A 70,179-nucleotide genomic window follows, 5' to 3' on the forward strand; every position below is an offset into this window, starting at 1 on the left:
GTGTGCGCTTAGGCTGCAGGTAGTGAGGGTGCCCCTGATTGTGGCTACTGACTGCTGAGCTTCGGTGCTGTTGTTTTTCCTGCCCCCCTTTGTACACTTGACTTGCTCCATCTTCCTCTTACGCCTCCTTATTCTTCTGAGTTTGCTTGTTTTTTTGTTTTTTCTTAACCTATTTCTTGGTTGTTTTTTTATCTTGGAAGCTAAACGCAGTTTTCCTTCCTTCAACCCTTAGAATACTGTACGTACACTTTATATAACAAAACTTTAATCGGCACTGGAACTTCCTTACTGAGCAACTGAAGAACTTCAGAATATTTTAACTCCAGCTGCCCTTCCCCCTCAGCCGGCTTATATGCTATTATCCTGTGTTTCAGTCTTTTAAAAATTAACCCACAAATGGATGCTATTATTATTTTGTGTGGATGACGTTTGTTTAGATTTACTACACGTCTGCAGTGGCTCCACTATTCCTTCTTGCATCTCAGTTCTTCCTTTTAGGGTCATTTTCCTGTCTCCTAAAGTACACACTTTATATGTTCCTTTAGAGAAGAGCTGTTGGTATTAAACTCTCAATGTTTTCTTTCCTGAAAATGCCTTTTTTCTTGAAAGATAGTTTCGTAGGGTTCACAGCTCTTGACTGACATTATCTCTTGGTGCCCTGAGGATACCATTTCAGTGTCTTCTAGCTCCCTCTTGCTGGGGGGAAGTCCCCCGTTCTTCTGATTGTGGTTCCTTTGTGGTACTGTAGGTGATCTGGTTTATCTCTCTGGCTGCTTTAAAGAGTTTTTTTGCCCCCCCTAATCGTGATGTTTTGAAGTTGTGCTACAGTGTGCCTAGGTGAGGATTTGTTTTAAAGTCTCCACCTTGTTGGTATGGGTATACGCTATGGTGGCAGGTGCTGTGTCTGCACATTCATGCCTTGAGGTGGTTCTGGAATTTTCAGCTGTTATCTCTTTGGATATTGTCTCCCTTTCAGTCCTTCTGTTCTCTCCCTCTGTGGCTCTAACTGGATATGTTAGACCTCACCGTTTTAGCTTCCATTGTCTCTAGCCTTGTTTTCACATTAAAAAAATCTCATTATCGCCCGGCCAGGTGTGGCTCAGCGGTTGAGCATCGACCTGGGATCCAGGCGATCAGGGTTCGGTTCCCGGTCAGGGCACATGCCCGGGTTGCGGGCTGCAATCAATCAATGACTCTCTCATCATTGATGTTTCTCTCTCTCTTCTTCCTCTCCTTCCCTCTCTCTGAAATCAATAAAGATATATTTTTAAAAAAAATCTCATTATCTCTTTCTGCTGCAAAGTTAGTAACTTATTCAACCTACCTTCGTCAGTTCTCTCTTAATACATCTCCTAAGTGCTATTTAGCCCAAACATTCAGTTTCCCATTTGAAAAATTACAGTTTTTATTTCTAAGAGCTTTATTTGGTTCTTCAAATCTGCCTTTCATTTTTGCTTGATTATTAAAATATTTATTTTAACAGAAACTAACCAATGTTGGTGAGGATGTGGAGAAGTTGGAACCCTTGTGCACTGTTGTCTAGAATGTAAAATGGTGAGGCCATTATGAAAAACAATAAAAAATTAAAAACGGAATTACCACATGATACAGCAATTCCACTCCTGGGTGTATATAAAAATAAATTGAAAGTAAAGTCTTGAAGAGATATCTGCACACTCATGTTCATAGCAGCATTATTTACAGTAGCCAAAAGGTGGAAGCGACTCAGATGTTCAATGATGGAAGACTGGATAAACAAAGTGTATATAAATAATTCAGCCTTAAAGAGAAAGAAGTTCTGGCACATGCTACAAAATGAATGAACCTTGGAGCCACTGTGCTCGGTGAAATAAGCCAGGAATGAAAAGGCACATTCTGCATAATTCCACTTATGAGGTACCTAGAGTAGCCATATGCACAGAGACAGCAAGTAAAACTGGCAGCAGAGGCTGGAGGGAGGGGGGAGTGGGGGTATTGCTCAGTGGTTATAGACTGGCAGTTTGCAAGGTGAACACAGTTCTGGGGATGAATGGTGGTGATGGGTGCACAAAACTGTGAACGTGCTTAATACCAGTAAACCATATGCTAACAAAGGCTTAAGATGGTACATTTTATGTTGTGCGTATTTTACAACATAAATAATTGAATAATTTATAATTATTAAACAATAATTTAAAAATGTGGGAACATGTCCACTTTTATTTATAGATTTCACAAATTATTATCATGCTGGTGTCACGCAGTGGCGAGTTTATGGCGTGATCTCAGTCAGAATGCCACGTTCGGTTTAGGGCGTGCGGCCCCAGGGAGGTGTGTGACCGCACTGTCTTAGTTTTCTTAGGTGCAGAATGGGGACACGATGGTACTTACCTCATAGGTCTCTGTGGGTGTTAAATGGATCAGCACACAGCGAAGCACTTGAGCTAGTGCCTGGTTCAGAGAAATGCTCCATGGGATTAGTAATTGTTACAATCACTTGATAATTCTAACGCCGGAAGTCCTCAAGGTTCTAAATTTGCTGTTTCTGGTGATTCCTATGCATGGCAGTTTTTTCCTTTTTTAAAACACTGGGCTGATCTTTGATCGTGAACTCATATTTGGAGGGCCTTTGGGACTCCTCAGGCTCTGAATTTGGGGTGTCTTCCTTCTTCATTAGGTTTGCCGCCGGACCACATTTGCCGTCCTCAGCTGTCTCTGCTCCACGTGGGAGTCCTAGGCCAGCTCCTGCCCTGCAGGGGGCCTGGGTTCAGTTCTGCTCAGTCTTCATATAGGTCTTTGTCCCTAGGATTTTAATTAGCTGTTGCCCCCAGATCACTGTAGTCTCAGCTCATGATTCTGATGGTTTATTTATTTATTTGTCTTTGAGGATTCGATTATTTCCTAGGAACCTAGTAAGGCTCTTCCATGCAGCGTCCAGGGAAGTCCGCTGGAGCTTGCTTCTCTGAGTGCAGGAACTTGTATTCCCAGAACCAGCTTGGGGGCCACTCGTACGTGGCAGGTGATAAATTATATATATATATTAAATGAGTGATAAACACCATACCCCTGGGCTCTCTAGGTTGAAGTTAGGACTCAGAGGTGCACTATCTCTTTCTAGCCACCTGGGAGCCGTGATTTAATGTCATCCTGAGTGCCTAAACCATCGCCCTCCCAAGCCGTGGGTCATCTCTGGCGCATGGCTGATATCAGGCAAGAGGGGGGGAGGAGGGCAGCGGGAGGCGGCCTGGGTGGGAAGGAGACTTGCCCCCCTGGCTCCCCGAGTCTGCAGCCCCCCGCTGCTCCCACTCAGCAGCTCTCGTCTCTGTGTCTCCTTTTCCCCAGTCCTTTACTCTGAGAATTAATTGTCTCCCCAAGACCTGTCCCTGCCCAGGCCAAAGAATAAAGATTGTGGTTCAGTTGTCGTAGCTCAGTTCTTATTAAGCAGCCCAGTCAGACTGTGTCCAGACTTCACAGACCTGTTTAATACAAGTGGCTGAGTAGGTAACAACAACGGTAAGCACAGTAGCTGCGCCCACGGCAGGACAGTGCATTTTATGTTACAACTGGCTTCTTGCCTGGGTGGACTTGGGTGGGGTGGAGGAGAGGGCTGGCTCAGACCCGTTCCTCCCTCCGTTCCAGCCCTTGACGATCTGGGCTGTCACCAGCGAGTGGAGTGGGAACGCTCCTCTGGGCTGAGCCGTGCCTCTGAGACCTTGGCCCAGAGGCTGGCCTGCTCGGGGGGCTCCGTCTCCCTCCTTGGGGTGCCGGGAGCGCTAGGGGGTGGCTGAGCTGGGGCCGCTCACTGCCTCCTGGGCGCCTGTGGGCCATGGGGTCTCTTACAGGGATGGAGGCCCTCTGCTGCACTGAGAAACGCTGAGGCTGTGGGCAGAGAGGTGTGCCAAGGGGGCTCTTGCTCTGTATCTGGCTTCTGGGGATCCCCAGGGAGCAGGCCAGGGTGGCAGCAGCATCACGGCTCAGACTAGAGAAAGAGACCAATAAAGAGGGCGAGATGGTTTGCAAGTGGACAAAGCAGTGACGTGGGCACAGCTAATCCCCCTTTCGGAAGCTCTTTGCCCCTCTCTCCCCTGCAGGGGAGTCTCATCGCCTCTCCACCCTCCTTCTCGTCAGCATCTGTCCCCTGCAAGGATCAGGGAGTCTCACGGCTGGAAAACAGACCATGATAAGCGGGGTGTGGCCGGAACCCTGAGGTATATGCAGTCAGCCGGAGGCTGGCCTCAGGAATCCAGCCCTTAATGGTGGGGAAAGTTATTTGGGATGTAAAAGGTTGTCTCAGAGCCATTTAGATGAACCCTAAGGATGATTGGGTACCCTAAGAATAGAGGGAGGGAGGGACGGCACACAAGGTGGGGCACCCATGCTCACCTTCCGGACACTGAAGATCCAGTTGAGATAATCGGTGACTTTGGTGTATACTCCCGGGGTACTTGGGCCCCCACAGCCATGGCCCCAGCTCACGATGCCCACAACTTGCCACAGGCGAGAGTGATACATCAGGGGTCCACCGCTGTCACCCTGTGAGAGGGCAGAGCAGGGGCTGCTGGGTGGGCAGGTGGGGCGGGGCGGGGGTCCCCCCGCCCTGCACTGGCCCCTCCGCTCTCCTGTGCCCCACTCCCTCCGCTCATGCTCCCGCAGCCTGGAAAGTCCTCCCCTTTTGGGACAAAGGGTTCTTTGGAGCTCAAGTCAGTCGTGGGTGTGCCCATAGCCCCCTCTCGGACATCCACAACCCACACTAGCAGGCCGAAGGCTCTCAGGGGTCCTGAGCCTGGTTATCTTTGTTTAATATAGTATTTCTCAAATTTATGTAACCACTGCTGGCGAGCCTGTGTCATGTTGGGCACTGTCCTAGACGGTTAGAAAAGAACACAGATCCTTTGTCTTCAGGAAGCTTAGAATCAAATGGAGGAGAGAGAGGGACAGACAGGGAGAGACAGAGAGGGAGAGACAAGGAGGGAGAGAGACGGAGAGAAAGATGGAGAGAGAGGGGGAGAGACAGAGAGGGAGAGAGAGGGAGAGACGAGGGAGAGAGACAGGGAGAGAGAGGGAGAGAGAGAGGCGGAGAGAGAGAGAAGTGCACAGACAGACAAAAAATGTCAGGTAGTGAGAAATGCACTTTCTTGGTGTCTGTCTTTCCAGCTCCTATAACCCTTGAGGCTTCTTCCTCAAAACCCAATAGCTTTGCGGCCAAACTGCCGATGCTCCCCCATCCCCTGTGAGCTCCCCGAGGGCGGACACTGCCCCCGAAGCCCAGCTCTTACCTGGCATTCAGGAGGCCACTAAGAGCTGCCTCTCGAGGGAAAGGGTTCGGTGCCTGGGGTGGAGGTGGGAGCCGGGTGGGGTTTAGGGAGACTGCCTGGGAAGATGCTCTGGGGTGGGGCAGTGAGAACGGCCCAGGGGCTGGCCGTGGGGACGAGGTGAGAGGACATGGCGCTGGGATTTGTCCAGCACGAGGGGGCTCTCTCTAGTGTAGTTCAGTGGCTTGAGGGCAGTGACAGAGAAAACTGGCCTGGAACCTTGCCCTCAAGGCACTCGCACCCCTGCAGGTAACGGGAAGGAAGGCCGTGGGGGGGGGGGGGGCGACATCACTGTGGGTGACATACGGATGCTCTGAAATCTTTCGGCCTGTCTCCACCCACCTCTCCATCCCGCCCCTGGCTTTCTCTGCCTCGCCCCCTCTCGCGGTTTCCCTGCCTTCCTCCCTGTTTCGCACACCGAGTGCCCACCATATGCAAGACTTCATGTGCGGCGTTCAGCTTTGGGACCTTCTTGTCTCTCTGGACCTACACCCTTACCGGTAGAATCCCCTCCTGACGCTCGGAGCCTCACCTGGCAGGTGTCCATGCCGCCCTCCAGGCTGCCTGCGCACAGCATCTCCTCGGTGACCTCCCCCTGGTACGCGTCCTCCGCGTTGCACCGAGCCCTGTCGATGAGCTGGACCGACGCCTGCAGCAGCACGTCGGACATCTTCCCTGGGAGGCGAAGACACCCTCCTATGCTCGCCCTTGCCTCTCAGGCCCAGCCCAGGACGACTGTCCGGGTTACCGGGCACCTTGGCGCTGGGGCCTCCAGGATGGGTTTTTCTGAAGGATGGTCCCCCTTCCCATCACCTCTGAATGCTGCTCCCTCTGCCTGTGGTCTGAACCCAGGACTCACCTCCACCCGGCTCTGTAAAGCCCCATCCGATGACCCACAGTGGGGTGGCTGGAGTGAGCTCCTCGTCAGGGAAGGGCAGGCAGATGGGCCTGACCATGCCTGCCAGGAGCAGAGAGGAAGAGGGGACCCAATGTTCCGGAGACCCCGGTGGTTAAGCCTCTATCACCATCCCATAGGATGTTAATAGAAGTGGCAGGAGAACAGGGTTCTATGGTCCAATAAGTTTAGAAAACGTGAGTTAAACACAATAAAAGGAATTGTTTTTAAAAATTTAAAATGTTCTCATATTTTTAATATACTAATGTGCCCAAGAAGAGAGCCAGAGTATAAAAATGTTTCCCAAACTTATTTGGGAAGAAAAACTTTCTTTTTCCTAAGGGACCAGGGTCCTGTGGCACCAGCAGTTGGGAGTGCTGATCTAAATTCTACCTCCTACAAGCACGAGTCATCTAACAGAAGCGTTCCTAGATGCTGTGGGCAGCCTTAACGCCACAGCTCCTTGCCCTTGGCAGGGATACTGTGCAGGCTCTTGGCGTCGGCTAGGGGTGGAAGATGGACTAGATGAGCTCACAGTTCCAAGACTGGATGAATCTATGGCCCTCACTGGAGGCGCTCCACCTGGAGAAAACAGCCTCAGCAGCTCTGGCAGGGGATGGGGTGGGGTGTCAGCTGGCACCTGTGATGTTAGGCTGATAGATTTCCTGGAAACAAATGGGCAGCTGCGGTCTTGAGAGAAGTGATGAGCCCAAGGCCACTTAGTGAGCTAGTGGCAGAGTGGGACTACGACCAGCCTATGGGCTCTGCTCCCAGGTGCCAGCTCTCACCTGAGAACGTGAGTGGGTGCTGCAGCTTCACGAGAGCAATGTCCTTCTCTTTGGGGTACGTGGCGTTGTGCTCAGTGACGAAGATCTTGGCCACAGGCAGGGACGGGAAGTTGCTCAGTTTGTCTGAGCCAGCCCTCACCTTCCAGTTAGACACATCGAGATGCTTCCTGGGCAGAGACCGTGGGGTTTGGGCCTGAGCTAAGCATGAAGAGGGTTACCAAAGGCTGGGTCCCCAGGGCCCTGGGAGTGGGGGTGCTTGGCGTCCCTGCCTTCCGAGGTAATGACAGTGAAGGCAGGGGTGGTAGAGAAGGGACAGTCTGAGGAATCACCTACCATGGGCCATGTTCTAAAAGGGGGTTTGTCCTTTCCCCCAGTGAAACCTGCCCAAGAAGACTTCTAACTGGAGGGCTGTGCAGGGGCTGTCTCCAAGCCTGAGCGCTGGGGCCCTGGCACTGTCCCCTCCAATGCTTTTTATGATGTTACTAATGGGGTACTTGCATGTGGTCAGTTGCCTTATGTGCATATCTTTCTTCCTCTTGACACCAGATACAGCCTAGGGATGGTTTTCCAAGAGAGGTTTATAGCTTTTGACAGATTCTCAAAAAAGGTTAAGAATCACTGGTCTAGACTGTGGTTCCTCTAAGGCAGTAACAGGGCCTAATGCACATGAACACATAACATAAGGCTCAGTACCCAGCAAGCACTCATCAGATGCTGAATGAGCGAATGAATGAATGAAAGCAGAGGCCTGGAGTGGTCCTTCCCCAGAGGGGTGGGCAGGCCTCTCTCTGCTGGCCTGCGAGGAAATCTATCCTGTTTTGGTTTGTTTTGAAGTTTCTGGACATAGTGAGGGAGCATCAATGACTCTAGACACTAGAACCATGTCCTAGAAGACTAGCAAAGAGGGAGGGAGTTCTCGGGACTCCTGGCAGACACTGGGCTTCTGATGGCTTCTAACCTGGAAGAGGTCAAGCTTGGTGACCACCACCCTCTGCTCAGACCCCCAGTGTTTAACAGAGGACATTGTGTTCAGCATCTCATTGGGGTGGCCACCCCCTAGGGCATAGTCTTCAAGGGCAGATAAAGAGGAGGGAGGGACTCAGAACACAGTCAGGAGACAGGCGACCAGGGAACTCAGGCCCTCCGCGGCTCTGGCTCCCACAGGCCTCCTTGCAGTGTGAGCCTCACCTGAAGCAGTGGGCCGCCGTGAGGATCCAGTGGGCGTCCAGGATGCTCCCTCCACAGATGTGTTGCTGGCTGTACTGGATGCTGACCTGCCAAGGCCAAGAATCCACAGAGGCCTTCTCCCCGCCTACCACCCGAGGGGCCTTCAGGCTCTCCCCACAGGCTGGGCTCAGGGACAGGGAGGGAGAAGGCAGGAGTCAGGCTTTTGAGAGATGGGGCTGCCTTTCCTAAGAGGTCAGTCTGTCCTGAGCAGGTGGCTATGCCTGGGACCTGGGGGTTGGTGTGAACAGAACCAGGGCAATTTTGAATGATTCATGGCAAGATATTGAGTGTCCTAGACCACAGGCTTTATCCTAGTCTTCCTCTCCTTTATTGTCAGCTTTGGATGTGCTTAGGAGTGCATATTGTGAACACGGGTGTGTCCACTGTGTTGACAGCTGTGGCCTTCAAAATAAACAGCGATACAGAACCAGAGAAGTCCTGCCCAGGTGGAATTCCCCAAGCCGCTCCCACTGAGTAACAGCAAACGGGCACCCACGGGCTGCTTTGCGAGTCATAAGTGGAAGAGTTTCAAAAACTGGTTCTTGCCATCCTGAAATCACCTTTCTTCAAGTCCTTTCCCCCGCCACGCGAGGCTCCCAATTTCACATCTTAGTCTCTCTTTCACACCCCTGTCCCTGCTTTTGTATCTGACCCTTGAACTCTTATAAACCTCTCAGTTCCACCTCCCTGCCTTGTTCTCAGCCTCTTCCGCCCTGGCAGTCACTCCCACGCGGCTTCTGGTGGGAAAGGCTGCCACCCTTCCTGGGCCTATGCCAGCCGGGGGCTTTTCAAACCACTGAATTCCAAACAGAGCTTTCTCCATGTCACCTCACCCACTCACCCACCCACCCACCCACCCAGCCACCCACCAAAGCCCCTTAGCACCCGCTTTGTTTGTAAGGTAGAGTTTAAACTCTTCCAGGCAGCTTCCTGCTGTCCTTACATAAAGTGTCCATTTAGTCAAGTCAGTCTGCTTGTAGCTCCCTAAACGGTCATTCTGGTTTTGTTAAAGGAAGCCCCTGTCTGTGAGATAGAATCTCCTCTCCCATTTATCCAAGTCATTGACTCATTCGGCAAACTTGTACCGAGTGCCTGCTGTATCACTCAGGGATGCCAATGAGAGAGCGACGGACAAGGCAGGAAGGCAGACATCCTCCCGGAGCCTGCAGTTACTCATCAGTGTCCTGGGCACCCCCCTGGCCACTCACTCCCCGGGGGGGCGGTTCCCCCTCTGGGAGCGTGCACAGCCTGCCCTGGGTGCTGGCCAGCCTTCCATTGTTGTCTTGCTTCTGTCTTGTCTTCTCCGTGAGGCCTGAGGCTCCTCCAGGGAGTGCCTGTGACTTAAGCGTTTGTGACTTCAGTGCTATTCAGCTCAGCACATCAGACGATGTGACCGTTCACCTACTCCTTCATTCGCTCGCTGGTCACCCCCACGCTAGGTATTGTGGGGGGTCACATGATAGTGACTGAAAGTCTTAATGTCCAGCAGGAAGGCACATACGCTGCTAACTTCAAGGGCAGGGATGATGACCTTCCTCTCAGGCTGTTCAGCCTCCCACCATCCTGCTGGGCTCTGCTCAGTTCTGCTCCCTGAAGCTGGTAGGGCGACCTGGGCCGCAGTGCCTGTTCCTTTCTGATCTCCTCCATTAGGGCTAGGGGGGGTCTCTTGGGATCCTCTTGGGTAGTTGGACTAAAGGGTTCTAGTGAAGATGAATCTCAGAGAGGTCGGCTGGATTACTCAAGGTCACCCTGGAAGCCAGCAGGACTAGTGCTCAGGTCCCCAGACCCACCGAGCCGCTCTCTCTGCAGCAGGTCAACTGTGACCACTACTCAGTTTGTGCTTCCCATGTGTGGCCTTGCATCTCTCTCTTTGCTCAGCTATGAGCTCCTGAGGATAGGGGCCAATTCTTTTCGTACTTTTCTACTTCCAGCCAGCACCTGACAGCACTAGACACACTAACTATTCAGTGGCTCTGCTAAACTGAATGTGGACAACCCATTCTCCAATAACTGAGCTGTGACAAAAAAAGTTATGTGGGCCCTACCCAAGAGGGTAGGGGCCCAGTCCTGCTTCCAGGACCCCCTTTCTCTCCTAGGCCCCGCTCAGACTGTGGGACTGGTAGGCAGAAGTTCTCAATGCCAGCCACTTGAAGGAGCATTGACTGACAAGACGGACAAAGAAGTAAGGCTGGGACAAAAGCAGAGTGAAACTTGGAGTCTGAGACATTTAGCTCATTGCTGGCCTAGGACCCAAACCCTCAGAGATGGGGCGTACTCACCCAGGCAGTGCAGGGAGACCAGGGAGCCCGAGAGGCAGGGTCTGGAAGGGAGACACAGGGGCCCTGTGTTTCCTGCTTCTCCCTCCCTGGGAGGCAGGAACTCAGGTCTTCTGGACACACTGACTCAAGTCCCCTCCCAACTGGGAAATGTGGAATCCGCAGGGCAGTGGGGGCTGCACAGGAGCCGCATTGCCGCTCAGTTCGGTTCCGTTTAATCTGATTGGATTCGACACCCCCAGATACAAGCACCTATGATGCGCTGGGCCCTGCCTGAGTCAGAGCCCAAGCCAGGCTCCTGGCAGCCTGAGATGGAAGAAGGCAGAGCCTGGGACAGGGCCCGCTGCTCTGTGGCCTTCCAGAGAGAAGAGCAAAGGAGTTTCGGTGGCGCTCCAGCAAACGATCATCCTTCTCCTACCCCGGTTCTTCTCAAGATTTGCCCTTTGATGAATAACAACATCCCTGAATGCCGAGAGGCCTGCGTCCCCTCACAGCCGCTGTGCTGCTGGTGACGGTTTTGTTAGCTGCCAGGGGTCAGGCACAGGACCAGGCCGCCCACGGAGGCCGAGCCTGCTCTGGAGAGCTGGGGACAGGCCTTGCTCTGGCGTGGTGGGTGGTGGGAAGGACAGAGTGGTTTTTGGATTATTGCCTGTTGGGCTTAGTAGGGAGCATAGGCTGTAGGAAGAGAAATGGTTTCACTAGTCAGCTGATGGGAAGGCCACCAAGATGTGGACACACACTTTGTCCAGCTGTCCACTGGAGCTGTGGTCCTCAGAACTGGGATCCTCCCGCTCCCACTGCCTGGCCGTCTGACCTGCGGGGGTTCTCCTCTGGCCTGGTGTGCATGCCCCTTGCTGCCCCCGCTCAGGGCCCTTGGCCCCCTGTGGGCCAGAGGGTGTCCCTCTCACTTACCCACTTGAGTTTTGCACCTGAAGCTCCTGGCCATTTGCTGAGATTTCAACAACATCTAGATCTTGTTCTGGACCAATCTTCACAGCTTGGAAGGTGGGCTTGCTGCTCATGCCAGGAGGGAGAGAGGTGTGAACTAGGGCAGGAGTTTAGAACAAGGTAGTGGGGATAGCCCCACTCCAGAGAGGGTGGCAGAGAATGCTCGGTGGGACATGGCAGGGGAGAGGAGGTGGTCTTGGTCAGCGCGGGCGGTGCCTGCTTTGCCCTATGATAAGGGACCTTTCCTTGGCATCCCAGGGCTCAACTCTAGGCACGATGTTGTCGTGGTCTTGCCTTCTTGGGCAGGGAGGCTTAGTCCAGGACCCAGGGAGCTGGAGAATGTTAAGGCCACAGTTTCCTAATTCCCAGCCCTGTCCCTATTTCAAATGTCCCAGCAGTTTCTTCTCCTTCACAGGGAGGGACCAAGGAGGCACAGGAACCCGGGTTAGCTGCCCCACCTGGGAGGGCGCTGGAGCGTGGCTATTTGGTTCACTAAGGCATCTCGTCTGAACTCGGGAGCGGAGGTACAGAGATCGGACAGAACAAGATCAGTCTTCACATGAGTCCAGATGAACATTTCTCTTTCTCGGGCCACTCTCCTTTCTTTCTGCTAATCCATGTTTGTCTTCTTTCAAACTTCCCCGATTAATCCCGTATTTCCAATTGTTTCTTTACTCTTTCTCATCTCCTGCATTCTTCCCCATCTGGTCATGTTAGCGGACGCACTGCGCGCTGGCCCACGGCCCTCGCTGACCAGTGCATCCTCGCGTTTCCCGCCGGGAGTCTGCCACTACCTGGTGGACTCAGATGCCATATCTGGGGTGACTGGGGTCCAGCAGTGCTTGGTTTTGTGTTAAGAGCCCTCAGGCCAAAGTGCTTGTCCTGGCTCTGACACTAGCTTGATGTATAACCTGGGCAGGTCACACTCCGTCTCTGGTCTCCCTTTCCCCTTTGTAAAGTGATGGGTGGACAGATGATCTCTAGAGTTCCTCTCACTTCTAACTATCTAGGGTTTTGTGGTGTTGGGACAAGAAGGACCTCCTGTCTAGGTGGAAGAAGAAAAGTAGGGAAATCTGAGACCCAGAAGGAGGGACAATCATAGAAATGGACAGTCCCAGGAAATTAACCTCCGTTTATCGATTACATCCTGATGACTAATTCTGACCAGCTTTGATTTTGTAGAGCTCAGGAGCAGGTGGTTGGGACTCCAGGAGGAAGAAGTTCCAGGAGCAGTTACTGTAAGAGCCCTTTGGGACACCCTCTTTTCATAACCAAGCACAGCCTGCTGTGCTGGGCGCAGCTGACTCTGCAGTTGGCTGCACTGTGGAGGGGAGGGGACGAGAGTGGCTGCTGAAGGAGGGAGAATCCCTGGGGCCGGGCGAGCCTTCCCAGCTGTCCTGGGAAATGAAGGTGGTGGGCTACCCTTCCCAGTGGGTGCTGGGAGTTGCACCCCTGGAGCAGAGACCAGCAGAAGCCTGGCAACCAGAGAGCAGGGGGCAGACAGGCCTGATGGATTAGTCATGGCTGCCTGGAGCATGGATTGAAGAACCTGAGGCTGCTCGAGAGAGCTCCGTGGTTGACTGGTGGTGTCTGCCCAGCATGGATCATGTCTGCCTCGTCTCTGGTGCAGGTTCTTAGACGCATGAAGATTGGGGCCTGCCTGGGAGAGGCTACCCCACTCTGCAACTGAGTACAGGGAATTCCCATCCTCTGCAGGTAGGCAACCTGAGCGATCAACTCTCCCCCTTCCTTTACAGATGAAACCCGGGGGAAGAGAAAATGACCCAGCTGAGAAACAGAACAATCCAGGAACTCCTATGCCCAGGAATTAGGGGGCCTGGGCACGAATCCCAGCCTCTCCCTCCCAGCTACTACCCAAAGAAGTTACTTTCTCCAAACTGATTTCTAAAACAGATAGAACTCCTTTTTTGGTTTTTGCCGAGATCAGATGAATATAAATATATGATGCTGATCACCCTTGTTATAATTATATACTTCTGCACCACTGAAAACCCGGGACTGCTTTGGAATTTGCTGAGAGGGTTGGGATTGCTGATGGTTTGCCCAAGAAAATCAGGCTTGTTCAAACCAAATTTTAACCAACAAGACTGTTTTCTGGGGCAGGACACACGGTGTAAAGATGAGGCGTGAAGATGGGGAGTAAAGGAACCGAGAGGGCTGCCAAGGAGCTGGGGCGGTGTGGGCGGGCTCCTGCTGGCCCCTCACACTCACCCCAGAGGCTGGCACCCCTTCCCTGTCAGCCTCCAAGCCAGCCCAGGCTTCCCAGGCTGAGCTTCCGGCTACTTGTCAGCGAAAGTGCTGGGACCACGGCAGTTCTGACCCCCACCCCTGGGGTTTTAGGAAAGCAGGAGACAAGGAAGAGGCAGTGGGAAGGGGGAGGAGGAAGGGCTACAGTGAAGGAGGAAGATCCCAGGGTGAGGTGACAGCCTGGAAGGGGCTGGGTACCTGTTAAAGCCCATCTGCCCGCAGGCTGTCTGGGCCAGAGCGTCTGTGAAGCCGTCAGAACAGGCAGAGGCCCAGCTCCCTGTGGCCGGGTTCAGCACCTGGAGGGTGGACCGGTCTCTGGAGAGGCGGACTGGGAGGGAAGGAAGCTGGGTCAGCGGCAAGGGGCCGGCCGTCTGGCCTGGTTCCCTCCCATCGCGGCATGAGACCAGCCAAGCCCGCCCCCCCCCCCCCCCCCCCCCCCCGCCCAGAACGGGCGCCTCTCAGAACACAGCAGCCCTTCCACCTCAAGGAAGCTCCTCCACTTGGCTTTGCTTGATTGGGCCTTGAGAGGACAGAAGCTAGAGTGATCAAATGTCCTGGGGCCAACTCCATTTTGACCGTTGCCCTGGCATGATTATTAATAGCACCTCCTTTTGCCCTGCTGGGTGTGGCTCAGCAGCTGAGCATCGACCTAGGATCCAGGAGATCACGGTTCAATTCCCGGTCAGGGCACATGACTGGGCTGCGGGCTCAATCCCCAGCCGGGGGCATGCAGGAGGCAGCCGATCAATGACTCTCTCATCATTGATGTTTCTCTCTCTCTCTCCCTCTCCCTTCCTCTTTCTGAAATCAATAAAGATATATTTTTTAAAAAAATAGCCCCTCCTTTTGCTCTCATTGGTATCGGCTGTGATGGCATGTGGCATGGCCCCAGCCGTGGCTCCCACAGCCTGCACAGCTTGGGGAACTTCTCGGGGAGGGCCTCACTCCTCCACGTGAAGTTACAGGGGAGCTCGAGTGAGGAGTACTGTTGGCAGCAGAGTGGCAGGTGCCCATAGCATTTGACTTCTGATTAAAAAAACCAACCCAAATATATGGAAAGTCACTCAACCCTGCTCCTCAAGAGCCCCCGTCAGCATATCCTGGCTACCTTTTCTCCTCAGAGCCCAGGTATGAGGTGGGCCAGGTGGGGCTAGTCTAGTCCAAGAAAGAACATGGGCTTTAATATTCAAAATGTCTCCTATTCCTTTGAAGGACCCAGCTCAGTCTTGTTACATAGCACGTTACAATGAATAGAAGGACTAGTGGCCCACAGCCTTCTCTAGTCCTGAAATAACAGAAAGGAGGGGGCTCCCACGGTCTTCTAATCCGACGCCCTGCCTCCGTTCCACCCAAGCACAGCAGAAACGGGCAGGGAGGCTCAGGCACAGCTTCCTGTTCCCTTTGGTCTGCATATTACGGAGTGTTTGCTACATATTAAGTCCTGGGATCTAGTAGACAAGATGTGGTCCTATTGTCAAGAACCTTCCAAGAGGGGTGGACACTGACAGGTGGCGGGTGCTGCCTCTGGGCCAGTGGAACCCCGGCTGACTTCCTGGTGAGCCCCCTTACCTGGTCCTAGAACCCTGGCTGACTTCCTGGTGAGCCCCCTTACCTGGCACTGGAACCCCGGCTGACTTCCTGGTGAGCCCCCTTACCTGGTCCTGGAACCCGGCTGACTTCCTGGTGAGCCCCCTTACCTGGCACTGGAACCCCGGCTGACTTCCTGGTGAGCCCCCTTACCTGGCACTGGAACCCCGGCTGACTTCCTGGTGAGCCCCCTTACCTGGTCCTGGAACCCCAGCTGACTTCCTGGTGAGCCCCCTTACCTGGCACTGGAACCCCGGCTGACTTCCTGGTGAGCCCCCTTACCTGGTCCTGGAACCCGACTGACTTCCTGGTGAGCCCCCTTACCTGGTCCTGGAACCCGACTGACTTCCTGGTGAGCCCCATTACCTGGTCTAGCAGCCCCGGACTCACCTGGCACTGGAGGTCCACTGGGGAAGTTCTTGACGCAGAGATGCTCGTCCTCCCCCGAGGCACAGTCCTCCTGGCCGTCGCACACCTGCCTCCTGGGGATGAGGTGGAGGGGCTGCCCGCAGAGGAAGTAGTATTTGCCCAGGATCACCTTGACTGGAAGGCAAGGGCAGGGAAGGGCAGAGAGGGCTGAGGACCACGCAGCCAGCAGCCTGGGGCTGGGTTTTCCTGAAAATGTACTGGACTTGGAGACAGGCAGATGTGGTTCTGGGCCTAGTTCTTAGTCCTAAGCCTCCGTGGTCTCATCTGTAAAACTGAGATAATAAAACCAGTGCCACACCTAAAGACGGCCGGGGAATTACGAGATAGTGTGTGGGAAAATTTAGAACTGCCCCTAGCCTCTGACCCCCAGGGGCTGGCACAGTGCCTGTGACAATGGAAGAGACACACTGGGTCTGGAGTATGGAGACCCGAGTGCGGGCTCTGCCCCCGAGTATGTGGCTTTAGGTCAATTGCTTGCCCTTTCTGGGCCCAGTCTCCTCATCTGTACAGCGAGCTGGTAACCCTGACTCCCCAGGGTACCTGGGAACATTTGGTGAGCTGGTGACTCTCAAGTGAGGTTCTAGAATTGGGCCCTTTTATCTGGGGTTGAAATACCCATAGAGAGGTTGATGTTTTGTTTTGTTTTGTTTTGTCTTTTGCCTGCTGCCTCCAAATTCTGTTGCTCCTCTGCTGTCTTGGGTGATGGGAGTGAGTCCGGTGTTTTTAGCTCCTCAGGGAGCACAGATTTCAACGCTTTCCCAAACTCTCCCAGCAGGAGGCGCTCCCCCTTGGCCTGCAGCTTTCTTCTGCAGGCAGCAAGACTGCCGCTGGCTGGCCCTGAAGTGGTGGCAGTAAGTCCAATGAGGCCCCACTTGTTCCCGAGTAGAGCTTCCTGTGACCCTCCCATGAATCCTGACCATGACTTCAGGGGGCAGGTACCGTTATTAACTCGCAGGATCAGGGAACGGAGGTTAGAGAGTTAGGGTCATTTCCCAGCACCACACAGCATTTATTGGTAGAGTCAGGATTTCAGTGAGGGTCTCTCTAGCTCCGAGCTCTTTGCTGCCTCTCTCCACGCCTTCCTTCAGGGGCTCAAGATGCCCCTGCCGGCTCTGATTCTCCTGGTTTGAGTGAAGCAAGGTAGTAGGAGTAGGTCAGATGTTTCCTAGATCTTCAGAGTTTGGCTCACAGTCAGGAGTCAGGGTAAGGTAAGGCCACTCTAGCCTCCTGGGACAAAGCTAGGACATAGTGTCACCAGTTGAGACCCTAGAAGCAAAAGTTTGAGGGAGCCTAACCCAGGCTGGAAGTTCAGGCTCCCCCCTCTGGTTGCCAAACCCAGGGGTCCCAAGGCATGGAAGCCACACAGGGGGAGCCCACCTCTAAATTATGCACGAGACCTGCCCTGGCTTCCCCTAGGTGAATCTGGACCTTCTTTGCTCTCCACTGTAGTGGGGCATCCACTCAGAGAAAGAACGTTCATTTTAATATTAGTCTAAACCAAACAGGCTTAGGATGGAAACTCTGCGGCTGCTGCAAAGGCCCCACCATTTCAGCCGAACGCACCAGCTGAATCAAGAAGAAAGGATGTGGGACTGTCTGTGCCTTGCGCCTCTGCAGAGCTCTGGGGGTCTGCTGGTGTCTGTGCTGTGGGTCTGCGTTTCCACGGCCACTGGTGGAACTGGACCTGCTCAGCTGGGGCCTGGGACCTGCCTCAGCTGCCCTGCTGCCAAGCCTCCTTTCTGACCTTGGTGCTCAAGTGGAGCATGAGGGTTTGACCAGACCATCTCTGAGTGACCTCAGTGGGGTGGTGGCTGCTGCTGGTGGGACTACCACCACGGTTAGTGACAAGTGCAGGCTCCTGAAGGGCCAGTCCGGGCCAGTTAGCAGATGCACGGCCTTCGTTACTTCTCTGCACGCTGCCCGATGGCCCCCACTTTCGCACAAGCTGGTTTCATCCCAGCACTTTACACACACATCATCCCACGGGGTCTCTGATGTCCCTCTGAAGGAGGCAGGGCATTTGAGAGGTGGGAAGAAAGGCTGAGAGGTTGAGGACTCGCTCAAGGTTACACGGGAGCAGGGGGCAGTGCCAGGATCCCTGTCCCAGTGCTTCCTCGTCCGCCCCTTCTGCCGTACTCCTGAGCTGAAGCTGAGGTCAGGAGCCTGCTCTGACTATGGGGGAGAGGAAGGCAAGGGCTTAATCACAGGACACGGGCGCTGGAAGGGAGGGACTGTGGGGATCCCTGCTCGTTCACTTTTCTCTTTTCTGTCCCAGAGCGGCCTGCCCGAGATCACACTGGGTTTCAGACACTGGCCATGATGAAGATGGAGCTAAAGGAGGGTGCTATCTGCCTGGGTGGTCCTCCCTGATGCCTCCTCTCTGTGTCCCTCCTCCTGAGCAGATGCTCCCTGCTCTTCCAGCCAGCAGGCTGCTCTGATCGCTCAGCTCCATCTGCAGACACGGGGCAGAGGAGGCAGGGGGCATGCCTGCCCAGGCCGGTGGCCTGCGTGGCTTTGTAATGTGCTCTCCCAGCAGAAGAAATCACGTGGCAGAGAGGCCGTCTGGGTTAGATGGCGCTGAGCTCATCTCCTTTCTCGCTTAGAGGGCTCCCTTCAAAGCAGGGGTGGGCACATGTGCTACAAAGCATTAGCAGGACACCTGCCCATGACCCTGATGGGGTGGAAGGGTGGAAGGTGAGGGTGTTGCCAGGAGGTGAGGGCGGGGGAGGGGTGAGTGGGAGCTGCCACTTACTGAGGAGGTGAGGGTGTAGGTGGGGCAGTCATGAGGGTGAGGGCTGGGGTGGGGGCTGCCACTTACTGAGGACAGCCACGATGACAATGGTTGCCAGGCTCAGCAATGCTGCGATGATGGGGATCCCCACTTTTTTGAAGGTGTCCCTGGGAGTTCGGGGTTTGCGCGGGGGGGTGGCATCTGTGAAGTGGAAGGTAGGGCCTGCGGTCAGACATGAAGACCCCCCTGCCAAGGCCCAGGGTCTCCCACCCTGGCCGTGGTGCTGAGCTGCAGAAGTGCTTTGGGGAGAGTTTTGTTAGCATGGGGAGGGGGGTTACTCCTTCAGAATAAGCTCAGCTTCCTCAGCACCTGGTCATCCTGCCTCTTTTCGCTTCCCAGACTTATCCTTTCACAGACCGTGGCCCTCTGCTCACCTTAGGATGTTCTAGGATGTTTCGCCCTGTCCAGTGTGACCTGGCTCAACTGGGGGCACGGCGCATGCATTTCACTATCATCCACCCTGTTCCTCACTTATCTTTCAGTTTAACTAGAAGTTCGAGGAGGGAAGGGGCCTCCGTTGCGGTTTGTGCCCCACTGAGGCTTAATAAATACCCGAGAACAAATGGCTCTCCGATTAGTTAAACAAGCAGCACTTCTCTAGAATGGTCCTGGTCTTTAAGGAGATTACAATTTGGGGGAGAGGCAAACAGAAAGACCATTGCCAGTGCCGCCCTGGACACCATCAAAGCACTTAAATGGGCCTCTGTAGGTGGAGATGGGACAGGCAGGCACTGGGCCAGCTGACGGAGGCCTGGGGTGGGGACGCTGAGCTCCTGGTGGGCCGGGATGTGGGGGGTGAAAGCGTGTTGTGGAGGCAGGACTGGCAGTCGGTGGAGTGTCTTGAAGGCATTGCTAGGGGTTTGGATTTTATCCTGAAGGTGGTGAGGAGCCATGGAGAGCATTGAGCCTCAGAGATTCATGATCAGGTTAGTATTGAGCAAGATGCATCCTTCAGCAGTGAGGAGATGAACGGAAACAAAAGAGTCTGGGGCTCGGGAGACCAGGCAGGAGCCTATCGGTGCTTAAAGGAGAGGTCGTTATCCAAGGAGATGACACATGGGTAAGGTTTTGCAAAGTTAAATTCCCAGGAAGGACCAGAAACAGGCTCTCCTGTGCCCCCCCCGGTGGAGAGTGAGCTGGAGAGGCAGCGGGGACTCTTCCAGGGAGACTAGGGCAGGAGTGTGGAACCGTGAGCACCCCTAGCGCGCAGTAGGTGGGTCTCCTCCTCTTCACCTCCGCGTGGCTCGCTCCTCACTTCTTTCAGGTTGTTCTTCAAATGTCACCTTCTTTGTGAGGCCTTCCTTGGCCTCCCTCCCTATTTAAGAGGCAATCTTCCGACATTTCCTATCCCCTGTCCTGTTTCCCCCCCCAAAGCCCTTACCACCTCTAACGTACCCTGTATTTCACCTCCTTTGTGTCTTTTCTGTACCCTCCCATCCCTGCCTGACAGGAAGACTTGTGAAGACGGGATTTTTGTCTGCTTTGCTCGCTGCTGAGACCCTGGTGCCCAGAACAGCGCCTGGTCTGCAGCAGGCCCCCAGCGAATATTTGCTGGCTGGATAGGTGAGCTGCCCTTCGCTTGCTCTCCTGAGCCCGCCCGCCTTTCTTACAGGTCGCATTTCACTGCTCGAATCCTGACGGCTGGTTATGTCCGACTCCATCTCTTTCCTCAGCTCTTCAAAACCAGAGTCTGGCACCTGCCTGGCACCTGCTGCCCAGCAGTGCTGGTATCACAGGATCGCTGATAGGGAGGCACAGGGACCTGTGTTCCTCCAGAGGCAAGATTTAAACCTCGGACACAGAGCGCAGGCCCTATGACCCGGGCTGGCATGGCTGCTGTCAGGACCCGGCATAAAGTAGGTTTTCAACATGTTAGCAGATAGTGCTTTTAAGTTCCAGCCATCAGCATTCAGAACTGTCCTTTTTCCTGTCTCCGTGGACATGGTGACATGCCTGCATTCACTCATGCATGATTATTTATTGAGCACCTGCCTCTGGGGACAAGAGGCTGGCTTGTTTTCTCAGAGGTGAATGGCTTATTGGGAGCCCCTCGCTGAGCCTCCCTTGTCCAGGGCCTGCGATGTCCCCTCCCTCTGGTGCTCTCAGGGAGAACAGCACTGTGAAGGGAGGGGTTTCCTTAGTTTATTGTCTCTTATTGGTTTAAGTGAATGAACCCACTGAGCTATGAACAGCGTCCCTGCCTGCCACGGATCCTTCCTCCAGCCACGCCTGCCCACTGCTGCTGGACAGAGCTTTCATCTGGTCATTCCCCTGCTCAAGAACCTTCACGGGCTCCCCATGACTTCCAAGTCTGGACCACCTCTCCTCAGGCTTTCAGAGCCAGTGTAACTAGCTAAGTGGGCTTCCCACTGCTAGTCCTGGGCAAGCCCCAGCTCTACACAGACAGTCTCACCCCTGGTTCTTGTATGGCTCTCAGTCTGTTCCTGCTCCTCCTTCCACCGAGACATTCATCGCTTCCTTCTGTTTTCTGACAGTTTACTCCTGTAGGGCTTCTGTCAAAGTCGGCCTGACCCATGACATGTCCTCGATGGCTCAGCACATGTCCCCTCCCGAGCACCCTCCACCTCGGGCACTGGTGGCAAAGTGAACTTGTTTTCTGGTCAGCGGCTCTCAGGCTCACTCGGGTGGGGGAGCACATGGACGGCTGATGTGCTTTAGAGACACCACGGTCTATGGATATATGGAATTCCAAAGTATACAACTTGCTGAGGATTACATTATCTATGACATTATTAATTTGCAACCCTTAAATAAATAAGCTGTTGAAAGAAGCAAGATTGGTCATTTCCTTACGGATCATATGAGTTTGTTCCGCTTGCTTGTTTGCTGATCCAGCAGGCTATCAGGAGTGGCTATTATTGGTTTAAGAAAATGGAATGGGAGGGAAAAAAGCCTTAAATTTGGGACCACTTTGCCCATTAACCTATTTTTCTCCTGTAAGTCAGGCAAACACTACCATTTTCTATTCCACCAGTGAAAACACTTGTCCAGCGTGTCCCTTGGCAGCGTGGTCAGAATGTAAACTCCACAAGGACAGGGACTTGGGCTGTCTTATTTATGCCCACGGGCTCTCACGCGGTTGCTGAACGAATGAGAGGGTGAGTAACTGAATGAATGAACTGAAGGATCACTGCTCTTGGACTTTTAGGTTTGTTGGTCCTTTCCCCCCAGAGACCATGCCTCCTACTTTTAGAATGGATCCTGGTTTGTTGAATGATGGGTGGGTGGGTGGGTGGATTCTCCCACAGCATTGAGCACTTGGTGGTGGTAGTGAGGACTACGATCTACCCGGTAACCGATCGAAACTCAGACTCTGAGGTAGACAAAGGACAGCTGGACCTGAGCTTACCAAGGCGGTTCAGGGGTTGATCACTGTTGGGATCCTGTAATTGAAGGAAAAACACTCAGTGAGTTGAAGGCTCACCAGCCAGGGGAGGCTCTTGGTTCTTGTCTGTGTTCCCTTCTCCCTGCTGAACCTAAGGTGGAGGGTCTCTGTGATATCCAAATAATTGGTTCAAAATATAAAATTCAGCTGTACATGTATGTGACCTGGTACAACTAGTTTACTCATTGTATCGAATAGTTGGCTGTTGTAGAAAGGACTGGTCGCTGGCTTGTTGTGTGTGTTGCTGAGTTTCTCGAGATGATTCTGCTCTGCTGTCTGCTTTGTCAGTCATCTGTCCACTTTCACAGAGATAGTTCTACAAACACTTGAACAGTACTCCACAAAGGGCACTCCCGTGGCCAGTAAGTGCCAAAAGGTGCTCAACATCATTACTCATCAAACAAATGCAAATTCAAACCTCAATAAAATATCCCTACGTAGACGCCAGGATGGCTAAAAGTAAAAAGGCTGACAACACCAAGTGTTGGTGAGGGTGTGGAGCAGCTGGAATTCTCATGCATTGTTGGTGGGAGTGTAAATTGGTACAAATACTTTGGAAAATAGTTTGGCTGAAACTACTAAAGCTAAACATGTGACTATTCTATGATTCCATGACCCAGGACTTAGCGCCAAGAGGAACAAGTGCATATATCTAGCAAAAGATCTGTACATGAATGCTTGTGGTAGCTTCATTCAAAACAGCTAAAAGTTGGAAAAACTCAAACATCAGTCCCTGGCGGAGTAGATAAGTAATTGTGGTATATTCACATAACGAAATAACTGAGCAATGGACAAGACCAAACTAATGCTAAATGCAATGACACCTGGATGAGTCTCAGACTTAATAACGAAGGAAAGAAACTAGACACGAAAGAGCATTCCCTGTGTGATTTCACTTTTATACAGTTTAAAAGGCAAAGTTAATATAAGGTGATCGAATTCAGAATAGTGGTCACCACTGGGGAGGTAGGAAGGTTACTGGAAGGAGCGTGATGGAGCCTTCTATAAAGTTGGAAACCCTCCAGATCTTGATCTCAGTGTTGGCTGCATAGGGTTATATATGTAAATTCCACTGAGTGGTAGGCTTCAGATCTGAATCCTTTACTGGATGTATGTTACTCATAAAACAGGCAAACAGGAGCATAGAACCCCCAAAGCACAGTGCGTGTCTGTGAGGGTGGTCCTAGGTTACCCTCGGCACACGCACACACAAACACATGCAAGGCTCTGTGCTTCTACGCAGTCACACAGGGGTGCACACAGGAAGGAGCCGCGCAGAGTACATGCACCCCCTTTCTGCAAGGCAAAAGTGAGGGCAGAGGGTGTGCCAATGCTCATGCTCTCTGAAGCCCTTCCTTGCTCTTGTGCCTTCCAGAAATCCCTCTTCTCTTCCTTCCCTTCCCGATCTGGCCCAGGACCTGGACTCCCAGGCTGGGGACAGCAGGTCTGCCCAAGCTCTCAGTCTCTACCCAGGGACCTGTCTGCTGTTGTGCTGAGGCTCTGACTGCTCTAGTGGTGGGTGGAGAAACTGCAGGACCCTAGACATTTCTGGCTGGGAATTTCTCCAGTCCCATTTGGGAAGGAGAGTGTGTCTTCCAACCCTGGGTGGTTGCCCTGGATTAGATAGGAGGGTCCCTGGATGGTGCCTGCTCCCTTGGCTGAGCATGGCAGACACAGTCATTGGAAGAAGGAGCTCTTTCTTTCAAAACTCTGCAGCCTGCTGGAGGGACATGCCTGGCTTTGCCCTCTGGGGATACCAGGCCATGGGCGGCTGGGTATGCAGCAGAGACAGCCAGGCTCTCGAGTCTGCAGGGGCTGAGCTGTAACACAGGCTCTGCCTCCTATTAACTGTGAGCCTTCAGGGAAGATACTTAACCTCTCTGAGCCCTAGGTTTACCCTCCGGAAAGTGGGGAAAATACACCTACTTCCGAGTGCTGCTGTGAGGATGAAATGGGACACCGGGGACAGTGCCTGGCTCAGCACCAGGCCTCGCTCTGCTCCCATTAGCCTGTGCTCCGCGGCATCCCTGCAGGACGCCATGACATCCCTCCCCCAGGGCTCCCTGTTTCTTATTGCCTGTGCCCTCAGTGTTTTGCACTGGCTTGTCCTGAGTAAAGACCCGATGAATGACCGCTGGGTGGAACTGAACCCTGGCCATTTCCCCCCACCGTCACCAGGTCCTGGGCGGGGGTGCTTCCACAATGAAGATGAGAAGGAATCGGGCCACTCTGCCTTGCTATGGCCACAGAGCCAGGTGGTGATAATGCCGGCGGTAATCTACACACGCGTGGCTCATAACAGTCTACAAAGTCCTTCGTCTGAGTCCAAGTTAAGGGCAAAGAGGATTGACACCAATTATCTCATAACCGGTTTGTGTAGCACTAATTAATTATTAAGTTAAGCAAATATTTGTTGAGTGTCTGTGTTGTGTCGGGCACTGTGCTAGGAGCTGTGGATTCAAAGACAAATGAGAAATAATTGCAGCAGGATGGGAGAGGTGCCCAAACAAGACCGGTGAGGCCCCGCTCCCCCTCAGGCGAGGCAGGGACTGGGGGTGGCGGGGGGGGAAGCAGGGGAGGCCAGGCCACGAGCAGACAAGCAGGAAAATCAGAGGCCCCGGGCGCCCAACCCCAGGAGCCAAGCAGGCCTCGGGAGACAGGGCTGCACAGAGAGCTAGAGGGGGAGGTCTGGGGCGGGACCGGGGTGGCTGGGGGCCCCTGGCTGGGCCTGAATGACACAGCGTAGCCAGGCTGGCAGAACTGAGACCCGCGGGCTGGAGTGAGGTGAGGATAAGAGGAGGGAGAAAGGGGCGGTGGTGGAAAGATCCAGCATGTGGACAGATAAGGGCAACAGGCCTCGCCAGTGGATCGGACGCTCGTGGGCCTTCGTGAGCAGGAAAGAGATGCTGAAGGACAGGAGGGGCAGGCTGGAGGGGCACCATTTAGTGGCCTTTCCCCTGTCAATTGGTTCGTTCGCTCTCCCTGCGAATGTGCGCCTGCATTCGCTGAAGCAGGCAGGGCAAGTTCCTCTCGCTTATTATTAATTCAACGAACACTGACTATATGCCCTGATGGACCTGGAAAGCGCTAGGAGCTCAGATGCAGAGAGAACAAGTGATGCTTACACTCCGCATGTTCCTGATCTTTGAACTGAAGGACCTCACTCTCCCGTGACTTACATTTCAGTTGCTCTCCACTGAATAGTGGTTATGTAGAAAAATGTCACACCTTTTTGAGAACAAGAGAGAGAGAGAGGAAATAATAAGCTAAATAAAACCTGCAGGCTAGAATTAAAGGGACCGTGGCTATCGTGGTAGTGACTGCGTCTGGGGGTCTGCCACGGTGCCCGGCACATAGTGGGTACTTAACAAATGTTTGTTGAATGAAAGAATTAAGGAAAACATCTCAGTTTCAGGACTCAGTCCCAGGCCAGCCTTGAAGACACTGACTGTGGTATATTCAACCAACGGAATATTTCGCTGTAGTCAAAACAAATAGAGTATGAAGCCACCAAGTAATACAGACTGCGCTAGTAATGCAACATCAGAGGAGAAGGTGAGTTCCAAAAGATCCCATAAAACACAGTCTCTTTTTCGTAAAGAAGCAGGAAATGATGCCGAGTTTGGCAGGACTTTCTAGCACAGCCCCTGGCCTACCAAAGACAAGCAATCAAAGCCTGTCGAATTATTAGACAAAAGGGACTTGCCCACCTACCTCAGCAGAAGGATCTGATGATTAGATGTAGTTATTAAGTCAAAGCTTTTGTTTTGGGTGGTGGGTTTATGGAGGCTTATTACATGGTTAAAACCATCTAACTAGCTGGTGAGCTCAGGAGGGCCCTGCATGAACCAATAGTGGAACAACCAGGGATTGTGACTTACTCAGGGCTGCGCACCTGAGGGTCAAAGAGAAGACAGAGCAGCCCGGCCAGCATGCTGAGGGTCGGAGGAGCCACCCTCCTGCCTCCCTCTGCCCGCCCAGGGCCTCTGTTTTGTGGCCGCTCTTTGGCTTTTCCTGAAGCGTCTGGCAAATATTTCTGACCCGAGGTCAGAGAGGATGGGTTGGTCTGTTTCTGGGAAGAGGAGCTGCCGAAGGGTTATGGGTGTCGGGGATGTGGGCAGGGAAATGTGGGTACACTTTAGGCCTCTGAGCACAGCCGGGGAACATCAGTGTTTGTGACTTTCCTGAGCAGGACACAGATGGAGACGCAGAGCGCCTGCATGGCCTCTCGGCCCAGAATCAACCCTGAGCTGGGGGGAGGAGAAAAGGGGGCAAGACCTAGGGACCTGGCTGGACCCCAGCTCTGTGGTGAGTCCCTGCCCAAGTCACAGGATGCAAAGCTGAAAGGGTCTCGGCACCATCCCAGGAAATGCCTTGCCCTGGAGGTGATAGAGAGACGGGGGCTGAGAGACCACCAGAGACCAACTGTGTTGCCTTCTGCTTTGCTGCAGGCATCTGTTTATCCCCAACTTGACTCAGCCCCTGGCCACACCTGCCATGGCCAGGCCCAGCCCGGACCACAGGAAGGCACCAGCCTTTTGTTTTGTGCTGGGCTGCTGGCTGGGTCAGGCCTGTCTGCTCTGTCGACTCAGCCTGCCGTGAAGCCCTGACTCACGGATCCAGTGCAAACAGTGTTTGACGTAGGGCTCATCTGGGAAGGAAGCTCTTTCGGTCTGGAATGCCCCGGCCCCCAGAGCCCAGGAGGGCCCACAGGGGTTAGGATGCCTGGAGAACACCTGCCGATTGCCTGATCAGCTCAGAGGATCAGCTTTCCCTGCTTCTCAGCTGGTTTACTGGTGGCAGAAGGACATAAATCCAAGACCCGAATGTGGAGGCGGAACAGTCAGTTACTGCAGCTGGGTATTATTAGATAGTTTGCAGTATCATTCGCAAATGCTATCACAGGTAATTCTCAGGACAACCTGAGAAATTATCCCCAATTCACAGACCAGAAAACCAAGGCTCATGTAGATTAAGTGGCTCCTATGGCCTCAGAGCAGGTAATGGAGCCAGCTCCTGGCCAGGCTTTGGACCCAGTGGACTGTTGTTTTTACCTCCCCACAGTCTCAGGACCCTCTTGGGTAAGTGTCACTAGCCAGTGCTGGGTCTTTTGATCTTTTACTCCCCTGCAATGAAGTCTAGTTGCATATAATTGGCATGCCACCAACACGCAGTGATTACACCAGGTTCTCCCCGGCCCTTCCTCAGCCTGAGGGCAAGCCCACCTCTGCCTGGTTTCTGCTCTGCTGAGTCATTCGAGGACCGGGCCAGAGGACAGCTCTCCCCGAGCAGAGCATATTGGGAAAGGGCCTACTGCAGTGCTTGGCACCAGGGAGGGTCTTCACTGATGCCAGCCCCTCCTTTCCCTCTTCCGTTAGGTTCGCAGCTTTCTCACCCGCTTCTTCTGCCTTTTCTTACCAATTACCCTCAGCCTCTGGTGTTTTAGTTTCCAAAGAAACTCCTGCTGGGCTTAGCTCGGCTCCTATCTTCCAGTTCAGAGATGATGAATCCAGACACAGAAATGGGGGTGGGGGGGTAGTTCTGATTTTAAAAAGGGGTGTGAGGATTAAGTGTGCTGCAGGGAAGCCACAAAGACCCAGCCTGGGGAGTGTGATTTCTCATCTTGCCTGTCTTCTGACTTGCTGTGTGGCCTTGGGCACGGCCCTCAACCTCTCTGAACTTCAAGTTCCCTTAGGGTAATTGGGAACTCCTTTCAGAGTTGGTGGGGCAGGTAAAAGGGTTTAAAACCACACAATGAAGTGAGTGTGCACTGCTGGGTTAATGACAAGATGGAGAAGAGGCGGCTCATGGGGCCGAAGGAACAGTAAGCCAGGCCAGCTCCTTCCTCTGCTGCTCTTGCCAGCAGCTGGTCCCTGGGGCCAGGGTTCTCTGTTCCTCTCTGTAATACTGACTCTGTGTTCCTTGTTCTGGAATGAAGGTGGTAGGGGTAGAGCTGAGAAGGCAGAGAAGCAGGGGCACATATAAGGGGCTCTCTGGCCCTGGTTCGTCTGTGGCGGATCCAGGCTCCCTTGTCTCCCAGGGAAAACCTAGAGCCAGGGATGCTGATGTTGCTAGGTGATGAAATAAACAGGTCCTCTGTGGCCCTGGCAGGTGGCATCTAGGTTGCTGAGGCCAGTGACACAGCCGGGGGGAAACCCAGGGGAGAGTGCTGGGTAAGCCAGGAGACCCAGAGGCTGCTCACAGTCGGCTCACAGAGTAGACCTCCGCTGGCCACCTCTGGCTCAGGTGTTCAGGGGGCTGTCCTGAGGGGGCCTCACACTGCTCTCTGACCCCTGTACCTGCACCCTACCCCCAGCCTGACCGCAGGTGCTGTGTCCTCTCCACCTGCAGCTTGGATAGGGCCGTTCGATACCTTTGGCAGGCTGGAGCAAGAACCTCTCTCTTGAGTGCCTCGGCCATGACAGGTAAGGTGAGGAGAGGGGACGTGGGCGCTGGGTGATCATGAGTCGGGAGAGGAGGGTTTCCGGAGAGGAGCCCGGCTCTGATGCAGCGGCACCCGGATTGCAAGGATCTTCTGAACCGTTTCCCTGTCTCTAGACAGCTCCCCTGTCCGCCTCTGCCGTGCGCAGGTGGGCATCCGAGCCCTCTCGAAGGACTCGGGCAACGTCTCGCTGCTCTGCCTGGTGCTCAGGTGTCCCAGTGCACACCTTCCTGAGGGACTAACCTCAGCCTCGGCCGCTACATTAGAAACCATTTTGCCTGGCTCTAACCACACTGGTGCTGACCTGTGGGCAATTTGAGCTGAGTACCTTGGCCCCCATCCCAGCACATAATGGCTCTGGGGCAGGGCCTGGGGCAGACGGGGTGCTAGGCATCCTGCTATTACCCTGCTGCCAGCCTGCTGCCAGCTGCCTTCGTTCTAGAACCAGCCTTTGTGTGCCAGCCCAGCGCTCGACTCCGGGGAGGGCCAGGAGAGAGGGTGAAGGGGTAACTACGCTGATACACAAACGGAGAAACTGAGGCACGGGGCCATTAAGCTGTTACCAAGTCACATGCCAAGACAGCAGGGAGGGCAGGAGTGAGGCACTGAGATGAGGGGACTCCTAGGGGCTGCGTTTAGGAAGGGTGGATGGGTCCTAAAGCCTGGAGGTTCTCTGCACTGCAGCTGACCCCAGCTGCCATCCCTGACACAGTTTGATATTTGTGGAAGAATCCCACACATTTACACAGCCCTTGAAAAACCCCACTCCCTTTTACTTGTCCATAATTGTCCTCTGAACTCTGAGGAGGAGGGGATTGGTGGGAGGGAAGAGGGACTTGGGTGTTATGAAGACTGACTACTCTTTACCTGCTGAGCCACCTTGGGCAAGTCCCTAACCCCTCCTGGGCCCGTTTCTGCCTTCGTAAGTGGGTACGGTAGAACTGCCTGACCTTGCCGGAGAGGGGGGAGGTCCCCTGGGTGCTGCACCTGCTGATTACCAGAGGCCTTTGCAAGCCCACAGGAACTTGTTTGGTCTTTTCCTGTTTTTACAGATGAGCTCCTGTTCCCTCTCTGTTGGCCTTTGGGGTTTGAGGGGTCTTGGCTGTGCCCGAGCTCTGAGTCAGGAGCACTGACCTGAATCAGCTGTGCCCCTTGCAAGCCATGTGTTTCCTCATCTGTAAAATGACCTGCTTCAGAGGGTGGTTGGCGAAGGTTAGCTGAGATGATGCATGTGGTGCGCCTGGCTCGGTGCTTGACATGTGGAGGGTTAGTACGTGAAAAGTAGCCCCCTCAGCTGCAATTTCCCTGGAGGCTTGGGGAGCAGAACTCCACACCGCGCCAGAGGGTGTGCTGGGTGGTGTGCAGGGCAGGACTGAGCCCCCTACGCCCAGAGCGCCAGCCTGGGGTGGGGGTGGCGGCTGCAGCAGAGCTGTCCTCTCCTGGCGAAGGCCTGCCGGGCCCATCTGTGCGCCGAGCCCACATCCTCTGGCAGCGCTGCCTGGCTCCGGTGGCTGCCCTGGCCTCTTGGCAGTTGCATTAAAGCTCCTTCAGCTCTCTTGCCGCTCGCATGCTCCAGGAGCGCTTTGTGAAGTTTTCCTCGCGGGGCTGCTGTTTGCCAGGGGAGGCTGTTTCACAGAGGAGGGAGCACGGGCCTCAGGCAAAGGATTTAACCACTGGGAGCTCCAATTTCATGAGAGAAACAGATTCAAGACGTCTTCCTCGTGGTGAGACCAGTGTGCTCACTGAGATCGCAGCACATTCCCGGGTGCACAGTAAGAGTCCGGTAACTGTCAGTGATCATAATGAAATGAAAAGTAGTGACACTTGCCCTGGCTGGTGGCTCAGTTGGTTGGAGCTTTGTTCTGTGCACCAAAAGGTTGTGAGTTCAATTCCCGGTCAGGCATATCGGTTGGAGGCAACCGATCTGTGTTTTTCTTTCACATCGATGTTTCTTTCTCCCTCTCTCTCTCTCTCTCTCTCTCTCTCTCAAAAAAAATCAATTAAAACAATATCCTCGGGTGAGGATTAAAATAATAATAATAATAAAATACTTTATTCCACCAGGCACTGCTCTGGGGCTGAGTATAAAGCAGTGAACAAAGGCGGCAAAAGCTTTGTGCCCTTGGAGCATATATCCTATTATTTTTGTTAATAATTAATAGCAACATTAGTACAGAGTCTAGCAAGTGCTTGACATAGTAGATACTCAAAAACTCATGAATTATGAATGGGAAAGAGCCTAATGGGCGCCTCATTGTACATAATGGGGCTGAAGGAGTGGTAGCTATTTTCATGGTTGCGCAGGGCCACGGGGCAAGATTTCAGGCAGGGGAGCGAGAGACTGGGGTGCTCTGGGGAGAGAGACTTGAAATGATGTCACGTGTGACCTCTTTGTGGACAAAGGGTGGACGATGCAGCCAGAGGAGTGAAGACCTGCATCGGCACAAGTGTGGTCCCTTAGAGTGAGAAGGGCCATCTCAAGGAGGCCAAGACGATGCTGGGGTTAGGGGGAGTATCGAGGGCTGCTTTCCCGTGGCATGGGGAGATTATTTTAAGCAACAGAAGGTGTGTGAGTAGGAGGATGGCGAAGGGGATGTCCACAGACAAAAGCAAGGCCAGATACGGGCTCCACAGCACCCCGGGGTGGGGTGGGGCCTCCCGCTGCAGTGGGAGGGAGGCGGGCAGTCATAGGTGGGGATCACAGTCCTTTGAAATGCTGTAGCTCTGTTTTGTTCCATTTTCCACATACTGGCTCTGCAATCAAGGCCTGTGGGCAAAGGGCTCTGAGGCTGAAACAGGTTTGGGGAAACCGCTTGTCCAGAAGGCCTCGAAGGTCCCTCCTTGGGGCCTGTGACTCGGAGGGCCTCGCTGGAACCTCTGCGGCACCTGCCCAGAGAGATACTAGGTTTAGGCCTGGTTTACTTACGAGTTTCTCTCTGGAAATCAGTTTTCTACCCTTAACGAGCTCTCGGTACCTTGATGATTTATTTTCCTAAGAAGCATGGGTGTGAAACTTTTTTATCTCTCTTCTTGACACTCTAAGTCAACTATGGCTTCTTTGTCCATGAGTTTCTTCCTGCTTAGTGGCCTTTGGCAGATCAGGAAGGGACGCAGTCTCCTTGCAGAGCAACATTGTCTTCCCTCCACGGCCCGTCCGCTGACGCAGTCTTGACTCAAGGCGTGCTTCAGCACCAATCCAGCAGCCTCTGGGGAGGAAGTGGGGCCCCTGCTGTTGTAGTTTCTGTCTCTATCTCAAGTTCCGGTTCTAGCCTCAAGCTCAGGCCTCAGCTGCACACCTTGGAGAAGGGTGGCTAACGAAGAAGCAGGTCCCCGAGCTCGCAGTCCAGCCCCGGCTCTTGGCTGAGTGACCCTTTCCAAGTCACGTAAGCTCTGCGAGCCCCCTTTCCTCATCTGAGCACCGAGGACCACGAGGTCTCAGAGTTGGTGTGATTCTGGGTGATTCCAGATGTGAACGTACTTCCCAAGCCCAAAACGTTGCCCTTGCTGCTCGGGGCGGGGCTGAGCTGCTGCGGCTGTCCTCATCGGCTCTTTAGGACACAGCGACTTCTACCTACCCATCTCCGGGGATGGGAGATGAGATCATTCATCTCAGTCCCCAGTGTCAGGGTGGGAATGGCGTGCAGGTGGCGTGGGGTGGCCTCAGCTACATTGCCGCTCCCTTCTGGGGTCTGGGTGAACTAGTCCCTGCTGTGCCTGGGGCGGGCACCCTGCCTCTGTCCGTCTGTGGATTATATGGAACTGATGGCTTCGATTTTGTGTGTTCTCTGAATCTCCTAGTGTCTTGTCAGCACGTAGCACATAGTATATGCTCAGGGAACACGCGCTGAATGAATGAGTGAATGAATGAATGCACATTATAAAGGAAGAAACTGAATCAGGGGAAATGCCTAAAGCATGTGGGCTCTCCACCCCAGCAGCAGAACCCAGCCCTACCTACGTGCAGGACATTTCCTGACAGAAGACTTTGCTGCCACGCAGTCAGCGCCCACCCTAGGACGTCGCTGTGTCTGGTTGCGTGTGGGTTATGCCAGGAAGTGAGAAGCTGCTCTGGAGGGACCCGCTGGGGAGAACGGTTGCGGGTTGAGTCTTGTTTACACACTTCGCTGCAATCATGGTAGTTGGAGTTGCAGGCTCTGAGGCGCATTGGGCAGGCTCAGGGGCATTGCCACTTGGGCTCTGCTCACATTCTCTCTCTTCCCTGTCACTGGGGTTTCTGGGCGGGCTCAGGCCTGTCCCTTCCTCACCCCAGTCCTCTTTGGGATGAAAACACCTAGGTAATACTTCTGGTAGAATCTGGCACTCTTTCCTGTCAGACTTGGCTAATCTTTTCAGTGTCAGATAAATCAGACACTGATTATAGTGTCTTAGTCACTTGTTTGTCATTCACTCACAAAAATTTATCAGTTGCCTATTCTGTGCTAGATTTGGGGCTAAAAGATAGAAAAGACATAGACCCTGTCCCCAAGAAAGTCATAGTCTGGCGGCAGTGGAACACATTTTAGGTTTTGGGGAATCTGCTGTTTTGGACAGTCATTGCTTGGGAATTTGAGGTGTTTTACGGAAGCAGAGGGTTTCATGTGAGAAGGGGGAAGGCTGAAGGGGCACAGCCGTCTGGCAAACCTGAGGGGCCTGTGTCTGCCTCCTGCTGTCCTGGGCTGGCTCTGGGCTTTGGGAAGTTTGTCCAGAGCTCCTGAGCCTTGTTTTTGGCCTCTTTGTCCTATTTTGCCCCTCTGCCCTGGACTAGTTTCTCTTCATTTCCCACACTCAGATGCCCAGATTCCCTTAGGCTTTGTCATGGGACAGGCTAGGGAGTGAGAGCCATCTGGCGCAGGTGACCTCTGGCTTTCTCAGCGGCACAGGGGAAGGCACAAGGGGGAGAGAGGCCTGGGCGTGGGGAGCCTGGCTGCTAAACCACTTCTCCATGGCAGTAGCCAGACACAGAGCTGACCCCAAAGGCAGGAGAGGGGAGCCGTTAGAGATGGAAGAGGCCTGGGGGTAGTGCTGCCACCTGAAATGGCCCTTCTCCCACCCTCCCAGCGCCGAGGCAGCCCTGGCCTCCTCTGCCTCCGGCAATTCTCCCAGTGCCCCGAGCTTGTCCGTTGTTAGTGAAACATGAGTTTATGTGATCGTTTGATAGCAGCTAGCTGGGAGTGGGGAACACTCCCACCCCTCTAGACTCAGGGAGCTCTGCGGGAGCAGGACCATGCCTGCTTCTCTCACCAGCAAGGTGCGCAGCACCAAGGGACAGTGCTGTTTGGTGGAATGAATGAGCAGAGCTGGACACCTGCTGCCCTGCCCGGCGGGAAGGGTGGCCTGCGCCAAGTTCTGGAGGAGACCCAAACACCAGGCCCTGGCAACTGCTGGGGCCTTTCCCTGGCCCGGCCCTGCCGAGCCCAGGGCCTGGCCAAGACCCCGAACCTGAGCTCGATGTGGGGCCTGCATGGCCCGGACCTCGGCAGGGCCCTCCCTACTCCCGGGCCAGGTGCTCTAGACAGAGCACCGCCTGCTTGTTCCCACCGCCACCCTTCCTTGCTGTCCACATGCAGTTCCCTCTCCTGGAGTGCCTGTCGCACCCTCTCTCCTGGAGAGAGCCTGTGCACTTTCCAAGGTCCAGAGAAAGTAATTTCTCTTCTGGGATGGCTCCCTGACCACCCTAGAGGGAACTTACTGACTTCTCTGTCCAGGTACCTTCCTTGTGCCACCTGTGGTTCTAGACTTGCCACACTCTCCTAGCATCCTTTGGTAAGGAGTTGTCCTGCCTCTGGATTCCGAGCACCTCCAGGGCAAAACCTATTCTTCCGCCCTCCCCCGTCCCCAGCCCTCTGGAGGTAGTCACTAGCAGGGAGTGATTAACGGGATTGGAAGGATGAAGTTACTTTGGGGGTCATAGCGGCATCAAGCCCCCACCCTGCCCCATCCCCACCCAGGGGGTGAGAGGTCCTGGGGGACAGGTGGGGCCTACCCTTCCTTTGCTTATGTTGCCCTCTTGGGCCTTTTTACTGCTCAGCCCTTGGTCTGCTGCCTAAGAGCCCAGATGGCACCACTAGGCCGGAGTGGGCTCCAGGACCCTGCCTTCTTCTGAGGTGGGCACTGCCCACGCTCCCAGGCCCCCCGCTGCAGCGGGCTAGCCTACTTACCCGCCATGTCCCTAAGTCCCAGCTCAGCCCAGCAGGCCCCTTGGCCTGTACCAGCTGGCGAGGCAGGGAGGAGAGGGGGGTCCCTGCTCCCTGCAGTGCAGCCGAAGGGTTGGACGTGGCCTCAGGCATCCAGCTCTCTACTCAGGTGGCTTGAGCCGAGGCCTCCCGGCAATGCTGAGTCCAGACCAGGATGGCTCAGCATCACACACACACACACAGACACACACACACACACACAGACACACACACACACACACACACACACACACACACACACACACACACCAGGATGGCTAGTCATAGGGTCTTGCTTTCCTGCCTGGGCTCAGCTGAAGCCTAGGTCTCATTTCCCTTGGGGACAGAGACTGTGCTCAGGCCTCTGCGCAGGGCCTTTGCAGTTCCTGCTCTCACTGGGCACACCCAGAATAGACTCAAGGGAGAGCTGTTGTTAAGAAACAGCAACCTCGCAGGACTGACTCTGTCCTGGGAGGGGCCCGTGGGTGTGGGAGGCAGGGAGGAGGGGGTATAATGTCTGGGCCTGGGCATGAGCTGTCCCATCTTTTCCCAGTGCTGGGAGCTATGCTCGTCCGGGCCTCATTAGAGGAAAATGACAGGTAATTAGGCACAGGTGGTTTCAGGCCTAGGGGCCGCCTTGCCTTTGGGCCCAGGCCTGACCCCTCTACCACAGTGTGCCGCCTGCTGCCCTCCCTCATAGAGCTGAGCCGCTGCTTCCCTGGATGGCGAAGGCCAGGCTTAGCCTTGCCACCCGCCCCTCATCCATTTCCTGAAGAGTTTCTCTTCAACCACAGTCCATGCCCTTGCACAGGCCTCCGTGGTTCACAGAGCCTAGTCACACGCACTGTTAGCCCACTCGGTCCTTCCGTTAACCCGTGTGCACATGGGGTGGGTAATATTTCTATTTTTACAGGGAGAAAATGAGTCTCAGAAAGAGTCAAGTCTCAAGACCAGTAAGCTTACAAGGGAGCCGGCCATTTGACCTTTTGATTCTATAGTTAGTGCTCTAGTTATTTGCCCCAGGAACGACCCCTCCTATATTGCCCCCCTAAGAGGCACCCCAGTTTTCCTCAGCACAGCTCACAGCCGGTGGGCTGGGCTGCTTCCTCTTCTCTCCTGGGAGCCCCAGTGGGGGCACGGCTGGGCTTCTGGGAGCTCCCTTGGATGAGGGCGTGGGCAGCTGGTGCTCCTTGGTGGACCGCAGGGTGGAGCAGGCAAGGCCTCCCCTCTCTGACCCTCTGCCACCCAGCACCGGGACTAGAGCATCGCCAGACTTTCCAGGGTAGCCCTGTGGGCAGGGCTGGGGCCAAGAGTCATTTGAGGGGCCCCAGTAAGTCACCTCTTTTCCCTTGGACAGAATGCTTCCCTTCCTGTCCCTCTGCCCCCTCCCCCCCCCCATTTTCATGTTGGTTCTTGGGCAACTGGCCCATCTTGGCCAGCGATTGGAGAAGGCAGATCCCTGGGTCCCCCTGAGACCCACCATTTAGCCTCTCCCCTTCGTGTCCTCAGCTGTCTGGGACTCTTTCTCTTTGCTTCAAGGCAGCGAAGCCGCTCAAGTATTCGGAGGAGGAGAGAGGGCAGGGCCAAAGCAGACCAAAGAGGAGATCCCCACAGACACCCTAGATTTGAGGCAGCTCTCCACTGTTTTCTTTAATCAGGAAAGGAGTCAGTTTCTCCAGGGAGGTGGCAAAGGCCCCTGTGGTGCCAAAACAGCCCCTCGCTCTTGGAAAAGTGCCAGCCTCCAGCCAACAGACCGGGAGGCACCGGGCAAGAGAGGGGACAGGGTTTAGGAGGAGACAGTCAGAAAGGCAGCCTCAGTCGAGGTGCTGGTGCAAGGGTGTGGACAGGGAGGGAGAGAGCAGGGTAGGTGGGCAGGAGACAGCTGGAGTGTGGGAACAATGCAGGTGTGACCGCTCTTTAACCCGAAGGGTGTTACAAATTCTCAGCTGATGACCTCCCGGCTGCCTGAAGACTCTTTACAGAGACACCCCCACCCCTACTGCCAGTCTTCCGAGCTGGGCCCCACACTCACCATGCTGGCTCTGAGATCTTGATTGCTTTATGGCCTGGGGCTGAGTCCCGAATCGGGCGGAGGGCCTCCCGGCTGGGCCAGGCCGGGCCGCAGGTCAGAGGCCCCCAGCGGCCTTGGCTGGAGGAGGCCTAGGTGCGGAGCGGGCCCGGGGCCCTGGGGCCCAGCATCCCTTTCTCTGCAGGGCGCTGCCGCCTCTCGCCGCTGTTCTGCGGGAGTGATTTGGGGACTGTGGGGCAGGTCGACGAAAACAGTCCTTGGGGTGAAGTTGCCAAACTGGAAAGGTTGTGTGCCTTGTAACCTGACACCTGTCTTAGGGGCTGGAACAACACCTGGAGTCATTCAGGGCCCTTTGCCTCAGAACAGGTGACACACCTAGATGGCGCAAAAGCCTTCCCGCCTGAGCGACTTCCACCCAGCCGGGTGCTGGCTGCCGCGTGCTAGAGGCGCTCTCTCTGCTGGTTGCGTGGGTTCTCACGCGGGTGGGTGCTCTTGTTTGGGGTTGTGATAAGTTGGAGGAGTTTGGGGGGTAGGATGACAAAACTTACTGCTCAGTGGAACTGGGTTGTTCCCATCTCTTAAAATGAGGAAAACCTGGCCCCAGGTGCGAAGCTGTCCTGCTCAGGGCTTCACAGGGCGTGCCCCAGGGTCCCACCGAGACGTCTCCCCGCCTCACCAGCTACTTAACATCGTCAGTATCTCCGCCGCTGCCAGGCTCGCACCCAGGTCTCCCTCCGCGCAGGGTCCCTTCTGATCCGCATCCCGCTGCCTCCTGGGCCCTGAGCGGCCCTGTCAGGGAATGCACAGGCAAGACCGTGAGCCGCAGAACTGTGCAGCTGGAGGCACCTGTTCCTTTTGTGGTGAGGACACCAAATTCTAGAGAGCAAAGCCAAGTCTCCAAGATCACAGAAATTAGTGTCAGATTCTGAACAAATCCAGATTTTCCCCATTTCTCGACCTTGACCCTCCCTGGAGGTCAGCCAGGTTAGACTTGAGTGTTGGCTCTTCCATTAAAAATGCACTTCTTGCCGGGCCGGGCGTGGCTCAGTGGTTGAGCATCGGCCTAGGATCCAGGCGATCCGGGTTCGATTCCTGGTCAGGGCACACATCTGGGTTGCGGGCTCGATCCCCAGTCGGGGGCGTGCAAGGGGCGGCCGATCAATGGCTCATCATTGGTGTTTCTATCTCTCTATCCCTCTCCTTTCCTCTCTCTGAAATCAATAAAGATATATATTTTTTAAAAATGCGCTTCTATGTGCCATCTCTTTAATTCTTACAACCCTATGAGGAATATTTTGTTCCCACTTGACAGCTGAGGAGATCATAGCTTGGGGCTCATGAAGTGACTGCCCCCACAGCACACTGATTTTTGGCAGACTTGAGGTTTGTACCTGGCTCTCTGACAACTACCAGCCATGTGAAGAGGCTGAGCATAGCACAAGTGTCTGAAAGGCCCACATGGTCTGGGAGACATTGCCCAAGGAAGACCCTGGTGACATCTGAGCAGAAGAAATATCAGGTCGATTTATGTGACTGTCAGCCAGATCCCAGCTGCTCAGTGTGGGGCGTCCTTGGACTTGCCACTTAGCACAGAGACTGAAGTTGGTCTGGAGGCTCTCTTAAGCCAACATGGCCCCAACATCCCCACTCTGGGCGGCAGCCTTTAGAATTGAGAGTCCCAGGCAGAGTCAAGTGCCTATGACCTCAGAACAGGTGACTTCAAGGGACAGGCTTCAAAGACCCAGGCAAGCACCTCCCTTTTAAGGAGAACCCAGCGGTGGGACAGTGAGGGGCTAGGGGGCCACCCTGGAACAGGCCTTCCCTAGCCTTAGTTCCTTATGTGCCAGGCTAAACGTCTGGCCCCGAGTTTGCATCCACTTGCTTGGCACTCAGGTGATGAACCAGGAAAGAGGTAGCTGCCTGGGCAAGAAGGCTGCTGGGCGTGGCTGGTTGAAGGAAGATTACTCAGCTGCCTGGCTCCAGGCCAGGCCCAGCGCCCGGGGGTCTGGGAGCCTGATAAGAGGCCTGGGTAGGACGTGGACGGGGCCACTGTGGTGGAGAAGGAGCTGCAAGGTCTATAGGCAGAGGCAAGAGGCCTGGCGAGGGCAGAAGGCTCCCTCTTCCCTGGGCCAGGTGGGGCTGGACCCCCATGCCTCAGCTCCCCCTCGGCCACCTCCTGTCCTGCCCTGAGCGCTCTTCCTCTTTTCCTCCCGTCTCTTTAGATTCCCTTCCAGTTTTATTCTCCTGACTCTTGCCATCTGCTCACATTTTATCTCTTCCTTGTGCTCGTTTCCAGCTTGGGGGTCGAGATCAGAGACAGCTTCGCCACGTAACGAACAAAACCCAAAGCAGAGCCCCTCCCTTGCATGGCCCTCCAAGGCCGGGAAGGCCCCTCAAAATGTTTACATATGTTTTTGCAAATCTTGTAGCATATTTTCGGGGTATGCTTTCTTCTTAAAAAGGGCTCCTCAAAATGTAAAGCTTCGGGCCTCAAAAACCTGGCTGTCTCTTGGCCAGGAGCGCGGGGTGTGGAAGCCTGGAGTCCAGTGTCCTAATCCCACCCCCCGATGTTTGTGTGACTGTGGGCATTTTATGTAATCCTCCTGAGCCGCACCTTCCTCAGCTGTAAAATGGGGGCCACAGCAGCACTGACCTCACACGGCTGTGAGGATTAAGTTCCGTAATCTCTGTGAAGTGCCTGGCACCTAGAAGGGCCTCTGTGAATGGAGCTGTTACCTGTTCATTTCGCGGAACGTGTGCTTGTGGAGCTCCTGCTAGAGCTGGCTGTTGCGCCAGGCACTGGGGATTAGGAAATAAAGGACACAGGCTTTGCCCTGGCTGGTTTGGCTCAGTGGTTAGAGCGTCAGCCTGCAGACTGAAGGGTCCCGGGTTCAATTCCGGCCAAGGGCACGGACCTTGGTTGCAGGCTGGATCCCTGGCCTTGGTCCAGGCCTGTGCAGGAGGCAACAAATCGATGTATCTCTCTCACGTCGATGTTTTTGTTTTTTTTGTCTCTCTCTCCCTCCCTTCCACTCTCTCTGAAAAACAATGGAAGAAATATCCCCAGGTGAGGCTTAAAAACAAAAGACACAGGCCTTGCACACACAGTCTGCTGGAGGGACGTGACATGGCCACAAATCGGGCTAAATTAGAGAGATGTCTGGGAGAGGCGAAAAGAACACTCTCGGGGAGTTCAGAGGCCCTTTTTCACCTTCCGATGCCCTCTTTCCCCCTCTTTCTCTTCTTCCTTCCGTCTCCTTTCCTTCATTTTCCCGGAGGACATTTTTACGGAAATATATAATTTATAGGGCAGTACATTAACTGTCAGTTGTTTCTGATTAAACATTTGATCTTTTTTATTTTTATTTTATTTTATTTTTAAATATGTCTTTATTGATTTCAGAGAGAGGAAGGGAGAGGGAGAGAGAGAGAGAAACATCAATCATGAGAGTCATTGATCGGCTCCCTCCTGCACGCCCCCTACTGGGGATCCAGCCCACAACCCGGGCATGTGCCCTTCTTGACCGAGAATCAAACCTTGATCTTCTGGATCATAGGTCCATGCTCAACCACTGAACCATGCCAGCCAGGCTAAACATTTGATCTTAATATCAGCAGCCATCCACATGTGCCTGCCCATCGATCCACCCACCTGTCCATCCGTCCGTCCATCCATCCATCCATCCATCCATCCATCCATCCATCCATCCATCCAACACATAGTTTCTATGGTGTCATCAGGCCTTGTGGTTAGACACTGTGGTTAGAGAAAATAACCCTTGCCTTGGAGAGCTAGTCTGCCACGGACTGCAGTTCCCCATTAAAGCAGGAGCTTCTGGGGGCAGCCAGCCCTCTACATCCTTTCTGCTCAAGGCCTGTCTGTGGAACCAGCAGCACTGGCATCACCTGGGAGCTTGTTAGAAATGCAGAATCTCAGGTGCCCCCCCATACCTACTTAATCAGAATCTGCACTGTAAGATCCCTGGGTGATGTGTATGCACCTTCAAACTTGAGAATTACTGTTCCAGATAAATGAATTCAGTAAAGTAGCAGGAAACAAAAATAAATATCCAGAAATAGATGGCATTTTTATATACCAATAATGAACTATCAGAAAGGGAAACTAAGAAAACTATCCCATTTATAATTGTATCAAAAAAGCACACACCTATGAATAAATTTAACTAAGAAGGAAAAAGTCCTGTTCTCAGAACATTATGGTGTTGAAGAAAGAAACTGAAGAAAATACAAGTAAGTGGAAGCATATGCCGTGTTCATGGACAGGAAGAATTAACATCATTAAAATGTTCATACCACCCAGAGCAATCTACAGATTCAAAGCAATTCCTATCAAAACACCAATAGCATATTTCACAGAATTAGAATTAATAATCCAAAAATTTACATGGAACTACAAAAGACCCCAAATAGCCAAAGAGACTTGAGAAAGAAGAATAAAGTTGGAGGTATCACACTACCTGATATCAAACTATACTACAAGGCCATAGTAAACAAAACAGCATGGCATTGGCATTAAAACAGACATAGATCAGTGGAAGAGAATAGAGAGCCCAGAAATAAACTCACACCTGAATGGTCAATTAATATTTGACAGAGGAGGCAGGAACATACAATGGGGTAAAGACAGTCTATTCAATAAATAGTGTTGGGAAAATTGGACAGAAACATGCAAAAATATGAAACTAGACCACCTTTTACATTATATATATGAATAAACACAAAATAAATGAAAGGTAAGACTCAAAACCATAAAACTCCTAGAAAAAAACATAAGCAGTAAAATCATGGACATTTCTCTTAGCAGCATTTTATATAATATATCTCCTTGAGCAAGGGAAACAAGAAAAATAAACAAATAGAACTGCATCAAACTAAAAAGTTTTAGCACAGCTAAGGAAACCATCAACAAAACTAAAAGTAACCCACTGAAATGGGAGAAAATATTCACCCATGATACATCTGGTAAGGGGTTAATACCCAAAATTTAAAAAGAACTCACCCCCCCCCCAAAAAAAAACAATCCAATTAAAAAGTGGGCAAAGAATCTGAATAGGCATTTCTCCAAAGAGGACATACAGATGGCCAAGAGACATATGAAAAGATGTTCAATGTCAGTAATCATAAGAGAAATGTGAATTAAAACCACAACGAGATATCACCTCACAGCTGTCAGAATGGCTGCCATCAACAAATCAACAAACAAGAGTTGTTGAGGGTGTGGAGAAAAGGGAAACCTTGAGCACCATTGGTGAGAATGCAGATTGGTGCAGCTACTATGGGAAACAGTATGGAGGTTCCTCAAAAAATTAAAAATGGAACTGCCTAATGATCCAGCAATTCCACTTCTGGGTATATATCCAAAGAAACCCAAAACACTAATTCAAAAGAATATTCCACCCCTATGCTCATTGCAGCATTATTTACAATAGCTAAGATATGGAAGCAACCCAAGTGCCCATCAATAGGTGAGTGGATTAAAAAGCTGTGGTACATTTATACAATAGAATATTACTTGGTCATAAAAAAGAATGAAATCTTACCATTTGCAACAGCATGCATGGACCTAGAGGGTATTGTACTAAATGAAAAAAGTCACTCAGAGAAAGACAAATGCTATGTGGTTCCACTTATATGTGGAATCTAAAGAATAATATAAATGAACAAACAAAACAGAAACAGACTCATAAGTACAGAGGACAGACTGAAGGTTACCAGAGGGAGGGGTGTGGAGGGAGTCTGAAAAAGGTGAAGGGATTGAGAAGTACAGATGGGCAGTTACAAAATAGTCACAGGATGTAAAGTAAGCACAGGGAATATAGTCAACTATAATAACTAGGCATGGTGCCAGGTGGGTACTGAAAATATCAGGGGAAACATTCTGCAAAGCATATGATTGTCTAATCATTTTGTTGTACATCTGAAACTAACACAAAATAATATTGAATGCAAACTGTAATTGAAAAAATTAAAAATTAAATCCTCTCTTTGTCTTTCTTAACATTTGGAATTTTAATTATGATGTGTCTTGGTGGGGTCCTCTCTGGGTTCATCTTGTTTGGGACTCTCCTGAGCCTGTATGTCTATTTTCTTTGCCAGGTTAGGAAGTTTTCAGTCATTTTTTCAAATACATTTTTAACCCCTTGCTCTCTCTCTTCTCTCCGGTTCCCTATGATCCAGATGTTGTGATGCTTGATGATCTCCCAGAGGCCCCCTACCCTGTCCTCATTTTTCCGGATTCTTTTTTCTTTTTGCTGTTCTGACCGGGTGTTCTCTGCTTCCTTCTCTTCCAAATTACTGATTTGATTCTCTGCCTCATCTAATAGGCTGTTGATTCCCTCTAATGTAGTCTTCATTTCAGCTATTGTATTCTTCATTTCTGACTGGTTCTTTATGTTTTCTTTCTTTTAAAATCTCCATTTTTATGTTTTCTATTTCTTTTTTTAAAAAAGGTCTTTTATTGACTTTTAGAGACAGAAGAAGGGAGAGGGAGAGAGACAGAAAAACATCAATGTGAGAGTGAAACATCTATCGGCTGCCTCCTGCACATCCCCTTCTGGGGATCGATCCTGCAACCGGGCATGTCCCCTGACCAGGAATCAAACTGGCAACCCTTCGGTGCACAGGATGATGCCCAATCAACTGAGTCACACTGGCCAAGGCTGTTTTCAATTTCTTTGTTGAAGTTCTCACTGAGGTAATCTATTGTTCCTCGCAGTTCATTGAACATCCTTATAACCAGTATTTTGAACCCTGCACCTGGTAGGTTGCTTGTCTCCATTATGTTTTTTCTTTTTCTGGAGTTTTGTTCTGTTCTTTCATTTGGGACATGTTTCTTTGTCTCCTCACTTTGGCTGCCTCCCTGTGTTTGTTTCTATATATTAGGTATATCTGCTTTGACTCCTAGTCTTGGCAGGGTGGCCCTGTGTAGTAGGTGTCCTGTGGGGTCCAGTGACACTGTCTCCCTGTTCACCTGAACTGGGCACTCCAGGGTGCCCCTTGTGTGGGTGGTGTGTGCCCTCCCCTGTTGTAGTTGAGCCTTGATTGCTGTTGGCATGTCAGTGGGAGGGGCTGACCTTCAGGCTGACTGGCAGTGAAGACTGGCCATGTCTATAATGGACAATCTGTTGTGCCAGCACTGACTCCAGGGAGTGGGATTTGCTTTAGCAAGACTCTGATGCACCCTGAGTCCACCCTTGGGATGTGTCACTGTGGTGCTAATTGGGTGGTGCTCCAGTGTGGGCTCAAGTCAGCCACCCGTGTGTTGGTTCTGGAGTCTCTTGGGAGGGGCCCTGGTGCAGGTCAAGGTCAGCCACTGCCTGTGCCCTGCCCAGAGCCACCTGGTAGGAGCTGCACAGTGACCTGCAGATGGTTGCCACTTGTGCTGGGCTTGGAGGCACCTGGGACAGGCTAAGTTGTGAATGGGGGCCACTGATAATAGTGCCGGGCTTTGGGCCACTTAGAAAGAGGTACAGGGCTTGCTGAGTTTGGATGCCGCTTGGTTGGGGCTTGTGACTTTTGAGAGATTTTAGGAATGTCCACAGCATGAGCTGAGACAGGCCGTCTGTGTGGAAGGGCTGCTGGAAGGGATCTGGGCCAGGCATTTTAGTTGGTTGGGTGGGGCAGGGTCTCAGGGAATCACCAGGGTGGGGTGATCACTGTGAGCCAGGTTGATGGAGACTCAGATATGGAGCTCGCCTGTGAGTGCCAGCTGGGTGTGGGGAAGGCTCAAGGAAGGGAAAACGGCTTCTGCCAACACTTCTGTCTGAGAGAAAGCTGCCCCTTAGCCTTGAAGCCAGTTTCTCCCTGTACGTCCCTGGCACTTCCAAACTGCTGCCCCAGGGCTGGAGCTCCGAGTGAGGAAGTCTGTGAGCAAGAGGCCCTTGCACGGGCCCTTTAAGAGGAATGCCTGGGACTCCAGAAGCCTCTGTCTTACTCAGCCACAGTCCTCCTGGTTGTCACAGCCAGAAGTTACTGGCGCCCTAGGCTGGGAGCCTGGTGTGGGGCCGGGACCCCTTGCTGCTTAGGAGGGACCTCTGCAGCTGAGATGTCCCCCCTGTGGGACCAGCCCATTTTGGGTCTTTGCCCCTCCTACCAGTCTCAACAGGGCTTCTTCTATATATTCTTATATATCCTATATTCTGGTCAGCTAGTCTTCAGCTGGTTCTCAATGGTGGTTGCTCTGTAACTTAGTTGTATTTTTGATGTGGTCATGGGAGGAGCTGAGCACAGCATCTACCTCCTTTGAGGTCTTGACTGGAAATCTCTTCAGTGTTTTTGTGTTTTTTTAATTCAGGTTCCAGTCCCATCTAATGCCAGCTGTGTGGGCGAAGGCAGGACCCTTACCCTCTGGCCTCGGCTCCACGCGGGTTTAAATGGTGGCACAGTCTGCCCCACGCGGCCTTGCGGATGGGAGGAGGGAGTGCTGGGTGAGGACTTTGCCGGCTGTGCAGAGCAGCGCGGGACGAGTTTCTTACAGATCTGGGCTTGTGGGAATTTAGCAGGGCCTGCTGTAGCTCTCCTGCCTGCGCCGGCGAGGGCTGGCCCACCCTGCGACCGCAGCCCCCTGGGCCCTCAGAGCTGCCCTGCGCTCCGTCTGCCCGAGCGCGGCTCATTCCGTGCCTCCTGGCCCGGGCAGGGGCTCTGCTGCCATGCTCCCCGGCACTCTGCCTTTGCACCTTTCCAGGGATGAATTGCACACTGATCCCTGAAGAGGTGAAAGCAAGGTACCAGGTACAAGCAGGGCCTGAACCAGAGGAGAGGGCAAGCCAGGCAGGGGCTTAGCAGCATACACCCGATGCCCCCTGGCCCGGCTACTTCAGGACGCCGCCTGGAAGTCCGGAGCATGAAATGACCCAGCTTTGACTTTTTGCAGAGGAACCTTGGCAAAGGCTTTCTGCTGAGATCAGGGCAGCCCCAGATTGTCCAGGAAACCAAGCGTCACTAGCATGAGACAGTTCTCACAGGTACAGAGGGCCATTCTAGCAGAAACAGCGCATCCTGAAAATGGCAGAAGTGCCAGTGTCTTACCTGCCATTGTCGTGGGAGAAAGGGCACTGGCTGGTGAAGGAACATCACAGGAGTCTCTGTACAGAGCTTTACAGTAACAATGCACATTTTCTCATTTCCTTCAGAAGAACCCTGTGCCATCAGCCAGAACACTGAGGCCAGAGCAGCTGAGCGACTTGTGCAGGCTACTGAGATGTCCACCTGGAGTTGAGCAGTCCCAGCCCGTTCACCTGCTCCTTCGATCTGCCTCCTATCGACAGCTTGGCAGTAGCCCCTTCTGCTGGATCGTAGATGCCTGTATTGGGCTGAATAGGTCCCCCAAGAATTCATGGCCACCTGAATCCTCAGCATGTGGGCTAATTTGGAAATAGGGTCCTTGAGATGTAATTCGTTAAGATTAGGTCATGCTGGGGCCCATGGGCTCTTAATCCAATGTGAGAAGAGACACAGAGACAAACTTGCACAGGGAGGGTGTGGAGACGCGGAGGGAGGACCGTGTGAAGGCAGACGCAGAGGTTGTGGTGGTGCCGCCACAAGCCAAGGAGGCGCTGTGCTAGCAGAGGCCGGGGAGGCCGGGGAGGCCGGGGAATCCTGCCCGAGCCCCTGCCAGCACCTTGAGCTCACACTTGTGTCCACCACCAGCTCATGGCACTTTGCGACTGTAGCCCGGGAAACGATGGCGTCCTGGTGGCGGAGCTGTGTCTCCCTCTTCTTTGTGTTTCCTCTAGAGCCCCCCCCCATGTCCTTCCCCCTCCTCAGCTACACACAGAGCAGCTAAAGCCTGGTCGCTGTGCCCTCGGCTGCTGAGGGTTTCGGTCCCTCACCTAGATTCTATTTATGCAGAAATCACCTGTCTAACCCTCTTTGGCTCTGGCTTTTATTCAGTGTAGCTCCTACCACTTCAGCTATACCAGGAGTTTGCTCTGTGCTGTGGTGTGAGTGTGTCTGGAGGGGAGGGGGAGGTGATGCAGCCCCCCTAAGAATAGGCTTTTGTCTTGCAGCCCCTGAGAGAATCCCTTGCATCCATCTGCCTGGGGCTGGTGGTCTCTGTTTGGGGCCGATGGGTCATGCTGGGTCTTGGCTTTGACTTTCATTTTATTATTATTTATTTATTTGTTTATTTTTGTTTAAAATTTTACAGATGTCCCTTTTTCTCCCCAATGACCCATTCCACCTCTGGTCCCATCCCCCCCAGTCCCTCTCCCCACCATTGTCCATGTCCTTGGGTTGTGCATATATGCATATAAATCCTTTGTTACTCTCTCCCCCTCCACCCACCCGCCCTCCTCCCTCCCTCTGACATTCATCAGTCTCATCTATGCATCCATGTCATTGAATCTATTCTGTTCATCAGTTTATTAAGTTCTTTAGATTCCACGTATAAGCGAGATCATGTGATGTTTGTCTTTCTCTGCCTGGCTTATTTCGCTTAGCATAATATTCTCCAGGTCCTTCCATGCTGTCCCAAAGGGTATGAGATTCTTCTTCTTTACGGCTGCATAGTATTCCATGGTGTAAATGTCCCACAGCTTTTATCCACTCATCTACTGATGGGCACTTGGGCTGTTTCCAGATCTTGGCTATTGTAAATTGTGTTGCTATGAACATCGGGGTGCATATATTCGTTCTGATTAGTGTTTCAGGATTCTTGGATTATATTCCTAGAAATGGAATCACTGAGTCAAAAGATAGCTCCATTTCTAATTTTTTGAGGAACCTCCACACTGTTTTCCATAGTGGCTGCACCAGTCTGCATTCCCACCAGCAGTGCACCAGGTTCCCCTTTCTCCACACCCTCGACACACATGTCGTTTGTTGACTTGTTGGCGCAGCCATTCTGACAGGTGTGAGGTGACACCTCATTGTGGTTTTAATTTGCATCTCTGATGATTAGCGACGCTGAGCATTTTCTCATGTGTCTCTGGGCCATCTGTATGTCCTCTTTGGAGAAGTGTCTATTCAGGTCCTTTGCCCATTTCTTAATTGGGTCGTTTGTCTTCCTCTTGCTGAGTGCTATGAGTTCTTTGTACACTTTGGAAATTAGCCCCTTATCAGATGCATCCTTGGCAAATATGTTTTCCCAGACCATGGGGTTTCTTCGTAGTTTGAAGATGATTTCTTTGGCTGTGCAGAAGCTTTTTAGCTTGATGCAGTCCCATATGTTTATTTTTTCCTTTGTTTCTCTTGCCCCAGGAGATGTATCAGTGAAAAGTCCACTACGTGGGATGTCTGTGACTTTACTGCCTCTGTTTTCTTCCAGGATTTTTATAGTTTCGCTACTTACATTTAAGTCTTCTATCCATTTTGAGTTTATTTTTTGTATGGTGAAAGTTGGTGGTCTGGTTTCATTCTTTTGCATGTATCTGCCCAATTTTCCCAGCACCACTTATTGAAAAGACTGTCCTTACTCCATTGGATGCTCTTGCCTCCTTTGTCAAATATTAACTGACCATAATGGCGTGGGGCTATTTCTGGGCTCTCTGTTCTGTTCCATTGATCTATAAGCCTGTTGTTGTACCAATACCAGGCCGTTTTGATTACAGTGGCTTTGTAGTACAGTTTGATGTCCAGCCTTGACCTTTAAGTGCAGGCAGGACCAATGCTGCCCGAGGAAGCTGGATGTAGGCCAGGGGCCCTGGGCCCGCTTCTCATGAGGCAGAGGTGTTGGGTTTCTGCTTCCGTGAGAGGAATCTTCCTGAGGGAGGATCTCCCTGCTCAGGCTGCCACGTAAAGGGTAATTTCAAAGAGGAAGGTGACCCCTTTGCATTTCTTGCACACAAGGAAGGTACTTCCTCCCCCAGAGCCACTGAGCCAGGTGCCTGTGGATGTTTGCGTCATAAGCTTTGCTTGTTTACTGTTTTTGTCACCATCCTGGGACTTCCTGTCACCTGTCCTTGCAATGCAGGTAGTCTGGGGGGTGTAGAAGAAGGCAGATGGGGGGATGGAGATGAGGTGGGAAACTGGAAAGGGCACCAGCTCAGTTTGAATCCTGCCTCAGTGACCTTCTAGCTGAAACAGTCTTTTTTTGTGTGAGTGTGTGTAAGATTTCTTTTTTTAATTGCATTTATTGGGATGACATTCGTTCGCAAAACCATCTAGAGTTCAAGTGTATAACTCAATAAAACGTCACCATAGCCTCAATAAAACAGTCTGAGGTACTTATAGATCCCAGGCTGGGCTCCCAGGACAAGACCTCATTTATCTATATCTGCAGCCCCAGTGCAATGCCTGGCTCACAGAAGGTGCTTAAATGTGGCTTCAGTAAATTTAGTGGAAAACACAGCCCCTGCCACAGAAAGACAATTCTGCCAGCAGAGTAAGGGGAGGTAGGAGGCCAGTAGGAGGCAGAGCAGTAGTTCAGGTGAAAGATGGACGAGGCCTGGGTGAAGGCCTGGTCTGTAGGGGGAAGACAATGCAGAAAAGGAAAGACATGCTGTATAGTGCCGTCCTATGTGCTATATGTAATACCTAATTTTCTCCCCAAAAGCTTGCAAATGAAGTCTTAATGTTTCCATTTTACAGATGAGGGAACTGAGGTAACTGGCCCGACCCGACACAACCTGTGCTTGGCAGGCCGACCCACGGTGCGTGCTTGGTGCAGACGCTGGGCCGCTGGTTTAGGAACACTGCTGACGCAGAATCCAAGAGCCTGGCCTGGGAGGGCCTGGGGATGACTCAGGTTTCCATGTGGGTGACGGAGTTGATGGTGGGCCATTAACAAATGAGTTCTTTGGGTCGACCCTCCTGGAAGAGGGATGCTTTTAGATCGTCTGGCCAGGCTTTGCCAAATCCCACAGACCATCATTTATTGATAGTGCTGGTGCCTCTGGCTGAACTGATTGCATTTGGCTCCTGGAGGCTGCTAAGCCTCCCTCCATGGAGTTGTGGGATGGCACCACAGTGCCGCCGCGTGGTAAAGTCTCCCACCCTCAGCCGGTGTCACTTTTCCTCCAGCCTGGAAGCTGAGGGTCAACAAGCAGATGTGGTCCTGGACGGCGCTCACGTGATATCCCTTGTCCCTTGTCCGCTCCCTGCCCACCACCCAGAACCAAAGTTCTTGAACTTGAGAGCCTCTGGGCCAGACTGTCCTTTGACCCCCCCCCCCCCACCGTGAGAGTCACTCACCAGACACTGACTGAGCACCCACAGTGTGCAGGGCGCTGGGATGCACAGATGGAGAAGGCGCCTTCCTTGCCTCTGAAGCTCTTTAATAAGCTGGAGTGTTACCCGGCCCAGATGTGGCACCGACATGCTGGCGACACTGTGGTGAAAGCCAAAGAGCCAGAGGTCTGGCAGCTTCCCTGGAAGAGCCGCGTTGGAACTGAGCTCATGAGGCGAAGTGGGGCCGGTGGGGAGGGCATTCGCAGAGGCTGTGCTGTTTGGGGACCGGCTACGGATCCCACAGATGTTTACGGAGCACCTTCTGTGCACCAGCCTGGGGCTGGGGCTGGGGCTGGGGCTGGGAAGGCAGAGACCACCTCCTACAAAACGAGGGGTTTGCATGCAGGCCTTATGTATAAGCTAGGAGCTTCCAAACGGGTTCCAGAACCCAAGGATTAGGCAAGGCAGAAAAAAATACTGCAACTTCTGTTTATGTGTATTTTTAAACTAAAGATGAGCAGTTCATTGTCTTTCCACCCCACGCTAAACACTCATGCATTGATGGACTATCATAATTGATGGAAGCTGGCCAGAAAAATTCAAAATTGTCAAGATAATTTGAAACATAGATTCAAATCTCCTCATGTTAGTAATTTCCTCTAAAGGTTTATTGTCCTTCAGATGTTGGCCGATGATAGTTGTACAAGCAAACATAATTTACACATAAATACATATACCTATGTTGGAGGTCAGGGCTGGATGTTTTGTTGTCAAGGGATCAAGGAGGTTTGGAGACCACAGCTCTAGGCCATAAGGAGCCAGGAGAGATTGTCCAAGCAGGAGGATGACTTGCCTGTTTTTTATTTTGTTAATAATTATTTTGCTGCAGCCACTGGCAGCAGGGTGGCTTGAGTCTGGGGTAGAGAGAATAGCCTGGGACTCTTGCAGAAGTCCAAGTAGGAGAAGATGAGGCCTTGGACCCAGGACAGGGGCACCAGGAGGGCACAGGGACATTGTACACGTGAATTGGACTTGGTGACTAATTCGATTTGGAAAATGAGGCAGGAGGAGGGTCCGGGGGCGTCCCAGTTTTCCGAGTGACTGGGAAAATAGCGGTACCATTCCTAAGGTGGCAAACAGAGGTGAAGGGAGGGTTTGGGAGGTTGAGCAGGCTGAGTCAGAGATGCCAGTGAGATGGTGGAGCGGAGCTGTCCCCGTCAGTCAGGCTTCTGCAGGCCTTCGGGCTGCAGCCCCCCCAGGGCTCTGCTGAGTGACGGCGATGGTGGGTACAGAAGGAAAGGAAGGAATCCACTGGGCAGTAGTGGTGTCTTCTGTCCAGGCTTCCAGATTCTAGCCAGGCCACTGGGCATCATGTTCTGGATGTAGGACCCAGACCACTTCCCATATGCACTTCTGGGAACCACCCAAAGTACAGGACCCCTTACTTTCTTCCTCCTGTGAGCCTCCTTGGGTGTGACCAGGCTACTTGCCCGTGGTCCTTCAGGCCAAAGCTATTGGAAAAGCCCAGCTAGGCTGGGTGTGTCCCTGCTGTCACCTCTCGTGCTAAGCTAAGCAAAGTGAAGTGCAGGAAAGGAGCTGGTGGAGCAGGATGGGGTTTGGGTGCCTGCAGTTGCCAAGGCAGGGACAGGTGCTGGGCCACTCGGAAGGGCTCCACTGGGGGTCATGCTTTAGAACAGAAATGTTTCCTTCTTTCCTGATCTTGTCATTTCTGAGTTGGGATATTTATTTGGGCTCCCAAGGGTGTACTTGGCTGAGTTCCCCTGGGGAAGGCCAGCAGTTTTATCAGTGTTGACCCTGAGGATGACACTTGGAACCACCAGCTTGAACATCTGGCAGCCTCCTGGGGTCTGGTGTATGGGGGTGGGGGTGGGGTGTGTGGACCTAATGGAAGGTTGGTGGCTATCTTATCTCCCATTTTAGTATTTGTCTTTGGAAGGGAAAGAGGAGAGGTATGGATAGGCAAAAGGATTGAGTAATTAAGAGAGTAAAGTAGATTTAGAAATAAAGACAGAAAAATGGCAATGAGAGGACCGAGAAGGAGGGCCAGAAGTCAGAAAGAGAGCAGACAGGCCCATAGAAGGTTGACCCGGTGACCAGGAGGAAGAGGATGAGGCCAGAGAGAAGACAGAAAGTGGGGAGATGGGCAGGAAAGCAGGTGGAGGCCAAGGAAGAGGCAGGAACTCGGAGATGTGGAGGAGACAGAGAGAAGGGCCAGGCAGGTGGAGGGAGGGCTGGAGAGAGGCCTGCTCCCTGCCCTCCATCTTCCTTCCCCACCCATTTGCCTGGTTCCCAGTCACAGACTGGAAGGAGCTGGAGCCCGGGTGAAGTCCCCGCCTCCATTTCCAGCAGCCTCTGGGCTGCCGGGAGGGGTCAGAGGCAGTTGTCACCGTTGCCTCTGCTGGTCCTGGTCCCTGTGAACTGAAGGGGCTGGACTTGATGTAGGAGCTCTGGGTGCTTGTCTTGACCTGCTGCTCTTTGGGGTGGACCAGATGGTCAGCCTGTGTGGCAGGTGGTCGAGGACCTTCTAGTTCGAGGGGAAGCTGAGTGGCAACCAGCTGGGACCGCGGTAGTGCGTGGGGTGCAGGGCCTGGAGGGCAGTGCCCTGTCCCGTTGCATGTGCACGATAGGTGGCATTGTTACTTGCACACCAACAGCCAGGCTGACAAAGTGGGAAGCCCCTGAGTCGTGAGGGTTGGTTTGTGAAGTCAACTCATGATGGGAAGAGAGATGCCTCGGAGGCCCAGGGCACAGAGCTCTGACTCTGGCTTAGTCAGCGACACTCACACATCTAGATAAACAGAGTGTCATCAAAAGGGGGATCCCAGGTGGGGAGGAAATGGGCTCCGCTGGAAGCCAGGGCTGGGCGTGGGAGGCAGCTCTGTGGAAACCGTGCTATGTGTGGGGCGCAGGTAAAACTCCCGCCCCCCACATCCCTTGCCTGACTATGTTGACTGGTACCTAGTCACTGATATAGCAGCTTCCCTGGGATGACCTAAGGCGGGGACTCGCTGTACTAGTCCCTGGAATAATTGACTGTTATAAAAAGCAGTACATTGGCATAATGGCGGCAAGAATGCCACTGAGTAAGTGGGCACGTGTCAGGCTCCGCTGAGTGCTGTGCGTGAATGTGCGTGTGGGCAGTGCTGCCCGCAGTCTCCGGCGGGGGCGTCATTCCCTGCACCCCCGGATGGACAAGCAGGCCCAGGCTGGGTTTTGCAGCCAGCTCCCTGAGGCTTAATTCTGGTCTCTTAGCCCCTCCCCTCCTGGAAGGGCAGGGATGGGGCTCAGCAAGGACCAGAGCCCAGGCCCACCTACAGCCCCCGGTCACCCCTACTAAAGGTGGGCAGGAGTCTGTCCCTGAGGTGGTGATGCAAAGACTCCCATCTCTGGACAAGCACGGCTGGGACCAGGTGCCAGAGCCAGTGACCAGCAGCAGCTGGCCGGGGTCTCCCCATTGGAATCCCCAACCCGCACCCAGGGCCACTGTGATGGGACGCAGGCTGGAGGAGCAGCACCGAGGTGCTTCCTCTGCCCCTTACTCTTGGGTTGATCAAGGAAAGTCTGGGCAATGTGGGTGCCTGCCCAGAAATCCAAAGGAGAGGGCAACTGAGCAGGAGAGGGGGTGATGTGAGGGCTCGTGCCTGTGCTCAGGGCTGGCTGAAGAGAGATGTGGACGCCAGATTGGAGCCAGCATCCCAGGGACCTGGAGCTGGCAGGGAGCTAGAAGGAGAGAGGGAAGGAGAGGGACCCCTCTAGAGACCAGCCCCGTGGAGGAAGACTCCAGCCACTAATGGCAGTGGCTTTATCCCCACTTGGGACCAAGAGGCTCACAGGATGCTAAACCTGGGAGGGAAAGGAGGCGCAGGGCAGCCTCTCTGGAAGCCAGGGAGCCACTTCTCGGTTCAGCCAGCTGCTTCCTAGAGTGGCCTGCCCCTGTGCCCCCTCCACGGCCAGTGCAGGAAAGCCAGTTGGTGATGGCATTGGCCACAGCAAAATGCAGCTGCAGCAAAACCCTGGCTCATGCCTCCCAAAGCCAGCAGATCTTATTTTAGTGCATCCCAGCTCTGTCATCAGCACAGAGTTAATTGCATGGGGGCTGGGGGACGGGGAGGGGTTCACGATTGCAGCAAGGAAGGGGCTGGTACTCCGTGGGTGGAGGAAGACCTCAGCCTCCCTCCTCCTCCTTGCTCTCCAGGGTGGCTGGGAAGGAGAACTTGTCTGGGCTCTGGGTGGGTCTCCACGCAGCCCCCACCCCCACCTGGGGGCGAGGCAGGGGAGTGGGTGTGGTTTGAGAGAGGCCCTGAGCGCGGGCGCCCCAGCCGGCCCCTCCTTGTCCCCCACAGGTGGGTGTGCAGGTTTGTCTGCCAGGCAGTGCAACCTCCACCCTTCCAGTCGGCTCCCAAGCCCGGGGCGGGAGATACGGTGCTAATGAAATTCTTCCAGGCCTTCAGGCCTGTGGGCTCCTAGCTGGCTGCAGCTCAGCAAGCCCTCTTCCCCCACTTTCCCTACCATTCCCTACCGCAGAGGACAGAGGTCGCTGGGCCCCACAGGGCCCTGCTGAGTTTATCCAGCAGGGCTTGGGGCCCTCCCCTGTGCCCCAGATCTGGGAGCTCCTAACCCTGAGTGCTCCAGGGTTTCTTGTGGGCCCAGAGTGAGGCAGGGCTACAGGAATCCGCCTGCTTTTCCAGGCAATGCAGCAAAGAGATGCGGGGAGAGCCTCGCCCAGAGGGCTGGCGAGACTGAGGGATTCTGATAGGCCCAGGACACCCAAAGGCCCACTATTTGCTTACCTTGGCAATGAAGCTCCCATGACCCGGTCTGTGAGGTGGGCCTTACGAGGCTGCTCATCCTTCCAAATGAGGGGGGAACCATCAGTAATGCCAGAGCCAGGGCACAAACAGCTCTGAGGGCCCCACTCGGGCACTTTCCTCTTCCTGTTAGACGCTTGTCAGGAAACCACTCCCCTCCCAGACCCAGGCCACTGCACACACAACCTAACTTCCCAGGTGACAGGGCTGTTTGCCTTCTGACCGCACCCCTCGCTCCTCATGGGAGGGCACTCAGGCGAGGAAGCCCCAGGCCCTCGGGCAGAGCAGCTCACAGGCCTGCTGGGGGCTCCCCACAGCTCTGAGTGCCCTGCGCTGCTCCTGCAGGTCCCAGCGCTGCACCCAGCTGGTGCTCATAGGTGCCTGGTGAACTGGACTGAGGCTGCCGGCCTGGGCGGGCACCGTGTGGGAGCCGGGAGCGCCGGCCTCGCCCGGCTGAGCAGGGGCGCTGCTGCACCTGCCACTTGCCCGCTGCCCTGTTTGAGTCTCCTGCTCCCTCAGCTACCAGCCAGATCTCAGAAGCACAGTGCTCTGCTTAGGAACAGGAGGGGTGACTTGCTTGGAACCTGCCGCCTCTTCTGCAGAAGGACTTTTCCCCCCCATTTTTCCCCAGGCCCCCAAAGCTGAACTCCTGGTCAAATTCCAGAGTGGCCTGGCCTACAGGATGTCCATAGTACCCCGGCCCCGGAGGCGGGGGCAGACGCAGCCAGGGGCCCTGCCAGCTCTCAGCTTTCCCACTTGCACCCACCCCTGAGTGTGCTCAAGTTCTGAGGTTCTGGTTTGGTCTTTCCTCCAGCCCTTGTCCATGACTCTGCACTCGGGCCCCCTGACCCCTGGCCCTTGCCTCTCACCCAGCTGTCTGCACACCATCCCCAGGCCCATCATTTCTCCTGTGCCCGTGCCATGCTGCCTGCGAGCCCTTGCCCACAGCTGCCCAGCTGCGCTCGCACTGTCCCCTCCTCAGGTTCATTTTCAGCTCTGCTCCCTTCTGCACAAGCTTGACTATGGGGTGAACACTGGACCTGAGGTTGGGCTTGGAGAAGAGAAACCTCCATTGAAGGAGGGGCAGCCCCAGGAAAGGGGGGCAGTGGACTGCAGGGATGGCCAAGAGGAACTTAGTGAGCCCCAGAGTGTACCCCCCTGCTCCAAGGACCCTGTCCACCTGGCCTCTAGTGTAGGCTCCGTAACGGGCCGGCCCAGGCATGAGTGCCTGAGATATTTTTAAAACAATTATGAGACTTGTCCTAATTAGAGAGGACCAACTCCCAGCTGGGTTATAGGGGCAATAGAGTTTAACCCCTGGCTGCGGTTAACCTGTTCTTGTGGCAAGGCATCAGACTGTAGGCTCATATCAACTGAAGATGAATGTAACGATTTGCATCTGGGCTGTTCATGTTTAATTCCACACAAAAAATGTTCAGTGACGCAGTCCTTGTGGGAGGATTACTGGGGAAAGATAGTAGGAGTGACTGGGCTCCATTAGCTTAGACTCCTGTTGAGGAGGGTGGTCCCTTCTACGGGACCACTGGCCCACGCACAGAGCTCCCGGCCACCGACCGGACCACGCCCCCTTCAGTGAGCAGCCCGACGCCGGCCTGGCCTTCCCCTCCTCTCCGGATGCAGCTCCCCTCCCTCGGTGACTCGAATGGGCCAGCCCTTGACCAACACCTTAACCTCAGGTCTCTGACCAGCATCAAGCCTTCGTCTAGGCCCCACTCCAGCCCCTCCCTGGCTTCCTGTGCTCTGCGTTTTCTTGGCATGAAAGAGCTCAATTTCCAGCTGTCCATCCTCTAGTTGTGCTCCCCACCTTCCACCCGTCTACTCCCCGACTTCCATAGCATCCACCCTTCAGCCTCACACAGCCTCCCACCTCCCGAACACTCAGCTTCTCTCAGCCCACCAGCCCCTCTGGGCTTTGCCGTCGGCCTGCTCCTGCCCACCCAAGGCTACCCCCTCCACACACACTCACGGGCCGATACCCTCATCTTCTGTCTTCTGCCTCCCCTGGCCAGCGACGCTCCGCCCTGGGACGAGCCAGCCATTTGCCTGCCCCATCCTGCCCCGGGGGTGCTGCAAAAATCCCAGCCACAGATGCAGCCACAGCATCTCCATCCTCTCCCGCTCCCCACTGAGCTCTCCCCACTGCGGTTCTCAGATTTTCAGGGCCCCCTCAAGGTCCCCGTCACGGTGCCCCTCCTTGTAGAGCACAGGAAAAGTAGAGACCCTCCTTACCCCTCCCACAACCGTAGACACGCCTTTATCCAAACCCTCCCCAGGCGCCTTTGGTGTTAATGGGAGATTTGTTCTTTATCAGCTCGCATCCTTCCGAACCCCATTCTACCCTCCTCCTTAGGAAAGTGAGCGTCAGTTAGCAGCTCCTTCCGTTCTTCGTGCACCTTCTCTCAAACACGGCTCCCCTGAGTCTACCCCGACTGCTCCAGCCCCTGCCAGTGGCTCCTTCCCCTCACTGCTCAGCCCCAGGACACAGTGGTCAGCCCTGCCCCCAACTGCTCATGGGACTGTGTGGCCCTTCTGCTCTGCTCCTTTCTCCGCCGCCTCTTCATCTGCATTCGCTCTCCCACCCTGCCCTGTCTGCCGCGGGGACTGCGTTTGCTGGGGCCCCGTGACCTGTGCGTGTGACCTGCCAAGGGTATGTGATGTTCTGCAGAGTTGGCCTGTCTTCCTGGGACCCTGCCCACTGCGCCGCTCCCTTCCTCTGGCTGGACCCTCTCTGTCTCCTCCACCTGTGCCTCAGCGCTCCTCAGGGCTCCCTCGGTGCCCTATTTTTCTGGCACATGTTCTTTCCCCCGGGACTGCATCCACTCCCAAGGTTGCACCTATCGTCTGGGTGCTGATAGTTCCCAAACTAAGTTTTCTAGTGCAGAGAGCTCTCCTAAGCAATAAATCTGTATCTCCATTGCCCAGTGGGCATCTCTTGAGGGTCCAAGGTACCTCAACTCCAACAGGGCAAAACGAACTGTTTGCTCCTATGTCCTTGCTGATCAGTAGCACTGCCAACCACCCTGTTGCCTACACCAACATTTTAGGGGTCAACAGATTCCCCTAATGCAAAGCGTCGTAGATCACAAAATTCCCTCTCCTCAATGTCACATCCACCTCTCCCGAGGGTCCCTGCCCTAGACCGGGCTCCCATTACCTCTCTCCAGGATGACCCTTAAGGCTGTCTAAAAGGTCTCCCTCGCCCAGTCTTGCTCCTCACCAGTATGACCCCACACTGGGGCTGGAGGGACCCTTCTAAGGAGCCAATATAGTCACACCTCTACTTGACAGAGCAGCAAGGCCTGATGACCTGCCCTCGCCACCACTTGACACTCAAAGCCTCCCATTAGCCACACCAAACCTCAGTGCCCAGTGGCCTCTCCTGCTTCTTCCTGCAGCTCGGAGCTCCTTCCCTCACCACCCCCTGGCAACTGACTACTGAGTCACCCTTTACACCCCAATGAAACGGTCACCTCAATCAGGAATGCTTCCTTGACACCACCCTCAAATCTGGTTCTGTGCTGGCTCCAGTGCTCTCAGAGTCCCACCTATTGCTCTATAATAATCACTGTAGTAATATCTCAGCTCCTCTGTCTCCCTCATTAGATGTCAGGGGCTGTACTTCTTATTTCCTTATGCCTAGCTGGTTATTCAAAACCATGGAATATGATTACTGAATAAATAATCAAGGAGGACTTCCTAGAAGAGGCAGTCATTAAGTGGCATTTTGTAGGCAGACATGAACGGTGTGGAAAGGAGAATATGAGCGAACTGGGTGGAGGGGGAGTCTCTGGCTCAGGTTCCTTCAGGAGCCAGGGGAAAGAGAAAGTGACTAGATTTGTTTAGTGTGGCCCAGGGGATGTGAGCAGAAGTCACACTGCACCGAAAGCCATCGCATTTCAACTATGATGACAACACTGCTCAGGCCAAACAGAGCACACGGGATCATTCTCCCCGATTCCAGGTGGCAGGGCCTAGGGTGCGGTGCGGCGAGGGAGGTCCTTGGAATAGAGTGGTTGGCAGGCTCCTTAAGAAAGTGGCCGCTGTGCTGACTCCCTGAGCCGGGCTCCCCACAGCCTGTCCTGGCTATGGTCCCAATCGCAGGGGCCTTGGAGACCCTAGGATTTGAGATGCTCACGCAGAGGCTGCCAGGCCAGCCTTCGGCTCCACAGGAAGAACATCAGACCAGGGACACAGGAAGCAGGGGCCTTCCCTTCCCCCGTGAGACATCCTGGACAGGCACGGAGACCACTGCCCCGCCAGGGAACGGGCCTGAGGTGGGCCTTTGTGATCGTGGGTAAGTTGAGTCCTCATAGCTCCTTCCAGGCCAGGGAATTACAGAAATTGTAGGACTGGAGCCTCCATGTGGAAAACACCCTGTAAACACATCGCTCGGGGGACCAGCAGGATCTCTAAGGGTGGAGCCCTGCCTCCCGTTCACAGGGGAAGGTGTTGGGGCCACTTCAGCCACCAGGGGGCGCCCAGGCTCCAGGAACAGCTCCTCAGGGTCCGGCTTCCAGGTGGCATAGAATGAGGCATCCAGGATGGGTGGCCAGAGTGTGGGCAGAGTCACCAGGACTGAACTCTGACCTCTCAAAACCACTCTGCCATTGTCCCCAGCACTGGGGCCATTCAATGATTCGTTTGTTCAAGAAGCATTTACCCAGCACCTGGGCGAGGCCGGCTCTGGGCTGGCGGGCTCTGGGGATGCAGCATCAGATAAGCCCACCTGGAACCTGGGGGAGCACGCAGCCCCAGAAGGGAGGCAGACCTTCAACACAGGACTTTCCAGGGGAGCATTTGCCCTGTGTGTGCGGTGGGGGCCCAGGAGGAAGGGTTGATTCTGCCTGGGACTTGGGGAAGCCTTCCTACTGTTGGCAGTATTTGCTCTGGGTTTTGAAGAGCGAGTAGGAGTGCAACAGGCTGAAGAGTTAGAGGAGATGCAGTCCCAGAGGTAGGGACGTGTCACGAGCCCAGGCCTGGAGGCAGGAACCCGCTGGCCTCCTGAGCTGGCCAGATAGGCGAAGGTCCAGTGGGAGGAGGTGGCTGTGGGGGGTGTTGGCTACTGGGTTGAGGTAGAGATGGCCGCTCATTTCTGAGGAGAGAGGAAGGAGTGCTGCTTGAGAGCCGGGCAGACCCAGGTACTGTGAGGCCGGAAGTTTATATGGTTTTCAAGGCTTTCTTAGAAAAAGAATACAAAATCATAAATACGAAATTAAGTAGAGAGGCTGGGAAGGATGTGTGCAGAGAGGGTGCTGCAGGGACAAGCCCTCTGTGTGAGACACCTTCCCCCGCTTCCCTGGCCTTCTCGGGTCTCCTGCCTCAGCAGCGCCCCCTGCAAGGCTCCCGCTCTCCCCGCCTCCTTTCTCTCCCCTCTGGGTGTGAGGCTGTGAGGCTGTGAGGCTGTGAGGCTGTGAGGCTGTGAGCCTGGGTTCCAGGCACCAGCTGTGGGGCTCTTCTGGGGGAGGGGAGGCAGTGGGTAGATAACTTTGCAGTTGAGTCCATGCAAACAGTGCCCTACAGTTGTTCCAGGGGTGCCCTTGAGCCCGCCCAGTAACTCTTGCTGAGTAAGGCCGGGGTGGAGGATTTCCCGTTTGCTAGGTGCTTTCCTACCCTGCTGCCATCCTCACCACGTGCTAGTGGCAGGGACACCGCTCGCTGTGCACAAGGCTGCTGGCTGGCCCGTGGGTGCTTGGCACGATGCACCTCACAGGTGGGGCTTCAGCCCTGCCTCTCCCTGCGGCACCTGCGGCCTCTGCTCGCCCTCAGCTCTCGCGGCTGACATTGTCCTACTTGGGCACCTGCCCGGGGATGTCATTCACCTTCAGAGTGAAACCAGCGATGACGGGGCTGGCTTCGGTGTCCTCCAGTCCTGCAGAGTGTTTCAACGGTAAGGGCGCCGCAGGTAGCTTGGAGCCGACAGCCTTTATGACTGTGTGGTGAGCGAGCCCTCACCTCTGCCCCCTCCCTGGCTGTAGGGAGCTCTCACACCTGGGTAAAATCTCCGTCTCAGGCCGTCACCGGTGCAGTGGACCTCTGAGACAGCTCTGATCTGCAAGGTCGACTGGTGTTTAATTTGGAGGCCTCAGCCAGGGCAGAGGCAGGAGAGAGGTGGCCGCTAGTTCCAGCAGCTTTAATCAAATAAGCAGCACTGGGCAGCCACCATGTTAGACTCTGTGTTAGCCACATAAGGAAAGAGCTGAGTCAGCATGGCCCTGTCCTCACGCTCGCCCCACCATCCCCGCATGGCCTCCCGTGGGGCAGGGGTCCTGGGGATGGATGGGCAACCCTGTGCCTGTGCGTGAGAAGCTCATCTATTTCAGGATGTCAGCAGAGAGCAGTGAAAGTCCTAACAGTCTGTACAAAATCGGGAAGGACACTTTCTCTGCTTTTTGCGCCACCAGCTGGAGTGAAAGGCAACGCCTCTGACCTCCCCTGATTCTCTCTTGGCTCTGGCACAGGCAGAGATGAGCCAGCTTCTGCCTTCCCCATGCACCCCACAAAGGTGTGCAGAAGAGCCCTCCTCTCCTGCTTCCCCAGATAAGAGTCAGAGGTGGCCGAGTGGTTGAGTCAATGCCCCGCTTCCAGAGAAGTTGTTAGAGGAAGTACATGGGCAGGAATGAGGTGGGGGAGGCCAGTGAGGCCGGCTCCTGCAAAGGTCAGGGAGCCCCTGGTCTGGGACTCAATATGCATCAGAGTGACTGCGGGGACAAGAGGGAGAGAGATGGGGAAGTTCGGGTTCTCGGGTGTTTCTCAGGCTTCAGGTCCAGGTCCAGAAAAGCCCAAAGCCTCTGAACTTTAAACCTGGCTTATCCTATTTTCTGCAACACGCACAGGTCAGCCTGTGCCTGTGGCCAGGAAGCACAAGGTGGGCGCTGGGGGAAGCCTGGGTGAAAAGGAGGCTGTGAGGCAGGGGGACCCCTCACCCCATACTTCCTAAGACACAGACTCTCCAGCAAACCTTAGTCAAAACTGATACCCAGGCTGGGGGGGGGGGGGCAGTGACCCCCAGCCCACAAGTCATGCCCTCAAGCTGATGTAAAGGAGCTTCTCCACTGTCCTGAGGTGAGTAACCACAGCTTCTGCTCCCCACTGGTGGCGGCTGAGACAGTGCATTTGCTTCCCTTGCTCGTGGGGCCCGGCTCTGCCAGCATCTTCTCCATCTCTGTCTGTCCACCCGTGGTTTCCGGGCAGGAGCCTAAGGTCCAGGCTGGGGCTGGCGGCACATGTACTATGCGAACCTCCCCATTCCCCCTGGATATCTTGGCTCCACTGGGCACCAAGAGGCTGTTCAGGAAGAGTCAGGGCACGAGCGCTGAGCTTTGGGGTGTCCTTTGTCACGAAGGCCACAGGATGCCAACCACAGCAGCCTGAGCTGGGGCCAGGGCTCTGTCTCTGTAGGTTCTTTCTGCCTCTGCCCTGCCTCTGCCCTGCCTCTCTTGTTGGCCGCCACAGTAGAAGTAGGGGTAACTCCCTGCAGTTAATTTACTCCTGAGGCTCACTTAGTAGCAGTGAGGCTCACTCCTAATTTTCTCATTAACTTTATCTTGCTCAGAGAAGTACTAAAGCCAAGTATTCTTGGGCCTGGCCTCTACCAAGAAATCTGAAATGTTTATTTATCTTAAACTCTTACTCAAAGCAATATGTTACCAGACCCAAACACCTTTGAGTCTAACCCTACGTGTGTTCGGTATGACTCTCACCTTCTCCCTCCTCACTGTGAGATAACCGGAACCCTCTTCTGCGGGAAACTCCCTGTGCTCTCTCACGACAGACTTCGGCAGACCATGCTCTTTCCTTCAGGCCCCCGTGTGGGACCCTGGCGTGGAGCCCCCCTGGGGGGCTCACGGTAAGCTACAGATTCCCGAGCTCCTCCTTGGCAGGGTTGGAGTGGATAGGCCTGGAGTGGGTCCCAGGTAGCTCCCTTTTTTGGAAAGATGCTTAGGGCACTGTGAAGTATTTGGGAAAAACTGCTGCACAGTTGCCCAACTGGTCTAAATTGTGGGGAGAACTTGGTTCAGACTCAAGCTGGGGTCTGTGAAGCACTCGCGTGTTCGGGGCCCAAGGCCGAGTGGCAGAGAATGACCCGATGTTAAGATAGCGTTTCTGCATAAACAAGTGCCGGGACACAGGTTTCTCGAGGCTTCCCCCTGGTTCTGCACGAACCCCCCCAGCGTAAAGGGTGACGCTTGTCTCCTGTGTGCTTGGAAGGGGGCCACATCACAGCCCGTCTGATCTAGGTGCGCACCAGATCAAGAGAAGGGGCCAGGCACACTCGGCCTCGCTCCGGGGGAGACCGTGACCTTCCGGGGGCTCCTGCCCGCTCTCGCGCTGGCATTACGGGCAAAGGCTGGCTTTTGGACAGCACGGGCAGGTGGAGCTCCGGGTGGCTCCCGGCTCCGCGCCTCGCTGATTCTGCCCTGGGGGTCGGAGGCTGCTGATGGATCGGTGCAAAGCTGCCAGCGCTCTCATATCTTCCAGAAAATTCCACCTTCAGTGACAGCAAGCACCTTACTGAGCACTGCTGTTGTCAGAAACCACCCCCCCCCCCCCGCGCCGGCGCCTCACTTGGGCTTCGCAATAACCATACGAAGTTAATATTTTTCTCTCCATTTGACGAAGGTGAGGATTGAAACCTGATCTTGCCTGAAGTGACAGTGTCGCCTCCGGGTGGCCTGACTCCGAGTCCCGTTCCCTGGCTGCGCACCGCTGGCAGGAGTCTCCGGGCGGCTGGGACTCGGGGAGGGCGGCCAGCAACCCGCCGCCTCGGCACTGAATTGGAAGATAGTTGAAGGCAAGATAAAATCTGGGGAGGCGGTTAGCAAGCCAACGTTTCTAACTTTTTAAATTGAGAACTTATTTCTTTAGAGCAGTTTTACTTTCACAGCACAGTTGAGGGGAAGAGATGTCGCGTATCCCCCTGGCCCGCACACGGGTGCCTCCCTCACTGTCAGCGTCCCCCCAGAGTGGTGCATACAGGTGACCAGCCTACGGTGACTCAGCATCGTCACCCAAAGTCCAGTTTACCTTGGGGTTCACTCCGGAGTTGCACATTCAAATGTGTAAAGACATGTACCCAATATCACACCGTACAGAGTGTTTTCAGCACCCTAAAACCCGGGCTCCTCCTAGTCCCTCCCTCCCAAGCCCTGGGTCTGCTTTTGAGGAAGGAGATCCCGGTTCTTTTATTGCTAGTACACGATGGGGAAGTTTTCTTCAGTGATATTTTTTATTACACAACTATTTCTGTTGCAAAAAATTAGAATGGTATGAAATTCTGATATCTGTTGTTGACTTACAGAAATGGCAATTTTATATGATTCAATCTAATACTAAGACAAAACCAAAAAATCTTTATTTCTGTGCCTGCTTCACTCTCACACAACTTGGGACACAGTCAATTTTAGAACATTTTCACCACCTCAAACAGCAACAGGAACACCAACACCAGCCCATGGCCTTTGCTCTAACACCCCCCCCTCCCTCCCACTTCCCACCGCTAAGCAACCAATAATCTACTTTCTTTCTTTCTTTCTTTTTTTTTTTTAAATATATCTTTATTGATTTCAGAGAGAGGAAGGGAGAGGGAGAGACAGAGATAGAAACATCAATGATGAGAGAGCCATTGATCGAGCCCGCAACCCGGGCATGTGCCCTGACCGGGAATCGAACCCTGATCGCCTGGATCCTAGGTCGATGCTCAACCGCTGAGCCACGCCCGGCCGGGCCAATAACCTACTTTCTATTTCTGGATATTCTCCTGCTCAAGATTTTCTTATGAATGGGCCCGCATAACGCGTGGCCTTGGTGATCGACCTCTTTCCCGCAGCACGTTTCCCAGGTTCGTCCAAGCTGCAGCGTGGATCAGCACTCCGCTCCTTTTTACGGCCAATAACATTCCACCGTCGGCTGCCCCGCATTTTTCTACCCACCTGTCTGTTGATGGGTGTTTGGTCTGTCCCTACCTTTCGGCTTCTATGCACAAACCTGCTATAAACATTTGCGTACCAGGCTTTGTGTGGGCAAGCGTTTTTGTTCCTTTTGCTTGTGTACTTAGGAGTGGAACTGCTGAGCTATATGATAACTATGTCCGAGGACCTGCCAGATTCTCTTCCAAAGCAGCTGCGTCCCTTTCGTTCTCAGCAGCAGCGCGGGGGCCTCGCCACGCGCCCCGTCTGCCTTAGCCCCCAGTCCCAGGGACTGTCAGCGGTGGCTCACTGGAGTTTTGACTTGCATCTTGCTGATGACTAAGGATGTTGAGAATATCTTTTCAGGCGCTTATTGGCCATATGTATAACTTCCTGATAGAAATATCTATTCAGATCCTTTGCTCATTTAAACATTGGTTTATTTGTCTTTTTATTATTGAGTTGTAAGAATTCTTTATATGTTTTGGATACAAGTCCCTTATCAGATACATGATTTGCAATTATTTTCTCCCATTCTGTGGAAAAATCTCACTTTATTGATGGTATCTTTTGAAGCACGAAAGTTTTGAATTTTGATGAATTTCAGTTTGTCTATTCTTTCATCGCTCATCCTTTGGGCATCTCACTTAAGAATTCTTTGCCAAATCCAAGGTCATGAAGATTTACTCCTATATTTTGTTCGAAGACTTTTAGACTTGTACCTCTTACATTTAGGTCTTTGCCTCATTTTGAGTTAATTTTTGTATATAGTGTGAGGTAAGTGTTCAACTGAATTCTTTTGCATGTGGCTATCCAGTTGTTTCAGTATCATTTATTTTTTAAAATATATCTTTATCGATTTCAGAGAGAGGAAGGGAGAGGGAGAGAGAGAGATAGAAACATCAGTGATGAGAGAATCATTGATCGGCTGCCTCCTGCACGCCCGTAGACTAGAGATCGAGCCCGCAACCCGGGCATGTGCCCTGACCAGGAATCGAGCCCTGATCGCCCAGATCCTAGGTGGACGCTCAACCGCTGAGCCACGCCCGGCTGGGTTAGTATCATTTATTTAAAAGACCATTCTTTCCCCATCAAATAGTCTTGGCATCTTGTAAAAGTTGACTATAGGTGTATGGGTTTATTTTTGGAGTCTCAATTCTATTTCAGTCACCTATATGTTTATAGGTAACATATGCAGGACCACACTGTCTTAATTACCGTTGTGTTGTAGTAAGTTTTGAAATTGGGAAGTGTGGGTTCTCCTACTTTTCTTTTTCTTTTTCAGGACTGTTTTAACTATTTTGGACACTTACAATTTCATGTGAATTTTAGAATCAGCTTGTCAGTTTCTACAAGGAGGCCACCTGGGATTTTGAAATCTGTAGATCAGTTTTGGGGAGTATTGCCATCTTAACAGTTAAGTTTTCTGATCCATAAACATGGAATGTTTCCCCATCTATTTACATCTTCTTTATTTTTCCCAACAATGACTTGTAATATATTTAGAGTATAAGTTTTATACTTACTTTGTTAAATTTATTCCTAAGTATTTTATTCTTTTTTTTTTTTAAATAGCATATTGATTTTTAGAGAGAGAGGAAGGGAGAGGGAGAGAGAGAGAAACATCCACGTGAGAGTGCAATATCAAGTGGCTGCCCCCTACAGGGGATCAAGCCCACCACCCAGGCACGTGCCCTTGACCGGGAATCGAACCGGCAGCGTCCTGGTGCATGGGAGGATGCCCATCTGAGCCACGCTGGCACGGCAGTATTTTATTCTTTTTAATGCTACTGTGAATGAATATTTTGTTTTTAAAAATTTTTTCAGTAACAGTTTGCATTCAATATTATTCTGTATTAGTTTCAGGTGTACAGCATAGTGGTTAGACAATTATATACTTTAGAAAGTGGTCCCCCCGATATCTCAAGTAGCTGCCTGGCCTCAGACATAATTATTACAATATAATTGACTATATTCCCTCTGCTGTAATTTACATTCCTGTAACTATTCTGTAACTACCAATTTGAACTTCTTAATCTCTTCACCTTTTTTACACAGCTCCCCAACTTCCCTCGCCTCTGGCAACCATCTGTTCTGTGTATCTATGAGCCTCTTTCTATTTTTTCTTTTTCTTTTGATTCTACATAAGTGAAATCATATGGTATTTGTCTTTCTCTGACTTAATTTAACTTAGAATGTTTTCTTAATTTCATTTTTGGATTGTTCATTGCAAGTGTATAAAAATACAACAGTTTTGTTATAAAGCTTGCATTCTGCAAACTTGCTGAGCTTGTTTATCAGTTCTAATAGTTTTTTAGTAGATTTCTTAGGGTATTTTAATTTATAGGTTGTCCCTCAAAATGTATATACACACTTTGAATAATTATAAAGGCAGTCTTTATTAAAATACATTAAATTTTCAAAATTGAGATATTAGCTGTTAAAGTGTGCATACATTTTTTAGGGACACCCTGTATAAGACGATGTCATCTATGAATAAAGATAGTTTCATTTCTTTTTTTCTAATGTGGATACCTTTTATTTATTTTTTGTTGCCCAATTGCCTTGGCTAAAACCTCTGTACAGTGTTGCATAGAACTGGTAAGAATGGACACCTTTGTTTTGTTTCTGATCTTAGGAGGAAAGAAATCAGTCTTTTTACCATTAAGTCTGGTGTTAGTGGTGGGTTTCTCTGAGCGCTCCTTTACCAAATTTGAAAAAGTTCTCTTCTATTCCTAGTTTGTTGAGGTTTTTTAATTTTTTTATCATGAGGTGTTAAATTTTGTCAAATGCTTTTTCTGCATCTATTGAGATAAAGGTGTGATTTTTATTTTTTATTCTGTTGATATGGTATATTATCTTAATTGATTTTTGGATGCTGAAACAGTTTTGCATTCCTGAAATAAATCTTACTTGGACCTGGTATGTAACTGCTTATATATGCTGCTGGTTTATATTTGCCAGTATTTTGCAGAGGATATTTGTGTCCATATCCATAAGAGATATTTGTCTGTAATTTTTTCTTTATTTTTATCATTGGTACTATTACAGATGTCCCCATTCCCCTGCACCTACCCTCTTGCCCCCTCCCCCCAGCCCCTGCCCCCTCCCCTGGCCTTTACCACACTGTTGTTTGTGTCCATGGGTCATGCATGTAGGGCCTTTGGCCAATCCCTTCACCCTCTTTCATCCAGTCCCCCCCTCCCCTCCCCTCTGATAGCTGTCAGTCTGTCCATACCTCTATATTTTGTTCATCAGTTTATTTTATTAGATTCCACATATAAGTGAGATCATATGGTTTTTGTCTTTCTCTGACTGGCTTATTTCACTCAGCATAATAATTCCCAGGTCAGCCATGCTGTTGCAAAAGGTAAGATTTTGTTCATTTTCATGGCCATGTAGTATTCCACTGTGTAAGTGTACCACTGCTGTTTTACCCACTCATCTCTTTTTAATTATTTTTTCTTTTTGCTGCTCTGATTGGATTGTTTTTCCTGCCTTGTCTTCCAAATCTCTGATTGATGCTCTGCTTTATCCTACCTACTTTTTATTCCTTCCAGTTCATCCTTGATGTCACATTTGGTGTTCTTCATTCCCAACTGGTTCTTTTTCATGGTTTCTGTTACTTTTTTCATGCTGTTGTTCTCACGAAGTTTCTCGAGCATCCTCATAACCATTACTTTGAACTGTGTGTCTGATAGATTGCTTGCCCCCATTTCATTTAGCTCTATTTTCTGGAGATTCTTCCTCTTCTTTCATTTGGAGCCTGTTTTTGTCTCCCCATTTTTGCTGCCTCTTTGTGTTAGTTTCTATGTATTGAGTGATTTTTTTCTACCCTGTCTTCTAATTCGCTGATCTGATCCTCAGCTTCCTCTACTCTGTTGTTTATTCCTTCCAATGTATTCTTTATTCTGCTATGTCATTCTTAATTTCCGTCTTAATTCCCATATATTTTTTTCTTGCCGTTGAGCATCCTTACAATCAGTATTCTTAACTCTGTATCTGATAGATTGCTTATTGCCATTTCATTTAGCTCTTTTTTTTGAGACCTCTCTTGTTCTTTCATTTGGGGTTTGTTTTTTTGTCTCCCCATTTTCGCTGCCTATTTGGGTTTGTTTCTGTGTATTAGGTAGATGTGCTAGGACTCTCAGTCTTTTTGGAAGGTCTCTGGTGCAGGCAATGCCAGATGCTGTTTGTGACCGGCCTTGAGTACCCTGTTTGGAGCTATCAACAACCTACAGCTTGAGGTCCCTTCTGTTGGGTCTGGGTGCATTTGAACAGGACCAAGATGCACACCAAAGTCTGCTTTTCCAAGGCCTGGGTCCAGAAGCAGGTCAGGCAAAGACGGTAGGCACTCTGAGATCTGCCTCTGCCTGCAGGCTGATTAATCTGATTCTCTTAATGAGCCTCAGGCTGTAGAAACTCCATGGGGTAGTGTGAGAGGTTTTCCAGCAGGGTGGGGCAATTGCTTCTCCCTCAGGCAGAAGCTGTTTGGAAAGTAAATGTCTGCCTCTGCAGCCTGGGGGAATGACTCAGCACTGGAACCCAGAGGGGTGCCCTCTGAGCTCTATCTCCAGAGCCCACAACCCTAGATTCTCCTCACACAGCTCCAGTCCAGTCTTCCCTCCTTCTACCAGAGCCCAAGGTGAGTGGCTGCACATGAAACTTTGTGCTTTGGCTCTTTAAGAGGGTGCCTGCATTTCCAGCTATTTCTCCCTGGGAGACAGCCAGCCAGATGTTATGTGGGCACCTTTCTCAGTTCTGGTCTCTGGGCTGGGAAGCCCAGCTGGGGTTTAGGCCCCAGAGTCCTCAGTGGGAACCCCCACAGCTGAGATCTCCCTCTGGACCTTCAGCTGCTGCCTGTGGGGGCCCAGCCAGCCCTCTCGCCTCCCCACTTCCTACTCGTCTCTGTGGTCTCTGCTTTTCCTCCTTGGTTATGAGAGCGCTCTCCAGCTCGTCTTCAGTTGCAGTTGATTATACAGGATGGTTTTTCTATATTTTAGTTGTAATTCCAGTTTGGTCCCAGGAGAGTGTCAGTGTAGCTTCCACTCAGTCCGCTGCCACCTTTAATCTCTTATCTCCTTGTATTTGATTTTTGGCATTTTTTACTATGATTTGTCTGTTTTTTGATCTCTGTGTTTATAAAATCTGGAGTTCATTAAGCTTCCTGGGTTTGTAGGTTATTTTTCTATAAATTTGGGAAGATTTCTGCTATTAAATTTTTTTCTCTGCTCCTTTCTCTCTCTCCTTTAATTTTGGTGCTCTAATGGCACCTGTTTTGGTGCATGTTATGATGTCTCACAATTCTCTGGGCTTAATTCACTTTTCTTCATTATGTTTTTTACTCTATATGTTTTGTTTGCATAATCCCCATTGATCTAGTGATTCAAGTACTTTAATTCTTTCTTCTGCAAGTTCAAATCTATTGTTGAGACCTTCTAAAGAACTTTTAATTTCAGTTATAGTTTTCAACTCCAGGATTTCAATTTGATTCTTTCCTTAAAATAATTTCTATTGCTTTATTGATAGCTTCTATTTAATGCAACTTTGTTATTATATTTTGTCTTTACTTATTTAACATGCTTTCCTTTAGTTCTCTGAGCACACGATGGCAATTTTGAAGTCCTGTTCTGTTAAACATAACATCTAGTTGCTCTCACAGACAGTTTATGTTGCCTGCTTTTCCCCCCTGGTATATGGTTTATATGTTTCTATTTTTTTGCATGCCTCATATATTTATTTTTGT

At 52.6% G+C, this 70,179-nt stretch overlaps 1 protein-coding gene across 1 annotated transcript; it reads right to left on the minus strand.

Annotated features, from left to right (window-relative positions):
• Positions 1-3,876: 3,876 nt before the first annotated feature.
• Positions 3,877-34,513, minus strand: TMPRSS4 (transmembrane serine protease 4). The gene is made up of 12 exons (XM_087822134.1): positions 34,507-34,513; positions 18,528-18,662; positions 15,671-15,823; positions 13,892-14,021; positions 11,390-11,491; positions 10,481-10,521; positions 8,163-8,322; positions 6,975-7,141; positions 6,151-6,249; positions 5,824-5,966; positions 4,363-4,512; positions 3,877-3,958 (listed from the first exon to the last, which is right to left on the minus strand). Exons 1-12 carry the CDS (start codon positions 34,511-34,513, stop codon positions 3,947-3,949), a joined length of 1,299 nt encoding a protein of 432 aa, XP_087678260.1. The 3' UTR covers positions 3,877-3,946.
• Between the last annotated feature and the right edge of the window lie 35,666 nt (positions 34,514-70,179).

The sequence above is a fragment of the Miniopterus natalensis genome, chromosome 11 (assembly GCF_054644295.1).
Source record: "Miniopterus natalensis isolate mMinNat1 chromosome 11, mMinNat1.hap1, whole genome shotgun sequence".
NCBI classification, from domain to species: Eukaryota; Metazoa; Chordata; class Mammalia; order Chiroptera; family Miniopteridae; genus Miniopterus; species Miniopterus natalensis.

Excerpts from the sequence above, each read along its gene's own strand:
- TMPRSS4 (XM_087822134.1), bottom strand. Across the intron at positions 8,323-10,480 it reads GGTCTCCCTGCACTGCCTGG|CCTGTGGGGAGAGCCTGAAG; the intron begins GTGAGTACGCCC and ends CCCTGAGCCCAG. Across the intron at positions 4,513-5,823 it reads GCGGCATGGACACCTGCCAG|GGTGACAGCGGTGGACCCCT; the intron begins GTGAGGCTCCGA and ends GCCCTCTCACAG.